Consider the following 72089-nt stretch of genomic DNA (forward strand, 5'->3'; position numbering starts at 1 on the left):
TTGAGGCCTAATACAGATTCAAGTTCAGTCAGATTCCCCTCTCTTACCACACTCCCTTCACCCCAGGGAAGACATAAACACAACATTTGCTGAATCTAGCGGAAGGCCATCGTTTCTAGGTGTGAGCTAAGTATTCAATTCCTATCTATTTCAGCCAAGTTTATTGGACCTTTAAGGAGTTCACTGTTGTTCACAGAGTGTGAAGCTGGAGGAACTCTGATTCTAGGAGGGGCTTGTTTTACTCGTAATGGCTTCATTGCAGCTCAGCTACTGATCCTTCAAAATGGATGCCTGTGTGGAGGGGAGGGAAGGCAAGTGCTTGCTAGCTAGGCCCAAACCTGGGAAAAGGCTTACCTGGGCTTGGTGAATTCTGGTCTGAATGGCTTGGGAAGGCCCCTTGGGAAGTGTGGATTCCCATGACCTCTTCCAGGAACAGGAGCGTTTTGATCATCTCTGCCATCTCTTCTCTTGCAGACGTCAGGGTCCTTGGACCCGTTCATGGAGAAGAGAATTGAGGAACTTCCTCAAGTCCACGTTGGCACTCCGTATGTTTCTGCCAGTATCAGTGAGGTTCAATATGTCTCATGAATGTCTTTTGAGCCTGGTATCCTCTACAGCTGTCTCCACGCCAGTATTCTCCATTGTAGCAGAACATCTCTCATCCATGTGTTCGCATCTCTCCTCAATCCGTTCAGCCAGCTTTTCGGCCAGCTTCTCTTCGTGTCTCCCCTAAAGTTGACTTCACCAGGACTGGGCAAGTCTGAAAGTACCTCGGAGCCTCACCAGTAAGCTGATGACAGGCAGATCTTCCACTGTCTGCCCTTTCAGGTTCTGGAAACTGACCTGTGACCTCAGGTCTTTGGGCAGCAGCAGTATCTCGAACTTACACAGCTTCCCGGACCAAACACCTAAGCCAAGCTCCACAGAGGGCGGCAGCCCCTCCATCACACTGATCCACCCACAGAACTCTGCCCGGTTACCTAGGATCCAACAGCCACAACAAGCCTCGCGGTACACACCAACATTCCACCTGGAATCCAACCGCTAACTGCCATCCCCAATGGCTGCTGCATCTTGTCAGTGTTGGGGGAGGGGCTGCATCCGACGAGAAGTTCCTAAGGTAAATGTGATTCTACCCACTAGCGTCCCATGGGCCTTTCTTCTTCCCTCTTTCCTTTTGTTCAGATCTCTATGCACAGTACCAATGGAGGGAAGTGTGTCCCTTTTCAGTTGATGGTTTCACACGTCTTTAAACTTTCTAACAGTTCACAGTACACAGAGACCCACTAAAGGAGACTTATGTTCCTCTAATATCCATACACCCGGAATACATATGCGTCGCCTGATTTCTGCTGAAACACCCGCACTCTCAGGACATGGATCCATTGGTTTCATGGGGGCTGAAATTCCAAGAAATGAAACCAACCCCAATGTGCACTTTGCTGTCAGTCTCTTTTGCTCTTAGTACACTTTGGCAGAGCTACTTGCCTTTGTTATAGGCTTCTTACAATTCTTCTCTACGTAGCCTAGAATATGGCATTCCTTCATCCTGTTGGAAGACATACAAGTCTACATCACGGACTAGGAATCCATTTGATTCCAAATCGGCATTAGGGTTAGGTCACGATATGTTCTTATGAATCAAAATTTACGAATATGAATGCACGCCTCCGAATACAAGTGTGCTGAGTACATGCAAGCCGCGATAATGGGTCGATGCATGCTGAATGATCCTTGACATCACCTTAAGTATTTTCTTTTGAATAATCATGGTTCCCTTGGTAAATATCAGCCAACCGTACCATTTTGGTGTTTGTTTGTTGGTTTGATTTTTTGTTGGTCTGCTTCTCGCTTGTATTGCAAACACGACAGGCCATGCATCTCTCCTTAAGCTTGAAACAGAGAGTCAAATAAGCTGATTCACTTAAGAGAGTGCTTCCAATCACCTATGATTTCCTGCTTCCCTCTCCCATCTTTAGGGTTTTGATGTCCTCCTTGCCTTCTTCTTGTTTCTTCTTTGCCACTCATGCTCTTCTTGCATTTCCAATAATGGTTTCTTCTTTCCATTTCATCTTGCTGCTTTTCTATTCAGGGTAGATTTCTCAACCATTCTTGTAGGATAAGTTTTGAACTGCTGAATTCCTTTAAGATTTGCCGGTTTGTGGAAATTTCTAGCTCTGCCGTTATTAGGACTGGCGGTCATGTGGCATAGGCTCCCCTAGGTGGCAGCATTTGGCCATTCAGGATATGGTCTGTGTCCTGGCACTCCTCCCTCTCCTGCAATATTGCTGCCGAGATATCAGCTGAATCCCCTCTTGAGGTTCCCTTGTGACTATGTTGTTTCCTCCAGGTGCATTTTAAATCACTGTGATATTCGTGAGCTTTGTTGATTTGAATCATACAGCTGCTGGTAGGTCTATTGGGATTCCACCTCCTTTGGATGCTGTGTAATTCCTGAATTCGCATACATGATTCTTTCTTGGCTTTCAGGAAGTTTCAGTCTGATTTTTCTACAGATAAATTTTCAGACATTTTTTGTTTCCTTATCTCTTGCTTTTCCATCTGGGACCCTTATGAATTCTAGTCTTTCATGCCCTGTCTTAACCCAGGGTTCAACAGCAATGTTTACATTGCTTTGCACTTGCTTTCCTATGTCTGCTTCTGACCGAGGTTTTTCTGATCCCATGTCTTCACAGTCATTCACGCGTCCCTCTGCATTATCTAGTCTGCTTACGACTAAATTTTAGCCCTGATATTATCACATCCATTGAGTTTCCTGATATTTTTTGGCTCGTCTTTAGACTTTCTCTTCCCCTTTTCCGGTATTCTGCCTTATGTGATTCTGAGACACTGTTGTTTTTCAGTGATTTCCTGACCTCCATTTTCAACACATGGTCTGGATAGCGTTTTGCAGTCTAGTTGTTTGAAAGCTTATCTTTTGGGCCTTCAATATCTTTGGAACTGAAAATGGTACTTCCTGTTTCTTTTACTGTACTTCTTCACCTCTACTGCTCAGGTAATATCAGGTATGTAATGTGGACTTCTAGGGCTTTGTTAAGTGAAAATTTTAGACTTTTGGCTCTACGCAATTCCATGGGATTTCTGTGCGGACAATTTCTCCTAGACATTGATGCCATATCGTGTTCCTGTGTGTGTTGTCTGGTATATCTCCAATTGCTGTTGTTGCATTAGTTTTGATGAAAAACCAATACTATTTCGATTTGCATAACTTCATTTTGATAATGCTTATCTCACAATTCTGAAAGTGCGCAGGACACTTCCTCTTGTGGAAATGAAGCTTTTAAAGGTTCTCAGCTCTGCATTCTGCTCTATGTCATTTTGGAGTGTTTCCAAAACAGCAAACTGAGAGTGCGCTTGTGCTTTGTAGTTCCACGGGAATGTCCCAATGAAAGCAGTTCTTCTCAGAGCTTCTCTGTCTACAGAAACACCAGTGGAAGCATATCTATGGATGTCACATATCAGGGCCTGCTGGAATGATCCCGCAGACCTACCTTGGTGTCCTCGGTGCCGTACCGTGCTGGTGCCATCCAAAATGTAGCATCCGCTTTAGGGAGATAATGCTGTAGGTAATGCTTCCTCTTCTAACGCTGTGGACTTGGACCACTCTTCCTTGTCCTCTCATCCTTGTGGCACGGGTGCACGAAGGCAACCACACAGCTGTTGCGCATCCTGTGCCTCAAACCAAACCATAATCCCAGCCCAGGTTATGAATGTAGCAGATCCTAAGGCTTTTCATTCTGATTTCAAAACCAAGGCCCCCTGGATCCCTCAGACCAGATGAACGATATCTCTGATTCAGCCCCACACGTGCTCTATTGGCAAAATGCCCAATTGGTCCCTGGTCCTGCAGATGCACTGGGTGTGGCCATGGGACATATTGGTAATCTCAACCACGTGACCAGTTTTGATGCTTTATCATTGGTACACATTTTGGTTTGCTCTCTTGATTCGACCCACCACATCCCACAATGCACTCCAGATCCCTGAGACTCAGCGTGTGCCATCATTCGTAGCCCTATCCCTCACAGAACGTTGCCTCTGCTACCTCAAATGTGGCAGCTGGGATCTTGGACTCCGAATCAACTGTGGGGATATTTTGCGCTGGTTTCTTTGAGTTCTGTCAGCCAAGCATCTGCTGTGCACTCTTGTAAATCTCAGCACATCACCTTCTATCCCATGTCTCCTGTCCGCTTGAGAGTGTGCGTCCAAGTTAAACAGAGTTTCACCCTTGTTGCTCCATCACCAGGGGTCAGACCCTCACTGGATTCCATTTCCTGCTTTGCCTTCTCCTGCTTCCAGGTGTCCTGAGGCCTCATCCTGTCTTTGGAAGTAACAGACCTCTCTTCGGCAAGTGTCCTGTGCCAAGGGCTGGGTGAGTGGATGTTTCCATTGCTCTGTTCATGGGAGCGAGTGAGTGCAGGTTGCACTTCTTCTCTGCCAACTGGGCATCGATGAATCAACACTATCCAGATACATTTCACAGAAATGTGATATTTGCTTAGCTCTTTGTTTCTATACAGCCGTGGTGGGAGGGATGGTCCGAATACACCTGTTTTGACATTGTGTTGATATCTCATTTGCAGTCTTTAAGAAGTTTAAAAGAATTCATTTACATGTTTTGGGAGTTATACGAAAATGAAGTTATTTTTTGAAACACACTCAATCGACCTAGAAGCCAGACTTGTCAATTTTGGTAACATTTTGTCAGCTCGACGGAAAACCTAGACAGATAGAATGCAAATTGGCAGTCCAAACTGTTAAAGGGTTCATGTCGGCTCTTTACGGTTGAAGCCTCCGAAACCAACAGGAACCATGAAATAACTATTGGAAACTTGAAATAACCCCCAAACTTGGATACACTTGTGCATTGGTGCCCTTTACTCCCAATGACACCTACTGGCCAATATTGGCATTTCAAGGGGTAACATCCCTCTCTAGGAAAATACAAGAGGAAAGAAACCAAATATATACATTTAGGTTTGAATCCAAAAGCACCTAGAGGCATTCTAGCTAGGAGAACCCTGCTGCAATTATGCTAGTCTATGGAGAACCAGGTGTTCTTCTATCAGTGATGAGAACGCTTAATCATCCGATCATGTTGGGTAAAGCCATTTAACGCAACCAAGTCTGCACCCGCATGATATAGTGCCCACGGGGGCTTGACTCAAGTGAAAGACGATCCACATAAGCTGTGTCTTTTATATCATTGGCGACTTTTACAGTACAGTTCTCTTTCTGACTTGTACTATTTACCTATACTGTCTTGAAAAATTGAGGCCTAAAACAGATTCAAGTTCAGTCAGATTCCCCTCTCTTACCACACTCCCTTCACCCCAGGGAAGACATAAACACAACATTTGCTGAATCTAGCGGAAGGCCATCGTTTCTAGGTGTGAGCTAAGTATTCAATTCCTATCTATTTCAGCCAAGTTTATTGGACCTTTAAGGAGTTCACTGTTGTTCACAGAGTGTGAAGCTGGAGGAACTCTGATTCTAGGAGGGGCTTGTTTTACTCGTAATGGCTTCATTGCAGCTCAGCTACTGATCCTTCAAAATGGATGCCTGTGTGGAGGGGAGGGAAGGCAAGTGCTTGCTAGCTAGGCCCAAACCTGGGAAAAGGCTTACCTGGGCTTGGTGAATTCTGGTCTGAATGGCTTGGGAAGGCCCCTTGGGAAGTGTGGATTCCCATGACCTCTTCCAGGAACAGGAGCGTTTTGATCATCTCTGCCATCTCTTCTCTTGCAGACGTCAGGGTCCTTGGACCCGTTCATGGAGAAGAGAATTGAGGAACTTCCTCAAGTCCACGTTGGCACTCCGTATGTTTCTGCCAGTATCAGTGAGGTTCAATATGTCTCATGAATGTCTTTTGAGCCTGGTATCCTCTACAGCTGTCTCCACGCCAGTATTCTCCATTGTAGCAGAACATCTCTCATCCATGTGTTCGCATCTCTCCTCAATCCGTTCAGCCAGCTTTTCGGCCAGCTTCTCTTCGTGTCTCCCCTAAAGTTGACTTCACCAGGACTGGGCAAGTCTGAAAGTACCTCGGAGCCTCACCAGTAAGCTGATGACAGGCAGATCTTCCACTGTCTGCCCTTTCAGGTTCTGGAAACTGACCTGTGACCTCAGGTCTTTGGGCAGCAGCAGTATCTCGAACTTACACAGCTTCCCGGACCAAACACCTAAGCCAAGCTCCACAGAGGGCGGCAGCCCCTCCATCACACTGATCCACCCACAGAACTCTGCCCGGTTACCTAGGATCCAACAGCCACAACAAGCCTCGCGGTACACACCAACATTCCACCTGGAATCCAACCGCTAACTGCCATCCCCAATGGCTGCTGCATCTTGTCAGTGTTGGGGGAGGGGCTGCATCCGACGAGAAGTTCCTAAGGTAAATGTGATTCTACCCACTAGCGTCCCATGGGCCTTTCTTCTTCCCTCTTTCCTTTTGTTCAGATCTCTATGCACAGTACCAATGGAGGGAAGTGTGTCCCTTTTCAGTTGATGGTTTCACACGTCTTTAAACTTTCTAACAGTTCACAGTACACAGAGACCCACTAAAGGAGACTTATGTTCCTCTAATATCCATACACCCGGAATACATATGCGTCGCCTGATTTCTGCTGAAACACCCGCACTCTCAGGACATGGATCCATTGGTTTCATGGGGGCTGAAATTCCAAGAAATGAAACCAACCCCAATGTGCACTTTGCTGTCAGTCTCTTTTGCTCTTAGTACACTTTGGCAGAGCTACTTGCCTTTGTTATAGGCTTCTTACAATTCTTCTCTACGTAGCCTAGAATATGGCATTCCTTCATCCTGTTGGAAGACATACAAGTCTACATCACGGACTAGGAATCCATTTGATTCCAAATCGGCATTAGGGTTAGGTCACGATATGTTCTTATGAATCAAAATTTACGAATATGAATGCACGCCTCCGAATACAAGTGTGCTGAGTACATGCAAGCCGCGATAATGGGTCGATGCATGCTGAATGATCCTTGACATCACCTTAAGTATTTTCTTTTGAATAATCATGGTTCCCTTGGTAAATATCAGCCAACCGTACCATTTTGGTGTTTGTTTGTTGGTTTGATTCTTTGTTGGTCTGCTTCTCGCTTGTATTGCAAACACGACAGGCCATGCATCTCTCCTTAAGCTTGAAACAGAGAGTCAAATAAGCTGATTCACTTAAGAGAGTGCTTCCAATCACCTATGATTTCCTGCTTCCCTCTCCCATCTTTAGGGTTTTGATGTCCTCCTTGCCTTCTTCTTGTTTCTTCTTTGCCACTCATGCTCTTCTTGCATTTCCAATAATGGTTTCTTCTTTCCATTTCATCTTGCTGCTTTTCTATTCAGGGTAGATTTCTCAACCATTCTTGTAGGATAAGTTTTGAACTGCTGAATTCTTTTGAGATTTGCCGGTTTGTGGAATTTTCTAGCTCTGCCGTTATTAGAACTGGCGGTCATGTGGCATAGGCTCCCCTAGGTGGCAGCATTTGGCCATTCAGGATATGGTCTGTGTCCTGGCACTCCTCCCTCTCCTGCAATATTGCTGCCGAGATATCAGCTGAATCCCCTCTTGAGGTTCCCTTGTGACTATGTTGTTTCCTCCAGGTGCATTTTAAATCACTGTGATATTCGTGAGCTTTGTTGATTTGAATCATACAGCTGCTGGTAGGTCTATTGGGATTCCACCTCCTTTGGATGCTGTGTAATTCCTGAATTCGCATACATGATTCTTTCTTGGCTTTCAGGAAGTTTCAGTCTGATTTTTCTACAGATAAATTTTCAGACATTTTTTGTTTCCTTATCTCTTGCTTTTCCATCTGGGACCCTTATGAATTCTAGTCTTTCATGCCCTGTCTTAACCCAGGGTTCAACAGCAATGTTTACATTGCTTTGCACTTGCTTTCCTATGTCTGCTTCTGACCGAGGTTTTTCTGATCCCATGTCTTCACAGTCATTCACGCGTCCCTCTGCATTATCTAGTCTGCTTACGACTAAATTTTAGCCCTGATATTATCACATCCATTGAGTTTCCTGATATTTTTTGGCTCGTCTTTAGACTTTCTCTTCCCCTTTTCCGGTATTCTGCCTTATGTGATTCTGAGACACTGTTGTTTTTCAGTGATTTCCTGACCTCCATTTTCAACACATGGTCTGGATAGCGTTTTGCAGTCTAGTTGTTTGAAAGCTTATCTTTTGGGCCTTCAATATCTTTGGAACTGAAAATGGTACTTCCTGTTTCTTTTACTGTACTTCTTCACCTCTACTGCTCAGGTAATATCAGGTATGTAATGTGGACTTCTAGGGCTTTGTTAAGTGAAAATTTTAGACTTTTGGCTCTACGCAATTCCATGGGATTTCTGTGCGGACAATTTCTCCTAGACATTGATGCCATATCGTGTTCCTGTGTGTGTTGTCTGGTATATCTCCAATTGCTGTTGTTGCATTAGTTTTGATGAAAAACCAATACTATTTCGATTTGCATAACTTCATTTTGATAATGCTTATCTCACAATTCTGAAAGTGCGCAGGACACTTCCTCTTGTGGAAATGAAGCTTTTAAAGGTTCTCAGCTCTGCATTCTGCTCTATGTCATTTTGGAGTGTTTCCAAAACAGCAAACTGAGAGTGCGCTTGTGCTTTGTAGTTCCACGGGAATGTCCCAATGAAAGCAGTTCTTCTCAGAGCTTCTCTGTCTACAGAAACACCAGTGGAAGCATATCTATGGATGTCACATATCAGGGCCTGCTGGAATGATCCCGCAGACCTACCTTGGTGTCCTCGGTGCCGTACCGTGCTGGTGCCATCCAAAATGTAGCATCCGCTTTAGGGAGATAATGCTGTAGGTAATGCTTCCTCTTCTAACGCTGTGGACTTGGACCACTCTTCCTTGTCCTCTCATCCTTGTGGCACGGGTGCACGAAGGCAACCACACAGCTGTTGCGCATCCTGTGCCTCAAACCAAACCATAATCCCAGCCCAGGTTATGAATGTAGCAGATCCTAAGGCTTTTCATTCTGATTTCAAAACCAAGGCCCCCTGGATCCCTCAGACCAGATGAACGATATCTCTGATTCAGCCCCACACGTGCTCTATTGGCAAAATGCCCAATTGGTCCCTGGTCCTGCAGATGCACTGGGTGTGGCCATGGGACATATTGGTAATCTCAACCACGTGACCAGTTTTGATGCTTTATCATTGGTACACATTTTGGTTTGCTCTCTTGATTCGACCCACCACATCCCACAATGCACTCCAGATCCCTGAGACTCAGCGTGTGCCATCATTCGTAGCCCTATCCCTCACAGAACGTTGCCTCTGCTACCTCAAATGTGGCAGCTGGGATCTTGGACTCCGAATCAACTGTGGGGATATTTTGCGCTGGTTTCTTTGAGTTCTGTCAGCCAAGCATCTGCTGTGCACTCTTGTAAATCTCAGCACATCACCTTCTATCCCATGTCTCCTGTCCGCTTGAGAGTGTGCGTCCAAGTTAAACAGAGTTTCACCCTTGTTGCTCCATCACCAGGGGTCAGACCCTCACTGGATTCCATTTCCTGCTTTGCCTTCTCCTGCTTCCAGGTGTCCTGAGGCCTCATCCTGTCTTTGGAAGTAACAGACCTCTCTTCGGCAAGTGTCCTGTGCCAAGGGCTGGGTGAGTGGATGTTTCCATTGCTCTGTTCATGGGAGCGAGTGAGTGCAGGTTGCACTTCTTCTCTGCCAACTGGGCATCGATGAATCAACACTATCCAGATACATTTCACAGAAATGTGATATTTGCTTAGCTCTTTGTTTCTATACAGCCGTGGTGGGAGGGATGGTCCGAATACACCTGTTTTGACATTGTGTTGATATCTCATTTGCAGTCTTTAAGAAGTTTAAAAGAATTCATTTACATGTTTTGGGAGTTATACGAAAATGAAGTTATTTTTTGAAACACACTCAATCGACCTAGAAGCCAGACTTGTCAATTTTGGTAACATTTTGTCAGCTCGACGGAAAACCTAGACAGATAGAATGCAAATTGGCAGTCCAAACTGTTAAAGGGTTCATGTCGGCTCTTTACGGTTGAAGCCTCCGAAACCAACAGGAACCATGAAATAACTATTGGAAACTTGAAATAACCCCCAAACTTGGATACACTTGTGCATTGGTGCCCTTTACTCCCAATGACACCTACTGGCCAATATTGGCATTTCAAGGGGTAACATCCCTCTCTAGGAAAATACAAGAGGAAAGAAACCAAATATATACATTTAGGTTTGAATCCAAAAGCACCTAGAGGCATTCTAGCTAGGAGAACCCTGCTGCAATTATGCTAGTCTATGGAGAACCAGGTGTTCTTCTATCAGTGATGAGAACGCTTAATCATCCGATCATGTTGGGTAAAGCCATTTAACGCAACCAAGTCTGCACCCGCATGATATAGTGCCCACGGGGGCTTGACTCAAGTGAAAGACGATCCACATAAGCTGTGTCTTTTATATCATTGGCGACTTTTACAGTACAGTTCTCTTTCTGACTTGTACTATTTACCTATACTGTCTTGAAAAATTGAGGCCTAAAACAGATTCAAGTTCAGTCAGATTCCCCTCTCTTACCACACTCCCTTCACCCCAGGGAAGACATAAACACAACATTTGCTGAATCTAGCGGAAGGCCATCGTTTCTAGGTGTGAGCTAAGTATTCAATTCCTATCTATTTCAGCCAAGTTTATTGGACCTTTAAGGAGTTCACTGTTGTTCACAGAGTGTGAAGCTGGAGGAACTCTGATTCTAGGAGGGGCTTGTTTTACTCGTAATGGCTTCATTGCAGCTCAGCTACTGATCCTTCAAAATGGATGCCTGTGTGGAGGGGAGGGAAGGCAAGTGCTTGCTAGCTAGGCCCAAACCTGGGAAAAGGCTTACCTGGGCTTGGTGAATTCTGGTCTGAATGGCTTGGGAAGGCCCCTTGGGAAGTGTGGATTCCCATGACCTCTTCCAGGAACAGGAGCGTTTTGATCATCTCTGCCATCTCTTCTCTTGCAGACGTCAGGGTCCTTGGACCCGTTCATGGAGAAGAGAATTGAGGAACTTCCTCAAGTCCACGTTGGCACTCCGTATGTTTCTGCCAGTATCAGTGAGGTTCAATATGTCTCATGAATGTCTTTTGAGCCTGGTATCCTCTACAGCTGTCTCCACGCCAGTATTCTCCATTGTAGCAGAACATCTCTCATCCATGTGTTCGCATCTCTCCTCAATCCGTTCAGCCAGCTTTTCGGCCAGCTTCTCTTCGTGTCTCCCCTAAAGTTGACTTCACCAGGACTGGGCAAGTCTGAAAGTACCTCGGAGCCTCACCAGTAAGCTGATGACAGGCAGATCTTCCACTGTCTGCCCTTTCAGGTTCTGGAAACTGACCTGTGACCTCAGGTCTTTGGGCAGCAGCAGTATCTCGAACTTACACAGCTTCCCGGACCAAACACCTAAGCCAAGCTCCACAGAGGGCGGCAGCCCCTCCATCACACTGATCCACCCACAGAACTCTGCCCGGTTACCTAGGATCCAACAGCCACAACAAGCCTCGCGGTACACACCAACATTCCACCTGGAATCCAACCGCTAACTGCCATCCCCAATGGCTGCTGCATCTTGTCAGTGTTGGGGGAGGGGCTGCATCCGACGAGAAGTTCCTAAGGTAAATGTGATTCTACCCACTAGCGTCCCATGGGCCTTTCTTCTTCCCTCTTTCCTTTTGTTCAGATCTCTATGCACAGTACCAATGGAGGGAAGTGTGTCCCTTTTCAGTTGATGGTTTCACACGTCTTTAAACTTTCTAACAGTTCACAGTACACAGAGACCCACTAAAGGAGACTTATGTTCCTCTAATATCCATACACCCGGAATACATATGCGTCGCCTGATTTCTGCTGAAACACCCGCACTCTCAGGACATGGATCCATTGGTTTCATGGGGGCTGAAATTCCAAGAAATGAAACCAACCCCAATGTGCACTTTGCTGTCAGTCTCTTTTGCTCTTAGTACACTTTGGCAGAGCTACTTGCCTTTGTTATAGGCTTCTTACAATTCTTCTCTACGTAGCCTAGAATATGGCATTCCTTCATCCTGTTGGAAGACATACAAGTCTACATCACGGACTAGGAATCCATTTGATTCCAAATCGGCATTAGGGTTAGGTCACGATATGTTCTTATGAATCAAAATTTACGAATATGAATGCACGCCTCCGAATACAAGTGTGCTGAGTACATGCAAGCCGCGATAATGGGTCGATGCATGCTGAATGATCCTTGACATCACCTTAAGTATTTTCTTTTGAATAATCATGGTTCCCTTGGTAAATATCAGCCAACCGTACCATTTTGGTGTTTGTTTGTTGGTTTGATTCTTTGTTGGTCTGCTTCTCGCTTGTATTGCAAACACGACAGGCCATGCATCTCTCCTTAAGCTTGAAACAGAGAGTCAAATAAGCTGATTCACTTAAGAGAGTGCTTCCAATCACCTATGATTTCCTGCTTCCCTCTCCCATCTTTAGGGTTTTGATGTCCTCCTTGCCTTCTTCTTGTTTCTTCTTTGCCACTCATGCTCTTCTTGCATTTCCAATAATGGTTTCTTCTTTCCATTTCATCTTGCTGCTTTTCTATTCAGGGTAGATTTCTCAACCATTCTTGTAGGATAAGTTTTGAACTGCTGAATTCTTTTGAGATTTGCCGGTTTGTGGAATTTTCTAGCTCTGCCGTTATTAGAACTGGCGGTCATGTGGCATAGGCTCCCCTAGGTGGCAGCATTTGGCCATTCAGGATATGGTCTGTGTCCTGGCACTCCTCCCTCTCCTGCAATATTGCTGCCGAGATATCAGCTGAATCCCCTCTTGAGGTTCCCTTGTGACTATGTTGTTTCCTCCAGGTGCATTTTAAATCACTGTGATATTCGTGAGCTTTGTTGATTTGAATCATACAGCTGCTGGTAGGTCTATTGGGATTCCACCTCCTTTGGATGCTGTGTAATTCCTGAATTCGCATACATGATTCTTTCTTGGCTTTCAGGAAGTTTCAGTCTGATTTTTCTACAGATAAATTTTCAGACATTTTTTGTTTCCTTATCTCTTGCTTTTCCATCTGGGACCCTTATGAATTCTAGTCTTTCATGCCCTGTCTTAACCCAGGGTTCAACAGCAATGTTTACATTGCTTTGCACTTGCTTTCCTATGTCTGCTTCTGACCGAGGTTTTTCTGATCCCATGTCTTCACAGTCATTCACGCGTCCCTCTGCATTATCTAGTCTGCTTACGACTAAATTTTAGCCCTGATATTATCACATCCATTGAGTTTCCTGATATTTTTTGGCTCGTCTTTAGACTTTCTCTTCCCCTTTTCCGGTATTCTGCCTTATGTGATTCTGAGACACTGTTGTTTTTCAGTGATTTCCTGACCTCCAATTTCAACACATGGTCTGGATAGCGTTTTGCAGTCTAGTTGTTTGAAAGCTTATCTTTTGGGCCTTCAATATCTTTGGAACTGAAAATGGTACTTCCTGTTTCTTTTACTGTACTTCTTCACCTCTACTGCTCAGGTAATATCAGGTATGTAATGTGGACTTCTAGGGCTTTGTTAAGTGAAAATTTTAGACTTTTGGCTCTACGCAATTCCATGGGATTTCTGTGCGGACAATTTCTCCTAGACATTGATGCCATATCGTGTTCCTGTGTGTGTTGTCTGGTATATCTCCAATTGCTGTTGTTGCATTAGTTTTGATGAAAAACCAATACTATTTCGATTTGCATAACTTCATTTTGATAATGCTTATCTCACAATTCTGAAAGTGCGCAGGACACTTCCTCTTGTGGAAATGAAGCTTTTAAAGGTTCTCAGCTCTGCATTCTGCTCTATGTCATTTTGGAGTGTTTCCAAAACAGCAAACTGAGAGTGCGCTTGTGCTTTGTAGTTCCACGGGAATGTCCCAATGAAAGCAGTTCTTCTCAGAGCTTCTCTGTCTACAGAAACACCAGTGGAAGCATATCTATGGATGTCACATATCAGGGCCTGCTGGAATGATCCCGCAGACCTACCTTGGTGTCCTCGGTGCCGTACCGTGCTGGTGCCATCCAAAATGTAGCATCCGCTTTAGGGAGATAATGCTGTAGGTAATGCTTCCTCTTCTAACGCTGTGGACTTGGACCACTCTTCCTTGTCCTCTCATCCTTGTGGCACGGGTGCACGAAGGCAACCACACAGCTGTTGCGCATCCTGTGCCTCAAACCAAACCATAATCCCAGCCCAGGTTATGAATGTAGCAGATCCTAAGGCTTTTCATTCTGATTTCAAAACCAAGGCCCCCTGGATCCCTCAGACCAGATGAACGATATCTCTGATTCAGCCCCACACGTGCTCTATTGGCAAAATGCCCAATTGGTCCCTGGTCCTGCAGATGCACTGGGTGTGGCCATGGGACATATTGGTAATCTCAACCACGTGACCAGTTTTGATGCTTTATCATTGGTACACATTTTGGTTTGCTCTCTTGATTCGACCCACCACATCCCACAATGCACTCCAGATCCCTGAGACTCAGCGTGTGCCATCATTCGTAGCCCTATCCCTCACAGAACGTTGCCTCTGCTACCTCAAATGTGGCAGCTGGGATCTTGGACTCCGAATCAACTGTGGGGATATTTTGCGCTGGTTTCTTTGAGTTCTGTCAGCCAAGCATCTGCTGTGCACTCTTGTAAATCTCAGCACATCACCTTCTATCCCATGTCTCCTGTCCGCTTGAGAGTGTGCGTCCAAGTTAAACAGAGTTTCACCCTTGTTGCTCCATCACCAGGGGTCAGACCCTCACTGGATTCCATTTCCTGCTTTGCCTTCTCCTGCTTCCAGGTGTCCTGAGGCCTCATCCTGTCTTTGGAAGTAACAGACCTCTCTTCGGCAAGTGTCCTGTGCCAAGGGCTGGGTGAGTGGATGTTTCCATTGCTCTGTTCATGGGAGCGAGTGAGTGCAGGTTGCACTTCTTCTCTGCCAACTGGGCATCGATGAATCAACACTATCCAGATACATTTCACAGAAATGTGATATTTGCTTAGCTCTTTGTTTCTATACAGCCGTGGTGGGAGGGATGGTCCGAATACACCTGTTTTGACATTGTGTTGATATCTCATTTGCAGTCTTTAAGAAGTTTAAAAGAATTCATTTACATGTTTTGGGAGTTATACGAAAATGAAGTTATTTTTTGAAACACACTCAATCAACCTAGAAGCCAGACTTGTCAATTTTGGTAACATTTTGTCAGCTCGACGGAAAACCTAGACAGATAGAATGCAAATTGGCAGTCCAAACTGTTAAAGGGTTCATGTCGGCTCTTTACGGTTGAAGCCTCCGAAACCAACAGGAACCATGAAATAACTATTGGAAACTTGAAATAACCCCCAAACTTGGATACACTTGTGCATTGGTGCCCTTTACTCCCAATGACACCTACTGGCCAATATTGGCATTTCAAGGGGTAACATCCCTCTCTAGGAAAATACAAGAGGAAAGAAACCAAATATATACATTTAGGTTTGAATCCAAAAGCACCTAGAGGCATTCTAGCTAGGAGAACCCTGCTGCAATTATGCTAGTCTATGGAGAACCAGGTGTTCTTCTATCAGTGATGAGAACGCTTAATCATCCGATCATGTTGGGTAAAGCCATTTAACGCAACCAAGTCTGCACCCGCATGATATAGTGCCCACGGGGGCTTGACTCAAGTGAAAGACGATCCACATAAGCTGTGTCTTTTATATCATTGGCGACTTTTACAGTACAGTTCTCTTTCTGACTTGTACTATTTACCTATACTGTCTTGAAAAATTGAGGCCTAAAACAGATTCAAGTTCAGTCAGATTCCCCTCTCTTACCACACTCCCTTCACCCCAGGGAAGACATAAACACAACATTTGCTGAATCTAGCGGAAGGCCATCGTTTCTAGGTGTGAGCTAAGTATTCAATTCCTATCTATTTCAGCCAAGTTTATTGGACCTTTAAGGAGTTCACTGTTGTTCACAGAGTGTGAAGCTGGAGGAACTCTGATTCTAGGAGGGGCTTGTTTTACTCGTAATGGCTTCATTGCAGCTCAGCTACTGATCCTTCAAAATGGATGCCTGTGTGGAGGGGAGGGAAGGCAAGTGCTTGCTAGCTAGGCCCAAACCTGGGAAAAGGCTTACCTGGGCTTGGTGAATTCTGGTCTGAATGGCTTGGGAAGGCCCCTTGGGAAGTGTGGATTCCCATGACCTCTTCCAGGAACAGGAGCGTTTTGATCATCTCTGCCATCTCTTCTCTTGCAGACGTCAGGGACCTTGGACCCGTTCATGGAGAAGAGAATTGAGGAACTTCCTCAAGTCCACGTTGGCACTCCGTATGTTTCTGCCAGTATCAGTGAGGTTCAATATGTCTCATGAATGTCTTTTGAGCCTGGTATCCTCTACAGCTGTCTCCACGCCAGTATTCTCCATTGTAGCAGAACATCTCTCATCCATGTGTTCGCATCTCTCCTCAATCCGTTCAGCCAGCTTTTCGGCCAGCTTCTCTTCGTGTCTCCCCTAAAGTTGACTTCACCAGGACTGGGCAAGTCTGAAAGTACCTCGGAGCCTCACCAGTAAGCTGATGACAGGCAGATCTTCCACTGTCTGCCCTTTCAGGTTCTGGAAACTGACCTGTGACCTCAGGTCTTTGGGCAGCAGCAGTATCTCGAACTTACACAGCTTCCCGGACCAAACACCTAAGCCAAGCTCCACAGAGGGCGGCAGCCCCTCCATCACACTGATCCACCCACAGAACTCTGCCCGGTTACCTAGGATCCAACAGCCACAACAAGCCTCGCGGTACACACCAACATTCCACCTGGAATCCAACCGCTAACTGCCATCCCCAATGGCTGCTGCATCTTGTCAGTGTTGGGGGAGGGGCTGCATCCGACGAGAAGTTCCTAAGGTAAATGTGATTCTACCCACTAGCGTCCCATGGGCCTTTCTTCTTCCCTCTTTCCTTTTGTTCAGATCTCTATGCACAGTACCAATGGAGGGAAGTGTGTCCCTTTTCAGTTGATGGTTTCACACGTCTTTAAACTTTCTAACAGTTCACAGTACACAGAGACCCACTAAAGGAGACTTATGTTCCTCTAATATCCGTACACCCGGAATACATATGCGTCGCCTGATTTCTGCTGAAACACCCGCACTCTCAGGACATGGATCCATTGGTTTCATGGGGGCTGAAATTCCAAGAAATGAAACCAACCCCAATGTGCACTTTGCTGTCAGTCTCTTTTGCTCTTAGTACACTTTGGCAGAGCTACTTGCCTTTGTTATAGGCTTCTTACAATTCTTCTCTACGTAGCCTAGAATATGGCATTCCTTCATCCTGTTGGAAGACATACAAGTCTACATCACGGACTAGGAATCCATTTGATTCCAAATCGGCATTAGGGTTAGGTCACGATATGTTCTTATGAATCAAAATTTACGAATATGAATGCACGCCTCCGAATACAAGTGTGCTGAGTACATGCAAGCCGCGATAATGGGTCGATGCATGCTGAATGATCCTTGACATCACCTTAAGTATTTTCTTTTGAATAATCATGGTTCCCTTGGTAAATATCAGCCAACCGTACCATTTTGGTGTTTGTTTGTTGGTTTGATTCTTTGTTGGTCTGCTTCTCGCTTGTATTGCAAACACGACAGGCCATGCATCTCTCCTTAAGCTTGAAACAGAGAGTCAAATAAGCTGATTCACTTAAGAGAGTGCTTCCAATCACCTATGATTTCCTGCTTCCCTCTCCCATCTTTAGGGTTTTGATGTCCTCCTTGCCTTCTTCTTGTTTCTTCTTTGCCACTCATGCTCTTCTTGCATTTCCAATAATGGTTTCTTCTTTCCATTTCATCTTGCTGCTTTTCTATTCAGGGTAGATTTCTCAACCATTCTTGTAGGATAAGTTTTGAACTGCTGAATTCTTTTGAGATTTGCCGGTTTGTGGAATTTTCTAGCTCTGCCGTTATTAGAACTGGCGGTCATGTGGCATAGGCTCCCCTAGGTGGCAGCATTTGGCCATTCAGGATATGGTCTGTGTCCTGGCACTCCTCCCTCTCCTGCAATATTGCTGCCGAGATATCAGCTGAATCCCCTCTTGAGGTTCCCTTGTGACTATGTTGTTTCCTCCAGGTGCATTTTAAATCACTGTGATATTCGTGAGCTTTGTTGATTTGAATCATACAGCTGCTGGTAGGTCTATTGGGATTCCACCTCCTTTGGATGCTGTGTAATTCCTGAATTCGCATACATGATTCTTTCTTGGCTTTCAGGAAGTTTCAGTCTGATTTTTCTACAGATAAATTTTCAGACATTTTTTGTTTCCTTATCTCTTGCTTTTCCATCTGGGACCCTTATGAATTCTAGTCTTTCATGCCCTGTCTTAACCCAGGGTTCAACAGCAATGTTTACATTGCTTTGCACTTGCTTTCCTATGTCTGCTTCTGACCGAGGTTTTTCTGATCCCATGTCTTCACAGTCATTCACGCGTCCCTCTGCATTATCTAGTCTGCTTACGACTAAATTTTAGCCCTGATATTATCACATCCATTGAGTTTCCTGATATTTTTTGGCTCGTCTTTAGACTTTCTCTTCCCCTTTTCCGGTATTCTGCCTTATGTGATTCTGAGACACTGTTGTTTTTCAGTGATTTCCTGACCTCCAATTTCAACACATGGTCTGGATAGCGTTTTGCAGTCTAGTTGTTTGAAAGCTTATCTTTTGGGCCTTCAATATCTTTGGAACTGAAAATGGTACTTCCTGTTTCTTTTACTGTACTTCTTCACCTCTACTGCTCAGGTAATATCAGGTATGTAATGTGGACTTCTAGGGCTTTGTTAAGTGAAAATTTTAGACTTTTGGCTCTACGCAATTCCATGGGATTTCTGTGCGGACAATTTCTCCTAGACATTGATGCCATATCGTGTTCCTGTGTGTGTTGTCTGGTATATCTCCAATTGCTGTTGTTGCATTAGTTTTGATGAAAAACCAATACTATTTCGATTTGCATAACTTCATTTTGATAATGCTTATCTCACAATTCTGAAAGTGCGCAGGACACTTCCTCTTGTGGAAATGAAGCTTTTAAAGGTTCTCAGCTCTGCATTCTGCTCTATGTCATTTTGGAGTGTTTCCAAAACAGCAAACTGAGAGTGCGCTTGTGCTTTGTAGTTCCACGGGAATGTCCCAATGAAAGCAGTTCTTCTCAGAGCTTCTCTGTCTACAGAAACACCAGTGGAAGCATATCTATGGATGTCACATATCAGGGCCTGCTGGAATGATCCCGCAGACCTACCTTGGTGTCCTCGGTGCCGTACCGTGCTGGTGCCATCCAAAATGTAGCATCCGCTTTAGGGAGATAATGCTGTAGGTAATGCTTCCTCTTCTAACGCTGTGGACTTGGACCACTCTTCCTTGTCCTCTCATCCTTGTGGCACGGGTGCACGAAGGCAACCACACAGCTGTTGCACATCCTGTGCCTCAAACCAAACCATAATCCCAGCCCAGGTTATGAATGTAGCAGATCCTAAGTCTTTTCATTCTGATTTCAAAACCAAGGCCCCCTGGATCCCTCAGACCAGATGAACGATATCTCTGATTCAACCCCACATGTGCTCTATTGGCAAAATGCCCAATTGGTCCCTGGTCCTGCAGATGCAATGGGTGTGGCCATGGGACATATTGGTAATCTCAACCACGTGACCAGTTTTGATGCTTTATCATTGGTACACATTTTGGTTTGCTCTCTTGATTCGACCCACCACATCCCACAATGCACTCCAGATCCCTGAGACTCAGCGTGTGCCATCATTCGTAGCCCTATCCCTCACAGAACGTTGCCTCTGCTACCTCAAATGTGGCAGCTGGGATCTTGGACTCCGAATCAAATGTGGGGATATTTTGCGCTGGTTTCTTTGAGTTCTGTCAGCCAAGCATCTGCTGTGCACTCTTGTAAATCTCAGCACATCACCTTCTATCCCATGTCTCCTGTCCGCTTGAGAGTGTGCGTCCAAGTTAAACAGAGTTTCACCCTTGTTGCTCCATCACCAGGGGTCAGACCCTCACTGGATTCCATTTCCTGCTTTGCCTTCTCCTGCTTCCAGGTGTCCTGAGGCCTCATCCTGTCTTTGGAAGTAACAGACCTCTCTTCGGCAAGTGTCCTGTGCCAAGGGCTGGGTGAGTGGATGTTTCCATTGCTCTGTTCATGGGAGCGAGTGAGTGCAGGTTGCACTTCTTCTCTGCCAACTGGGCATCGATGAATCAACACTATCCAGATACATTTCACAGAAATGTGATATTTGCTTAGCTCTTTGTTTCTATACAGCCGTGGTGGGAGGGATGGTCCGAATACACCTGTTTTGACATTGTGTTGATATCTCATTTGCAGTCTTTAAGAAGTTTAAAAGAATTCATTTACATGTTTTGGGAGTTATACGAAAATGAAGTTATTTTTTGAAACACACTCAATCGACCTAGAAGCCAGACTTGTCAATTTTGGTAACATTTTGTCAGCTCGACGGAAAACCTAGACAGATAGAATGCAAATTGGCAGTCCAAACTGTTAAAGGGTTCATGTCGGCTCTTTACGGTTGAAGCCTCCGAAACCAACAGGAACCATGAAATAACTATTGGAAACTTGAAATAACCCCCAAACTTGGATACACTTGTGCATTGGTGCCCTTTACTCCCAATGACACCTACTGGCCAATATTGGCATTTCAAGGGGTAACATCCCTCTCTAGGAAAATACAAGAGGAAAGAAACCAAATATATACATTTAGGTTTGAATCCAAAAGCACCTAGAGGCATTCTAGCTAGGAGAACCCTGCTGCAATTATGCTAGTCTATGGAGAACCAGGTGTTCTTCTATCAGTGATGAGAACGCTTAATCATCCGATCATGTTGGGTAAAGCCATTTAACGCAACCAAGTCTGCACCCGCATGATATAGTGCCCACGGGGGCTTGACTCAAGTGAAAGACGATCCACATAAGCTGTGTCTTTTATATCATTGGCGACTTTTACAGTACAGTTCTCTTTCTGACTTGTACTATTTACCTATACTGTCTTGAAAAATTGAGGCCTAATACAGATTCAAGTTCAGTCAGATTCCCCTCTCTTACCACACTCCCTTCACCCCAGGGAAGACATAAACACAACATTTGCTGAATCTAGCGGAAGGCCATCGTTTCTAGGTGTGAGCTAAGTATTCAATTCCTATCTATTTCAGCCAAGTTTATTGGACCTTTAAGGAGTTCACTGTTGTTCACAGAGTGTGAAGCTGGAGGAACTCTGATTCTAGGAGGGGCTTGTTTTACTCGTAATGGCTTCATTGCAGCTCAGCTACTGATCCTTCAAAATGGATGCCTGTGTGGAGGGGAGGGAAGGCAAGTGCTTGCTAGCTAGGCCCAAACCTGGGAAAAGGCTTACCTGGGCTTGGTGAATTCTGGTCTGAATGGCTTGGGAAGGCCCCTTGGGAAGTGTGGATTCCCATGACCTCTTCCAAGAACAGGAGCGTTTTGATCATCTCTGCCATCTCTTCTCTTGCAGACGTCAGGGACCTTGGACCCGTTCTTGGAGAAGAGAATTGAGGAACTTCCTCAAGTCCACGTTGGCACTCCGTATGTTTCTGCCAGTATCAGTGAGGTTCAATATGTCTCATGAATGTCTTTTGAGCCTGGTATCCTCTACAGCTGTCTCCACGCCAGTATTCTCCATTGTAGCAGAACATCTCTCATCCATGTGTTCGCATCTCTCCTCAATCCGTTCAGCCAGCTTTTCGGCCAGCTTCTCTTCGTGTCTCCCCTAAAGTTGACTTCACCAGGACTGGGCAAGTCTGAAAGTACCTCGGAGCCTCACCAGTAAGCTGATGACAGGCAGATCTTCCACTGTCTGCCCTTTCAGGTTCTGGAAACTGACCTGTGACCTCAGGTCTTTGGGCAGCAGCAGTATCTCGAACTTACACAGCTTCCCGGACCAAACACCTAAGCCAAGCTCCACAGAGGGCGGCAGCCCCTCCATCACACTGATCCACCCACAGAACTCTGCCCGGTTACCTAGGATCCAACAGCCACAACAAGCCTCGCGGTACACACCAACATTCCACCTGGAATCCAACCGCTAACTGCCATCCCCAATGGCTGCTGCATCTTGTCAGTGTTGGGGGAGGGGCTGCATCCGACGAGAAGTTCCTAAGGTAAATGTGATTCTACCCACTAGCGTCCCATGGGCCTTTCTTCTTCCCTCTTTCCTTTTGTTCAGATCTCTATGCACAGTACCAATGGAGGGAAGTGTGTCCCTTTTCAGTTGATGGTTTCACACGTCTTTAAACTTTCTAACAGTTCACAGTACACAGAGACCCACTAAAGGAGACTTATGTTCCTCTAATATCCGTACACCCGGAATACATATGCGTCGCCTGATTTCTGCTGAAACACCCGCACTCTCAGGACATGGATCCATTGGTTTCATGGGGGCTGAAATTCCAAGAAATGAAACCAACCCCAATGTGCACTTTGCTGTCAGTCTCTTTTGCTCTTAGTACACTTTGGCAGAGCTACTTGCCTTTGTTATAGGCTTCTTACAATTCTTCTCTACGTAGCCTAGAATATGGCATTCCTTCATCCTGTTGGAAGACATACAAGTCTACATCACGGACTAGGAATCCATTTGATTCCAAATCGGCATTAGGGTTAGGTCACGATATGTTCTTATGAATCAAAATTTACGAATATGAATGCACGCCTCCGAATACAAGTGTGCTGAGTACATGCAAGCCGCGATAATGGGTCGATGCATGCTGAATGATCCTTGACATCACCTTAAGTATTTTCTTTTGAATAATCATGGTTCCCTTGGTAAATATCAGCCAACCGTACCATTTTGGTGTTTGTTTGTTGGTTTGATTCTTTGTTGGTCTGCTTCTCGCTTGTATTGCAAACACGACAGGCCATGCATCTCTCCTTAAGCTTGAAACAGAGAGTCAAATAAGCTGATTCACTTAAGAGAGTGCTTCCAATCACCTATGATTTCCTGCTTCCCTCTCCCATCTTTAGGGTTTTGATGTCCTCCTTGCCTTCTTCTTGTTTCTTCTTTGCCACTCATGCTCTTCTTGCATTTCCAATAATGGTTTCTTCTTTCCATTTCATCTTGCTGCTTTTCTATTCAGGGTAGATTTCTCAACCATTCTTGTAGGATAAGTTTTGAACTGCTGAATTCTTTTAAGATTTGCCGGTTTGTGGAATTTTCTAGCTCTGCCGTTATTAGGACTGGCGGTCATGTGGCATAGGCTCCCCTAGGTGGCAGCATTTGGCCATTCAGGATATGGTCTGTGTCCTGGCACTCCTCCCTCTCCTGCAATATTGCTGCCGAGATATCAGCTGAATCCCCTCTTGAGGTTCCCTTGTGACTATGTTGTTTCCTCCAGGTGCATTTTAAATCACTGTGATATTCGTGAGCTTTGTTGATTTGAATCATACAGCTGCTGGTAGGTCTATTGGGATTCCACCTCCTTTGGATGCTGTGTAATTCCTGAATTCGCATACATGATTCTTTCTTGGCTTTCAGGAAGTTTCAGTCTGATTTTTCTACAGATAAATTTTCAGACATTTTTTGTTTCCTTATCTCTTGCTTTTCCATCTGGGACCCTTATGAATTCTAGTCTTTCATGCCCTGTCTTAACCCAGGGTTCAACAGCAATGTTTACATTGCTTTGCACTTGCTTTCCTATGTCTGCTTCTGACCGAGGTTTTTCTGATCCCATGTCTTCACAGTCATTCACGCGTCCCTCTGCATTATCTAGTCTGCTTACGACTAAATTTTAGCCCTGATATTATCACATCCATTGAGTTTCCTGATATTTTTTGGCTCGTCTTTAGACTTTCTCTTCCCCTTTTCCGGTATTCTGCCTTATGTGATTCTGAGACACTGTTGTTTTTCAGTGATTTCCTGACCTCCATTTTCAACACATGGTCTGGATAGCGTTTTGCAGTCTAGTTGTTTGAAAGCTTATCTTTTGGGCCTTCAATATCTTTGGAACTGAAAATGGTACTTCCTGTTTCTTTTACTGTACTTCTTCACCTCTACTGCTCAGGTAATATCAGGTATGTAATGTGGACTTCTAGGGCTTTGTTAAGTGAAAATTTTAGACTTTTGGCTCTACGCAATTCCATGGGATTTCTGTGCGGACAATTTCTCCTAGACATTGATGCCATATCGTGTTCCTGTGTGTGTTGTCTGGTATATCTCCAATTGCTGTTGTTGCATTAGTTTTGATGAAAAACCAATACTATTTCGATTTGCATAACTTCATTTTGATAATGCTTATCTCACAATTCTGAAAGTGCGCAGGACACTTCCTCTTGTGGAAATGAAGCTTTTAAAGGTTCTCAGCTCTGCATTCTGCTCTATGTCATTTTGGAGTGTTTCCAAAACAGCAAACTGAGAGTGCGCTTGTGCTTTGTAGTTCCACGGGAATGTCCCAATGAAAGCAGTTCTTCTCAGAGCTTCTCTGTCTACAGAAACACCAGTGGAAGCATATCTATGGATGTCACATATCAGGGCCTGCTGGAATGATCCCGCAGACCTACCTTGGTGTCCTCGGTGCCGTACCGTGCTGGTGCCATCCAAAATGTAGCATCCGCTTTAGGGAGATAATGCTGTAGGTAATGCTTCCTCTTCTAACGCTGTGGACTTGGACCACTCTTCCTTGTCCTCTCATCCTTGTGGCACGGGTGCACGAAGGCAACCACACAGCTGTTGCGCATCCTGTGCCTCAAACCAAACCATAATCCCAGCCCAGGTTATGAATGTAGCAGATCCTAAGTCTTTTCATTCTGATTTCAAAACCAAGGCCCCCTGGATCCCTCAGACCAGATGAACGATATCTCTGATTCAGCCCCACACGTGCTCTATTGGCAAAATGCCCAATTGGTCCCTGGTCCTGCAGATGCACTGGGTGTGGCCATGGGACATATTGGTAATCTCAACCACGTGACCAGTTTTGATGCTTTATCATTGGTACACATTTTGGTTTGCTCTCTTGATTCGACCCACCACATCCCACAATGCACTCCAGATCCCTGAGACTCAGCGTGTGCCATCATTCTTAGCCCTATCCCTCACAGAACGTTGCCTCTGCTACCTCAAATTTGGCAGCTGGGATCTTGGACTCCGAATCAACTGTGGGGATATTTTGCGCTGGTTTCTTTGAGTTCTGTCAGCCAAGCATCTGCTGTGCACTCTTGTAAATCTCAGCACATCACCTTCTATCCCATGTCTCCTGTCCGCTTGAGAGTGTGCGTCCAAGTTAAACAGAGTTTCACCCTTGTTGCTCCATCACCAGTGGTCAGACCCTCACTGGATTCCATTTCCTGCTTTGCCTTCTCCTGCTTCCAGGTGTCCTGAGGCCTCATCCTGTCTTTGGAAGTAACAGACCTCTCTTCGGCAAGTGTCCTGTGCCAAGGGCTGGGTGAGTGGATGTTTCCATTGCTCTGTTCATGGGAGCGAGTGAGTGCAGGTTGCACTTCTTCTCTGCCAACTGGGCATCGATGAATCAACACTATCCAGATACATTTCACAGAAATGTGATATTTGCTTAGCTCTTTCTTTCTATACAGCCGTGGTGGGAGGGATGGTCCGAATACACCTGTTTTGACATTGTGTTGATATCTCATTTGCAGTCTTTAAGAAGTTTAAAAGAATTCATTTACATGTTTTGGGAGTTATACGAAAATGAAGTTATTTTTTGAAACACACTCAATCGACCTAGAAGCCAGACTTGTCAATTTTGGTAACATTTTGTCAGCTCGACGGAAAACCTAGACAGATAGAATGCAAATTGGCAGTCCAAACTGTTAAAGGGTTCATGTCGGCTCTTTACGGTTGAAGCCTCCGAAACCAACAGGAACCATGAAATAACTATTGGAAACTTGAAATAACCCCCAAACTTGGATACACTTGTGCATTGGTGCCCTTTACTCCCAATGACACCTACTGGCCAATATTGGCATTTCAAGGGGTAACATCCCTCTCTAGGAAAATACAAGAGGAAAGAAACCAAATATATACATTTAGGTTTGAATCCAAAAGCACCTAGAGGCATTCTAGCTAGGAGAACCCTGCTGCAATTATGCTAGTCTATGGAGAACCAGGTGTTCTTCTATCAGTGATGAGAACGCTTAATCATCCGATCATGTTGGGTAAAGCCATTTAACGCAACCAAGTCTGCACCCGCATGATATAGTGCCCACGGGGGCTTGACTCAAGTGAAAGACGATCCACATAAGCTGTGTCTTTTATATCATTGGCGACTTTTACAGTACAGTTCTCTTTCTGACTTGTACTATTTACCTATACTGTCTTGAAAAATTGAGGCCTAATACAGATTCAAGTTCAGTCAGATTCCCCTCTCTTACCACACTCCCTTCACCCCAGGGAAGACATAAGCACAACATTTGCTGAATCTAGCGGAAGGCCATCGTTTCTAGGTGTGAGCTAAGTATTCAATTCCTATCTATTTCAGCCAAGTTTATTGGACCTTTAAGGAGTTCACTGTTGTTCACAGAGTGTGAAGCTGGAGGAACTCTGATTCTAGGAGGGGCTTGTTTTACTCGTAATGGCTTCATTGCAGCTCAGCTACTGATCCTTCAAAATGGATGCCTGTGTGGAGGGGAGGGAAGGCAAGTGCTTGCTAGCTAGGCCCAAACCTGGGAAAAGGCTTACCTGGGCTTGGTGAATTCTGGTCTGAATGGCTTGGGAAGGCCCCTTGGGAAGTGTGGATTCCCATGACCTCTTCCAAGAACAGGAGCGTTTTGATCATCTCTGCCATCTCTTCTCTTGCAGACGTCAGGGACCTTGGACCCGTTCTTGGAGAAGAGAATTGAGGAACTTCCTCAAGTCCACGTTGGCACTCTGTATGTTTCTGCCAGTATCAGCGAGGTTCAATATGTCTCATGAATGTCTTTTGAGCCTGGTATCCTCTACAGCTGTCTCCACGCCAGTATTCTCCATTGTAGCAGAACATCTCTCATCCATGTGTTCGCATCTCTCCTCAATCCGTTCAGCCAGCTTTTCGGCCAGCTTCTCTTCGTGTCTCCCCTAAAGTTGACTTCACCAGGACTGGGCAAGTCTGAAAGTACCTCGGAGCCTCACCAGTAAGCTGATGACAGGCAGATCTTCCACTGTCTGCCCTTTCAGGTTCTGGAAACTGACCTGTGACCTCAGGTCTTTGGGCAGCAGCAGTATCTCGAACTTACACAGCTTCCCGGACCAAACACCTAAGCCAAGCTCCACAGAGGGCGGCAGCCCCTCCATCACACTGATCCACCCACAGAACTCTGCCCGGTTACCTAGGATCCAACAGCCACAACAAGCCTCGCGGTACACACCAACATTCCACCTGGAATCCAACCGCTAACTGCCATCCCCAATGGCTGCTGCATCTTGTCAGTGTTGGGGGAGGGGCTGCATCCGACGAGAAGTTCCTAAGGTAAATGTGATTCTACCCACTAGCGTCCCATGGGCCTTTCTTCTTCCCTCTTTCCTTTTGTTCAGATCTCTATGCACAGTACCAATGGAGGGAAGTGTGTCCCTTTTCAGTTGATGGTTTCACACGTCTTTAAACTTTCTAACAGTTCACAGTACACAGAGACCCACTAAAGGAGACTTATGTTCCTCTAATATCCGTACACCCGGAATACATATGCGTCGCCTGATTTCTGCTGAAACACCCGCACTCTCAGGACATGGATCCATTGGTTTCATGGGGGCTGAAATTCCAAGAAATGAAACCAACCCCAATGTGCACTTTGCTGTCAGTCTCTTTTGCTCTTAGTACACTTTGGCAGAGCTACTTGCCTTTGTTATAGGCTTCTTACAATTCTTCTCTACGTAGCCTAGAATATGGCATTCCTTCATCCTGTTGGAAGACATACAAGTCTACATCACGGACTAGGAATCCATTTGATTCCAAATCGGCATTAGGGTTAGGTCACGATATGTTCTTATGAATCAAAATTTACGAATATGAATGCACGCCTCCGAATACAAGTGTGCTGAGTACATGCAAGCCGCGATAATGGGTCGATGCATGCTGAATGATCCTTGACATCACCTTAAGTATTTTCTTTTGAATAATCATGGTTCCCTTGGTAAATATCAGCCAACCGTACCATTTTGGTGTTTGTTTGTTGGTTTGATTCTTTGTTGGTCTGCTTCTCGCTTGTATTGCAAACACGACAGGCCATGCATCTCTCCTTAAGCTTGAAACAGAGAGTCAAATAAGCTGATTCACTTAAGAGAGTGCTTCCAATCACCTATGATTTCCTGCTTCCCTCTCCCATCTTTAGGGTTTTGATGTCCTCCTTGCCTTCTTCTTGTTTCTTCTTTGCCACTCATGCTCTTCTTGCATTTCCAATAATGGTTTCTTCTTTCCATTTCATCTTGCTGCTTTTCTATTCAGGGTAGATTTCTCAACCATTCTTGTAGGATAAGTTTTGAACTGCTGAATTCTTTTAAGATTTGCCGGTTTGTGGAATTTTCTAGCTCTGCCGTTATTAGGACTGGCGGTCATGTGGCATAGGCTCCCCTAGGTGGCAGCATTTGGCCATTCAGGATATGGTCTGTGTCCTGGCACTCCTCCCTCTCCTGCAATATTGCTGCCGAGATATCAGCTGAATCCCCTCTTGAGGTTCCCTTGTGACTATGTTGTTTCCTCCAGGTGCATTTTAAATCACTGTGATATTCGTGAGCTTTGTTGATTTGAATCATACAGCTGCTGGTAGGTCTATTGGGATTCCACCTCCTTTGGATGCTGTGTAATTCCTGAATTCGCATACATGATTCTTTCTTGGCTTTCAGGAAGTTTCAGTCTGATTTTTCTACAGATAAATTTTCAGACATTTTTTGTTTCCTTATCTCTTGCTTTTCCATCTGGGACCCTTATGAATTCTAGTCTTTCATGCCCTGTCTTAACCCAGGGTTCAACAGCAATGTTTACATTGCTTTGCACTTGCTTTCCTATGTCTGCTTCTGACCGAGGTTTTTCTGATCCCATGTCTTCACAGTCATTCACGCGTCCCTCTGCATTATCTAGTCTGCTTACGACTAAATTTTAGCCCTGATAGTATCACATCCATTGAGTTTCCTGATATTTTTTGGCTCGTCTTTAGACTTTCTCTTCCCCTTTTCCGGTATTCTGCCTTATGTGATTCTGAGACACTGTTGTTTTTCAGTGATTTCCTGACCTCCATTTTCAACACATGGTCTGGATAACGTTTTGCAGTCTAGTTGTTTGAAAGCTTATCTTTTGGGCCTTCAATATCTTTGGAACTGAAAATGGTACTTCCTGTTTCTTTTACTGTACTTCTTCACCTCTACTGCTCAGGTAATATCAGGTATGTAATGTGGACTTCTAGGGCTTTGTTAAGTGAAAATTTTAGACTTTTGGCTCTACGCAATTCCATGGGATTTCTGTGCGGACAATTTCTCCTAGACATTGATGCCATATCGTGTTCCTGTGTGTGTTGTCTGGTATATCTCCAATTGCTGTTGTTGCATTAGTTTTGATGAAAAACCAATACTATTTCGATTTGCATAACTTCATTTTGATAATGCTTATCTCACAATTCTGAAAGTGCGCAGGACACTTCCTCTTGTGGAAATGAAGCTTTTAAAGGTTCTCAGCTCTGCATTCTGCTCTATGTCATTTTGGAGTGTTTCCAAAACAGCAAACTGAGAGTGCGCTTGTGCTTTGTAGTTCCACGGGAATGTCCCAATGAAAGCAGTTCTTCTCAGAGCTTCTCTGTCTACAGAAACACCAGTGGAAGCATATCTATGGATGTCACATATCAGGGCCTGCTGGAATGATCCCGCAGACCTACCTTGGTGTCCTCGGTGCCGTACCGTGCTGGTGCCATCCAAAATGTAGCATCCGCTTTAGGGAGATAATGCTGTAGGTAATGCTTCCTCTTCTAACGCTGTGGACTTGGACCACTCTTCCTTGTCCTCTCATCCTTGTGGCACGGGTGCACGAAGGCAACCACACAGCTGTTGCGCATCCTGTGCCTCAAACCAAACCATAATCCCAGCCCAGGTTATGAATGTAGCAGATCCTAAGGCTTTTCATTCTGATTTCAAAACCAAGGCCCCCTGGATCCCTCAGACCAGATGAACGATATCTCTGATTCAGCCCCACACGTGCTCTATTGGCAAAATGCCCAATTGGTCCCTGGTCCTGCAGATGCACTGGGTGTGGCCATGGGACATATTGGTAATCTCAACCACGTGACCAGTTTTGATGCTTTATCATTGGTACACATTTTGGTTTGCTCTCTTGATTCGACCCACCACATCCCACAATGCACTCCAGATCCCTGAGACTCAGCGTGTGCCATCATTCGTAGCCCTATCCCTCACAGAACGTTGCCTCTGCTACCTCAAATGTGGCAGCTGGGATCTTGGTCTCAGAATCAACTGTGGGGATATTTTGCGCTGGTTTCTTTGAGTTCTGTCAGCCAAGCATCTGCTGTGCACTCTTGTAAATCTCAGCACATCACCTTCTATCCCATGTCTCCTGTCCGCTTGAGAGTGTGCGTCCAAGTTAAACAGAGTTTCACCCTTGTTGCTCCATCACCAGGGGTCAGACCCTCACTGGATTCCATTTCCTGCTTTGCCTTCTCCTGCTTCCAGGTGTCCTGAGGCCTCATCCTGTCTTTGGAAGTAACAGACCTCTCTTCGGCAAGTGTCCTGTGCCAAGGGCTGGGTGAGTGGATGTTTCCATTGCTCTGTTCATGGGAGCGAGTGAGTGCAGGTTGCACTTCTTCTCTGCCAACTGGGCATCGATGAATCAACACTATCCAGATACATTTCACAGAAATGTGATATTTGCTTAGCTCTTTGTTTCTATACAGCCGTGGTGGGAGGGATGGTCCGAATACACCTGTTTTGACATTGTGTTGATATCTCATTTGCAGTCTTTAAGAAGTTTAAAAGAATTCATTTACATGTTTTGGGAGTTATACGAAAATGAAGTTATTTTTTGAAACACACTCAATCGACCTAGAAGCCAGACTTGTCAATTTTGGTAACATTTTGTCAGCTCGACGGAAAACCTAGACAGATAGAATGCAAATTGGCAGTCCAAACTGTTAAAGGGTTCATGTCGGCTCTTTACGGTTGAAGCCTCCGAAACCAACAGGAACCATGAAATAACTATTGGAAACTTGAAATAACCCCCAAACTTGGATACACTTGTGCATTGGTGCCCTTTACTCCCAATGACACCTACTGGCCAATATTGGCATTTCAAGGGGTAACATCCCTCTCTAGGAAAATACAAGAGGAAAGAAACCAAATATATACATTTAGGTTTGAATCCAAAAGCACCTAGAGGCATTCTAGCTAGGAGAACCCTGCTGCAATTATGCTAGTCTATGAAGAACCAGGTGTTCTTCTATCAGTGATGAGAACGCTTAATCATCCGATCATGTTGGGTAAAGCCATTTAACGCAACCAAGTCTGCACCCGCATGATATAGTGCCCACGGGGGCTTGACTCAAGTGAAAGACGATCCACATAAGCTGTGTCTTTTATATCATTGGCGACTTTTACAGTACAGTTCTCTTTCTGACTTGTACTATTTACCTATACTGTCTTGAAAAATTGAGGCCTAATACAGATTCAAGTTCAGTCAGATTCCCCTCTCTTACCACACTCCCTTCACCCCAGGGAAGACATAAACACAACATTTGCTGAATCTAGCGGAAGGCCATCGTTTCTAGGTGTGAGCTAAGTATTCAATTCCTATCTATTTCAGCCAAGTTTATTGGACCTTTAAGGAGTTCACTGTTATTCACAGAGTGTGAAGCTGGAGGAACTCTGATTCTAGGAGGGGCTTGTTTTACTCGTAATGGCTTCATTGCAGCTCAGCTACTGATCCTTCAAAATGGATGCCTGTGTGGAGGGGAGGGAAGGCAAGTGCTTGCTAGCTAGGCCCAAACCTGGGAAAAGGCTTACCTGGGCTTGGTGAATTCTGGTCTGAATGGCTTGGGAAGGCCCCTTGGGAAGTGTGGATTCCCATGACCTCTTCCAAGAACAGGAGCGTTTTGATCATCTCTGCCATCTCTTCTCTTGCAGACGTCAGGGACCTTGGACCCGTTCTTGGAGAAGAGAATTGAGGAACTTCCTCAAGTCCACGTTGGCACTCCGTATGTTTCTGCCAGTATCAGCGAGGTTCAATATGTCTCATGAATGTCTTTTGAGCCTGGTATCCTCTACAGCTGTCTCCACGCCAGTATTCTCCATTGTAGCAGAACATCTCTCATCCATGTGTTCGCATCTCTCCTCAATCCGTTCAGCCAGCTTTTCGGCCAGCTTCTCTTCGTGTCTCCCCTAAAGTTGACTTCACCAGGACTGGGCAAGTCTGAAAGTACCTCGGAGCCTCACCAGTAAGCTGATGACAGGCAGATCTTCCACTGTCTGCCCTTTCAGGTTCTGGAAACTGACCTGTGACCTCAGGTCTTTGGGCAGCAGCAGTATCTCGAACTTACACAGCTTCCCGGACCAAACACCTAAGCCAAGCTCCACAGAGGGCGGCAGCCCCTCCATCACACTGATCCACCCACAGAACTCTGCCCGGTTACCTAGGATCCAACAGCCACAACAAGCCTCGCGGTACACACCAACATTCCACCTGGAATCCAACCGCTAACTGCCATCCCCAATGGCTGCTGCATCTTGTCAGTGTTGGGGGAGGGGCTGCATCCGACGAGAAGTTCCTAAGGTAAATGTGATTCTACCCACTAGCGTCCCATGGGCCTTTCTTCTTCCCTCTTTCCTTTTGTTCAGATCTCTATGCACAGTACCAATGGAGGGAAGTGTGTCCCTTTTCAGTTGATGGTTTCACACGTCTTTAAACTTTCTAACAGTTCACAGTACACAGAGACCCACTAAAGGAGACTTATGTTCCTCTAATATCCGTACACCCGGAATACATATGCGTCGCCTGATTTCTGCTGAAACACCCGCACTCTCAGGACATGGATCCATTGGTTTCATGGGGGCTGAAATTCCAAGAAATGAAACCAACCCCAATGTGCACTTTGCTGTCAGTCTCTTTTGCTCTTAGTACACTTTGGCAGAGCTACTTGCCTTTGTTATAGGCTTCTTACAATTCTTCTCTACGTAGCCGAGAATATGGCATTCCTTCATCCTGTTGGAAGACATACAAGTCTACATCACGGACTAGGAATCCATTTGATTCCAAATCGGCATTAGGGTTAGGTCACGATATGTTCTTATGAATCAAAATTTACGAATATGAATGCACGCCTCCGAATACAAGTGTGCTGAGTACATGCAAGCCGCGATAATGGGTCGATGCATGCTGAATGATCCTTGACATCACCTTAAGTATTTTCTTTTGAATAATCATGGTTCCCTTGGTAAATATCAGCCAACCGTACCATTTTGGTGTTTGTTTGTTGGTTTGATTCTTTGTTGGTCTGCTTCTCGCTTGTATTGCAAACACGACAGGCCATGCATCTCTCCTTAAGCTTGAAACAGAGAGTCAAATAAGCTGATTCACTTAAGAGAGTGCTTCCAATCACCTATGATTTCCTGCTTCCCTCTCCCATCTTTAGGGTTTTGATGTCCTCCTTGCCTTCTTCTTGTTTCTTCTTTGCCACTCCTGCTCTTCTTGCATTTCCAATAATGGTTTCTTCTTTCCATTTCATCTTGCTGCTTTTCTATTCAGGGTAGATTTCTCAACCATTCTTGTAGGATAAGTTTTGAACTGCTGAATTCTTTTAAGATTTGCCGGTTTGTGGAATTTTCTAGCTCTGCCGTTATTAGGACTGGCGGTCATGTGGCATAGGCTCCCCTAGGTGGCAGCATTTGGCCATTCAGGATATGGTCTGTGTCCTGGCACTCCTCCCTCTCCTGCAATATTGCTGCCGAGATATCAGCTGAATCCCCTCTTGAGGTTCCCTTGTGTCTATGTTGTTTCCTCCAGGTGCATTTTAAATCACTGTGATATTCGTGAGCTTTGTTGATTTGAATCATACAGCTGCTGGTAGGTCTATTGGGATTCCACCTCCTTTGGATGCTGTGTAATTCCTGAATTCGCATACATGATTCTTTCTTGGCTTTCAGGAAGTTTCAGTCTGATTTTTCTACAGATAAATTTTCAGACATTTTTTGTTTCCTTATCTCTTGCTTTTCCATCTGGGACCCTTATGAATTCTAGTCTTTCATGCCCTGTCTTAACCCAGGGTTCAACAGCAATGTTTACATTGCTTTGCACTTGCTTTCCTATGTCTGCTTCTGACCGAGGTTTTTCTGATCCCATGTCTTCACAGTCATTCACGCGTCCCTCTGCATTATCTAGTCTGCTTACGACTAAATTTTAGCCCTGATATTATCACATCCATTGAGTTTCCTGATATTTTTTGGCTCGTCTTTAGACTTTCTCTTCCCCTTTTCCGGTATTCTGCCTTATGTGATTCTGAGACACTGTTGTTTTTCAGTGATTTCCTGACCTCCATTTTCAACACATGGTCTGGATAGCGTTTTGCAGTCTAGTTGTTTGAAAGCTTATCTTTTGGGCCTTCAATATCTTTGGAACTGAAAATGGTACTTCCTGTTTCTTTTACTGTACTTCTTCACCTCTACTGCTCAGGTAATATCAGGTATGTAATGTGGACTTCTAGGGCTTTGTTAAGTGAAAATTTTAGACTTTTGGCTCTACGCAATTCCATGGGATTTCTGTGCGGACAGTTTCTCCTAGACATTGATGCCATATCGTGTTCCTGTGTGTGTTGTCTGGTATATCTCCAATTGCTGTTGTTGCATTAGTTTTGATGAAAAACCAATACTATTTCGATTTGCATAACTTCATTTTGATAATGCTTATCTCACAATTCTGAAAGTGCGCAGGACACTTCCTCTTGTGGAAATGAAGCTTTTAAAGGTTCTCAGCTCTGCATTCTGCTCTATGTCATTTTGGAGTGTTTCCAAAACAGCAAACTGAGAGTGCGCTTGTGCTTTGTAGTTCCACGGGAATGTCCCAATGAAAGCAGTTCTTCTCAGAGCTTCTCTGTCTACAGAAACACCAGTGGAAGCATATCTATGGATGTCACATATCAGGGCCTGCTGGAATGATCCCGCAGACCTACCTTGGTGTCCTCGGTGCCGTACCGTGCTGGTGCCATCCAAAATGTAGCATCCGCTTTAGGGAGATAATGCTGTAGGTAATGCTTCCTCTTCTAACGCTGTGGACTTGGACCACTCTTCCTTGTCCTCTCATCCTTGTGGCACGGGTGCACGAAGGCAACCACACAGCTGTTGCGCATCCTGTGCCTCAAACCAAACCATAATCCCAGCCCAGGTTATGAATGTAGCAGATCCTAAGGCTTTTCATTCTGATTTCAAAACCAAGGCCCCCTGGATCCCTCAGACCAGATGAACGATATCTCTGATTCAGCCCCACACGTGCTCTATTGGCAAAATGCCCAATTGGTCCCTGGTCCTGCAGATGCACTGGGTGTGGCCATGGGACATATTGGTAATCTCAACCACGTGACCAGTTTTGATGCTTTATCATTGGTACACATTTTGGTTTGCTCTCTTGATTCGACCCACCACATCCCACAATGCACTCCAGATCCCTGAGACTCAGCGTGTGCCATCATTCGTAGCCCTATCCCTCACAGAACGTTGCCTCTGCTACCTCAAATGTGGCAGCTGGGATCTTGGACTCCGAATCAACTGTGGGGATATTTTGCGCTGGTTTCTTTGAGTTCTGTCAGCCAAGCATCTGCTGTGCACTCTTGTAAATCTCAGCACATCACCTTCTATCCCATGTCTCCTGTCCGCTTGAGAGTGTGCGACCAAGTTAAACAGAGTTTCACCCTTGTTGCTCCATCACCAGGGGTCAGACCCTCACTGGATTCCATTTCCTGCTTTGCCTTCTCCTGCTTCCAGGTGTCCTGAGGCCTCATCCTGTCTTTGGAAGTAACAGACCTCTCTTCGGCAAGTGTCCTGTGCCAAGGGCTGGGTGAGTGGATGTTTCCATTGCTCTGTTCATGGGAGCGAGTGAGTGCAGGTTGCACTTCTTCTCTGCCAACTGGGCATCGATGAATCAACACTATCCAGATACATTTCACAGAAATGTGATATTTGCTTAGCTCTTTGTTTCTATACAGCCGTGGTGGGAGGGATGGTCCGAATACACCTGTTTTGACATTGTGTTGATATCTCATTTGCAGTCTTTAAGAAGTTTAAAAGAATTCATTTACATGTTTTGGGAGTTATACGAAAATGAAGTTATTTTTTGAAACACACTCAATCGACCTAGAAGCCAGACTTGTCAATTTTGGTAACATTTTGTCAGCTCGACGGAAAACCTAGACAGATAGAATGCAAATTGGCAGTCCAAACTGTTAAAGGGTTCATGTCGGCTCTTTACGGTTGAAGCCTCCGAAACCAACAGGAACCATGAAATAACTATTGGAAACTTGAAATAACCCCCAAACTTGGATACACTTGTGCATTGGTGCCCTTTACTCCCAATGACACCTACTGGCCAATATTGGCATTTCAAGGGGTAACATCCCTCTCTAGGAAAATACAAGAGGAAAGAAACCAAATATATACATTTAGGTTTGAATCCAAAAGCACCTAGAGGCATTCTAGCTAGGAGAACCCTGCTGCAATTATGCTAGTCTATGGAGAACCAGGTGTTCTTCTATCAGTGATGAGAACGCTTAATCATCCGATCATGTTGGGTAAAGCCATTTAACGCAACCAAGTCTGCACCCGCATGATATAGTGCCCACGGGGGCTTGACTCAAGTGAAAGACGATCCACATAAGCTGTGTCTTTTATATCATTGGCGACTTTTACAGTACAGTTCTCTTTCTGACTTGTACTATTTACCTATACTGTCTTGAAAAATTGAGGCCTAATACAGATTCAAGTTCAGTCAGATTCCCCTCTCTTACCACACTCCCTTCACCCCAGGGAAGACATAAGCACAACATTTGCTGAATCTAGCGGAAGGCCATCGTTTCTAGGTGTGAGCTAAGTATTCAATTCCTATCTATTTCAGCCAAGTTTATTGGACCTTTAAGGAGTTCACTGTTGTTCACAGAGTGTGAAGCTGGAGGAACTCTGATTCTAGGAGGGGCTTGTTTTACTCGTAATGGCTTCATTGCAGCTCAGCTACTGATCCTTCAAAATGGATGCCTGTGTGGAGGGGAGGGAAGGCAAGTGCTTGCTAGCTAGGCCCAAACCTGGGAAAAGGCTTACCTGGGCTTGGTGAATTCTGGTCTGAATGGCTTGGGAAGGCCCCTTGGGAAGTGTGGATTCCCATGACCTCTTCCAAGAACAGGAGCGTTTTGATCATCTCTGCCATCTCTTCTCTTGCAGACGTCAGGGACCTTGGACCCGTTCTTGGAGAAGAGAATTGAGGAACTTCCTCAAGTCCACGTTGGCACTCCGTATGTTTCTGCCAGTATCAGCGAGGTTCAATATGTCTCATGAATGTCTTTTGAGCCTGGTATCCTCTACAGCTGTCTCCACGCCAGTATTCTCCATTGTAGCAGAACATCTCTCATCCATGTGTTCGCATCTCTCCTCAATCCGTTCAGCCAGCTTTTCGGCCAGCTTCTCTTCGTGTCTCCCCTAAAGTTGACTTCACCAGGACTGGGCAAGTCTGAAAGTACCTCGGAGCCTCACCAGTAAGCTGATGACAGGCAGATCTTCCACTGTCTGCCCTTTCAGGTTCTGGAAACTGACCTGTGACCTCAGGTCTTTGGGCAGCAGCAGTATCTCGAACTTACACAGCTTCCCGGACCAAACACCTAAGCCAAGCTCCACAGAGGGCGGCAGCCCCTCCATCACACTGATCCACCCACAGAACTCTGCCCGGTTACCTAGGATCCAACAGCCACAACAAGCCTCGCGGTACACACCAACATTCCACCTGGAATCCAACCGCTAACTGCCATCCCCAATGGCTGCTGCATCTTGTCAGTGTTGGGGGAGGGGCTGCATCCGACGAGAAGTTCCTAAGGTAAATGTGATTCTACCCACTAGCGTCCCATGGGCCTTTCTTCTTCCCTCTTTCCTTTTGTTCAGATCTCTATGCACAGTACCAATGGAGGGAAGTGTGTCCCTTTTCAGTTGATGGTTTCACACGTCTTTAAACTTTCTAACAGTTCACAGTACACAGAGACCCACTAAAGGAGACTTATGTTCCTCTAATATCCGTACACCCGGAATACATATGCGTCGCCTGATTTCTGCTGAAACACCCGCACTCTCAGGACATGGATCCATTGGTTTCATGGGGGCTGAAATTCCAAGAAATGAAACCAACCCCAATGTGCACTTTGCTGTCAGTCTCTTTTGCTCTTAGTACACTTTGGCAGAGCTACTTGCCTTTGTTATAGGCTTCTTACAATTCTTCTCTACGTAGCCGAGAATATGGCATTCCTTCATCCTGTTGGAAGACATACAAGTCTACATCACGGACTAGGAATCCATTTGATTCCAAATCGGCATTAGGGTTAGGTCACGATATGTTCTTATGAATCAAAATTTACGAATATGAATGCACGCCTCCAAATACAAGTGTGCTGAGTACATGCAAGCCGCGATAATGGGTCGATGCATGCTGAATGATCCTTGACATCACCTTAAGTATTTTCTTTTGAATAATCATGGTTCCCTTGGTAAATATCAGCCAACCGTACCATTTTGGTGTTTGTTTGTTGGTTTGATTCTTTGTTGGTCTGCTTCTCGCTTGTATTGCAAACACGACAGGCCATGCATCTCTCCTTAAGCTTGAAACAGAGAGTCAAATAAGCTGATTCACTTAAGAGAGTGCTTCCAATCACCTATGATTTCCTGCTTCCCTCTCCCATCTTTAGGGTTTTGATGTCCTCCTTGCCTTCTTCTTGTTTCTTCTTTGCCACTCATGCTCTTCTTGCATTTCCAATAATGGTTTCTTCTTTCCATTTCATCTTGCTGCTTTTCTATTCAGGGTAGATTTCTCAACCATTCTTGTAGGATAAGTTTTGAACTGCTGAATTCTTTTAAGATTTGCCGGTTTGTGGAATTTTCTAGCTCTGCCGTTATTAAGACTGGCGGTCATGTGGCATAGGCTCCCCTAGGTGGCAGCATTTGGCCATTCAGGATATGGTCTGTGTCCTGGCACTCCTCCCTCTCCTGCAATATTGCTGCCGAGATATCATCTGAAACCCCTCTGGAGGATCCCTTGTGACTATGTTGTTTCCTCCAGGTGCATTTTAAATCTCTGGGATATTCGTGAACTTTGTTGATTTGAATCATACAGCTGCTGGTAGGTCTATTGTGATTCCATCTCTTTTGGATGCTGTGTAATTCCTGAACTCGCTTAGATGATTCTTTCTTGGCTTTCAGCAAGTTTCAGACTGATTTTTCTACAGATATATCTTCAGACATTTTTGTTTCTTTATCTCTTTCTTTTCCATCTTGGACTCTTATGAATTCTAGTTTTTCATGCCCTGTCTTAACCCAGGATTCAACAGCAATGTTTTCATTGGTTTGCACTTGATTTCCTTTGTCCGCTTCTGACCAAGGGGTTTCTGTTCCCCTGTCTTCACAGTCATTCACGCGTCCCTCTGCATTATCTAGTATGCTTACGACTGAATTTTAGGCCTGATTTTATCACATCCATTGAGATTCCTGATATTTTTTGGCTCGTCTTTAGACTTTGTCTTCCCCTTTTCTGGTATTCTGCCCTTTGTGATTTTGAGACACTGTTGTTTTTAGTGTTTTCCTGACCTACATTTTCAACAATTGGTCTGGATAGCGTTTTACAGTCTAGTTGTTTGAAAGCTTATCTTTTGGTCCTTCAATATTTTTGGAACTGAAAATGGTACTTCCTGTTTCTTTTGCTGTACTTCTTCACCTCTACTGCTCAGGTAATATCAGGAATCTAATGTAGATTAGTAGGGCTTTGTTAAGTGAATATTTTAGGCTCTTGGCTCTACGGAATTCCATGGAATTTCTGTTAGGACAATTTCTCCTAGACATTGATGCCATATTCTGTTCCTGTGTGTGTTGTCTTGTATATCTCCAATTGCTGGTGTTGCATTAGTTTTGATGAACAACCCATACTATTTCGATTAGGATAACTTTATTTTGATTACGCTTATCTCACAATTCTGAAAGTGCGCAGGACACTTCCTCTTGTGGAAATGAAGCTTCTAAAGTTTCTGAACTCTGCATTCTGCTCTTTGTCATTTTGGAGTGTTTCCAAAACAGCAAACTGAGAGTGCGCTTGTGCTTTGTAGTGCCACTGGAATGTCCCAATGGAAGCAGTTTTTCTCAGAGCTTCTCTGTCTACAGAAACAACAGTGGAAGCATATCTATGGTTGTCACACATCAGGGCCTGCTGGAATGATCCCGCAGACCTACCTTGGTGTCCTCGGTGCCGTACCGTGCTGGTGCCATCCAAAATGTAGCATCCGATTTTGGGAAATAGTGCTGAAGGAAATGCTTCCTCTTCTCATGCTGTGGTCTTGGACCAGTCTTCCTTGTCCTCTCATCATTGTGGCACGGGTGCACGAAGGCAATCACAGAGCTGTTGCGCATCCTGTGCCTCAAACCAAACCATAATCCCAGCCCAGGTTATGAATGAAGCAGATCCTAAGGCTTTTCATTCTGATTTCAAACCCATGGCCCCCTGGACCCCTCAGACCAGATGCACGATAGCACTGATTCAGCCCCACACGTGCTCTATTGGCAAAATGCCCAATTGGTCCCTGGACTTGCAGATGCACTGGTGTGGCCATGGGACATATCGGTAATCTCAACCGCACGACCAGTGTGGTTGCTTTATCATTGGTACACAGTTCGGTTTGCTCTCTTGATTCGACCCACCACATCCCACAATGCACTCCAGATCCCTGAGACTCAGCGTGTGCCATCATCCGTAGCTCTATGCCTCACTGACCATTTCCTCTGCTACCTCAAATTTGGCAGCTGGGATCTTGGTCTCAGAATCAACTCTGGGGATATTTTGCGCTGGTTTCTTTGAGTTCTCTCAGCCAAGCATCTGCTGTGCACTCTTGTAAATCTCAGCACATCACCTTCAATCCCATGTCTCCTGTCCGCTTGAGAGTGTGCGTCCAAATTAAACACAGTTCACCCTTGCTGCTCCATCACCAGGGGTCAGACCCTGCACTGGTTTCCATTTCCTGCTTTGCCTTCTCCTGCTTCCAGGTGTCCTGAGGCCTCATCCTGTCTTTGGAAATAACAGACCTCTCTTCGGCCAGTATCCTGTGCCAAATGCTGGGTGAGTTGGTGCTTCCATTCCTCTGTACATGGGAGCGAGTGAGTGCATGTTGCACTTCTTCTCTGCCACCTGGGCATCGATGAATCTACACTATCCAGATACATTTCACAGAAATGTGATATTTGCTTAGCTCTTTGTTTCTATACAGCCGTGGTGGGAGGGATTGTCCGAAGACACCTGTTTTGACATTGTGTTGATATCTCATTTGCAGTCTTTAAGAAGTTTAGCAGAATTCATTTACATGTTTTAGGAGTTATACGAAAATGAATTACTTTTTGAAACACACTCAATCGACCTAGAAGCCAGACTTGTCAATTTTCTAACATTTTGTCAGCTCTACGGAAAACCTAGACAGATAGAAAGCAAACTAGCAGTCCAAACTATTAAAGGGGTCATGTCAGCTCTTTACGGTTGAAGCCTCTGAACCCAACAGGAACCATGAAATAACTATTGGAAATATGAAATAACCCCATCCTTGGATACACTTGTGTATGTTGTGCACTTTACTCCCAATGAAACCTACTGGCCAATGTTGGCATTTCTAGGGGTAACATCCCTCTCTAGGAAAATACAAGGGAAAACAAACCAAATAAATACATTTAGGTTTGAATCCAAAAGCACCTAGAGGCATTGTAGCTCAGGGAACCCTGCTGCAGCTATGCTAGGCTATTGAGAACCAAGTGTTCTCCTATCAGTGATGAGATACTTTAATCATCCGATCATGTTGGGTAAAGCAATTGAACGCAACCAAGTCTGCACCACATAATATAGTGCCCCCGGGGGCTTGACTCAAGTGAAAGAATGTCCACATAGCTGTGTCTTTAATGTCATTGGCGACTTTTACAGTTCAGTTCACTATCTGATTCTAATATTTACCTAGACTGTCTTGAAAAACTGAGGCCTAATACATATTCAAGTTCAGTCAAAGATTCCCCTCACTTACCACACTCCCTTCACCCCAGAGAAGACATAAACCCAGCAATTGCGGAATCTAGTGGAAGACCATCGTTTCTTTGTGGGAGGTAAGTATTCAATCACTATGTATTTCAGTCGAGACTATTTGACCTTTAAGGAGATCACTGTTGTTCACAGAGTGTGAAGCTGGAGGAACTCTGGTTCTAGGAGGGGCTTGCCATTCTCATACTGGCTTCATTACAGCTCAGGTTCTGTTCCTTCAAATGGATGCCTGAGTAGAGGGGAGGGAAGGGCAAGTGCTTGATAGCTAGGCCCCAACCTGGGAAAAGGCTTACCTGGGCTTGGTGCATTTTGGTCTCTAGGGCTTGGAAATGACCCTTGGGACGTGTGGATTCTCACGACCTCTTCCAAGAACATGAGCGTTTTGATCATCTCTGCCATCTCTTCTTTTGCAGACGTCAGGGATCTTGGACCCGTTCTTGGAGCAGAGAATCGAGGAACTTCCTCAAGTCCACGTTGGCACTCCGTAGGTTTCTGCCAGGATCAGCAAGGTTCAATATGTCTCATGAATATCTTTCGAGCCTGGTATCCTCTACAGCTGTCTCCAGGCCAGTATTCTCCACTGTAGCACAACATCTCTCATCAATGTGTTCGCATCTCTCCTCAATCCGTTCAGCCAGCTTTTCGGCCAGCTTCTCTTCGTGTCTCCCCTAAAGTCGACTTCAACAGGACTGGGCAATTCTGACAGTACCTCGGAGCCTCACCAGTAAGCTGATGACAGGCAGATCTTCCACTGTCTGCCGTTTCAGGTTCTGGAAACTAACCCGTGAACTCAGGTCTTTGGGCAGCAGCAATATCTTGAACTGACACAGCTTCCCGGACCAAAGACCTAAGCCAAGCTCCACAGAGGGCGGCAGCCCCTCCATCACACTGATCCACCCACAGAACTCTGCCCGGTTACCTAGGATCCACCAGCCACAACAAGCCTCGCGGTACACACCAACATTCCACCTGGAATCCAACCGCTAACTGCCATCCCCAATGGCTGCTGCATCTTGTCAGTGTTGGGGGAGGGGCTGCACCCGACGAGAGGTTCCTAAGGTAAATGTGATTCTACCCACTAGCGTCCCATGGGCCTTTGTTCTTCCCTCTTCTCTTTTGTTCATATCTCTATGCACAGTACCAACGGAGGGAAGTGTGTCCATTTTCAGTTGATGTTTTCACACGTCTTTAAACTGTCTAACAGTTCACAGTACACAGAGACCCACTACAGGAAACTATTTTTTCTGTAATATCCGGACACCCGGAATACATATCCGTCGGTTGATTTCTGCTGAAACCCCCGCATTCTCAGGACATGGATCCATTGGTTTCATGGGGGCTGAATTTCCTAGAAATGAAACCAACCCCAATGTGCACTTTACTGTCTGTCTCTTTTGCACTTAGTACACTTTTGCAGAGCTACTTGTCTTTGTGATAGGCTTATGCCATTTCTTCTCGACGTAGGGTAGAATATGGCGTTCATTCGTCCTGTTGGAAGACTTGCAAGTCTATATCACGGACTAGGAATCCATTTGACTCCAAATCGGCATTTGGGTAGGTCACGATATGCTCTTATGAATCAATATTTACGAATATGAATTCACGCCTCTGATTTCCGAATACAAGTGTGCTGAGTACATTCAAGCCACGATACTGGGTCGATGCGGCTGAATGATCCTTGACATCACCTTGAGTATTTTCTTTTGAATAATCATGGTTCCCTTGGTATCTGTCAGCCAACCGTACCCTTTGGGTGCTTGTTTGTTGGTTTTATTCTTTGTTGGTCTGCTTCTCGTTTGTTTTGCAATCACGTCAGGCCATGCATCTCTCCGTTCGCTTCCAACAGAGAGTCATATAAGCTGATTCACTTAAGACAGTGCTTCCAATCACCTAGGATTTCCTGCTTCCCTCTCCCGTCTTTAGGGTTTTGATGTCCTCCTTGCCTTCTTCTTGTTTCTTTTTGCCACTCATGCTCTTCTTGCATTTCCAGTAATGGTTTTCTTCTTTCCATTTCATCTTGCTGCTTTTCTATTCAGGGGAGAATTCTCAACCTTTCTTTTAGGATAAGGTTCGAACTGCTGAATTCTTTTAAGATTGGCCGGTCTGTGGATTTCTCTAGCTCTGCCGTTATTAGAAATGGCGGTCATGTGGCCTAGGCTACCCTAGATGTCAGCATTTGGCCATTCAGGATATGGTCTGTGTCCTGGCACTCCTCCCTGTCCTGCAATATTTCTGCCGAGATATCAGCTGAAACCCCTCTTGAGGTTCTCTTGTGACTATGTTGTTTTCCTCCAGGCGCATTTTAAATCACTGGGATGCTCATGAACTTTGTTGATTTGACTCCTACAGCTGCTGGTAGGTCTATTGGGATTCCACCTCCTTTGAACGCTGTGTACTTCCTGAAATCGCATAAATGATTCTCTCTTGGCTTTCAACAAGTTTCAGTCTGATTATTCTACAGATCACTTTTCAGACATTTTGTGTTTCTTTCTCTCTTGCTTTTCCATCTGAGACTCTTACGAATTCTAGTCTTTCATGCCTTATCTTACCCCAGGATTCAACAGCATTGTGTTCATTGGTTTGCACTTGCTTTCCTATGTGTGCTTGTGAACGAGAGATTTCTGTTACCCTGTCTTCACAGTCATTCACGCGTCCCTCTGCATTATCTATTGTGCTTAGGACTGAATTTTACCCCTGATATTATCTCATCCATTGAGTTTGCTGATATTATTTGGCTCGTCTTTCGACTTTCTCTTCCCCTTTTCTGGTATTCTGCCTTTTGTGATTCTGAGACACTGTTGTTCTTCAGGGTTTCCCTCACCTCTGTTTTCAATAATTGGTCTGGATTGCATTTTGCAGTCTAGTTGTTTGAAAGTTTATCTTTTTGGCCTTCAATCTCTGTGGAACTGAAAATGGTACTTCCTTCTTCTTTTACTGTACTTCTTCGTCTCTACTGCTCTGGTAATATCAGGTATCTAATGTAGACTTCTATGGATTTGTTATGTGAAAACTTTAGACTCTTGCCTCTACGCAATTCCATGGGATTCCTGTGAGGACTATTTCTCCTAGACATTGATGCCATGTCCTGTTCCTGTGTGTGTTGTCTGGTACACCTCCAATTGCTGATGTTTCCTTTTTTGTGATGAACACCCCATACTGTTTTGATTAGCATACCCTCATTTTGTTTATGCTTATCTTAAATTTCTGAAAGTGCACAGGACACTTCCTCTTGTGGAAATGAAACTTCTAAAGGTTCTCAGCTCTGCATTCTGTTCTGTGTCATTTTGGAGTGTTTCCAAAACAGCCAACTGAGAGTGCGTTTGTGCTTTGTAGTGCCACGGGAATGTCCCAATTAAACCAGTTCTTCCCACAGATTCTCTGTTTACAGAAACACCATTGGAAGCAGATCTATGGATGTCACACATCAGGGCCTGCTGGAATGATCCCGCAGACTTACCTTGGTGTCCTCGGTGCCGTACCTTTCCGGTGCCATCGAAAATGTAGAATCGGCTTTTGGGAGATAATGCTGAAGGAAATGCTTCCTCTTCTCACGCTGTGCACTTGGACCACTCTTTTTGTTCTCTCATTCTTGTGGCACCTGTGCACGAAGGAATACACAGAGCTGTTGCAAACCCTGTGCCTCAAACCAAACCATATTCCCTGCCCAGGTTATGAATGTAGCAGATCCTAAGGCTTTTTATTCTGATTTCAAACCCAAGGCCCCCTGTATCCCTCAGAAAAGATGCACGATAGCTCTGATTCAGCCCCACACGTGCTCTATTGGCAAAATGCCCAATTGGTCCCTGGTCCTGCAGATGCACTGGTTGTGGCCATGGGACATATGCAAAAAATCAAAGGCACGTGATATTGAGGTTGCTTTCTCATAGGGTCACAGGTCGGTTTGCTCTCTTGATAGGTCCCACCACATCCCACAACGCACTCCAGATCCCTGAGACTCAGCGTGTGCCGTCATCTGTAGCCCTATCCCTCACTGACCGTTTCCTCTGCTACCTCAAGTTTGGCAGCTCGGATCTTGGTCTCAGATTCAAATGTGGGTATATTTTGCACTTGTTTCTTTGAATTCTGTCATCCAAGCATCTGCTCTGCACTCTTCTAACACTCAGCACATCACATTCAATCCCAAGTCTCCTGTCCGCTTGAATTTGTGGGTCCAAGATCAACAGAGTTTCACCTTTGCTGCTCCATCACCAGGGATCAGACCCTGCACTTGCTTCCATTCCCTGCTTTGCCTTCTACAACTTTCAGGTGTTCTGTGGTCTCATCCTGTCTTTGGAACTAACAGACCTCTCTTCTGCAAGTGTCCTGTGCCAAGGGCTGTGTGAGTGGATGTTTCCATTTCTGTGTACATGGGAACGAGTGAGCGCAGGTTGAACAGCTTCTCTGCCAACTGGGCATCGATGAATCGACACTTTCCAGATACAGTTCATAGAAATGTGTTTTGTTTTGTTCTTTGTTTCCATATAGCCGTGTTGGGAGGGATTGTCCAAAGACTCCAGTTTTGACATTGTGTTGATATCTCATTTGCAGGCTTTAAAAATCTTAATAGAATTGATTTACATGTTTTGGAAGTTATACGGAAATGAAGTTAGTTTTTGAAACTTTCTATATTGACCTAGAAGTGAGACTTGTCATTTTTGGTAACATTTTGTCAGCTCCAAGGAAAACATAGACAGATAGAATCTAAACTAGCAGTCCAAACTGTTGAAGCAGTCATGTCAACTCTTTCCTGTTGAAGCCACTGAAACCAACAGGAAACATGAAATACTTATTGGAAAATAGCAATAACCCCCAACATTGGATTCACTTGTGCATGTTGTGCCCTTTACTCCCAATGACTCCTACTGGCCAGTGTTGGCATTTCTAGGTGTAACATCCCACTCTAGGAAAATACAAAAGAAATCAACCCAAATATATACATTTAGGTTTGAATCCAAAACCACCGAGAAGCATTATAGTTTTGAGAACCCTGTTGCAGCTATGTTAGGCTATTGAGAACCAGGTGTTTTTCTATCCGTGATGAGAACGCTTAATCTTCCGATCATGTTGGTTAAAGTCATTTAACGCAACCAAGTCTGCTCCCCCATTATATAGTGCCCCGGGGGCTTGAATCAAGTGAAGGACGGTCCACATAAGCTGAATCTTTAATGTCTTTGGCGAATTTTACATTTCAGCTCACTATCAGACTTATAATATTTACCTATACTGTCTTGAAAATATGAGGCCTAATACATATTCAAGTTCAGTCAAAGATTCCCCTCACTTACCACATTCCCTTCACCCCAGAGTAGACATAAACCCAGCATTTGCTGAATCTAGAGGAAGGACATCGTTTCTTTGTGTGAGCGAAGTATTCAATTCCTATCTATTTCAGTCGAGACTATTTGACCTTTAAGGAGTTCACTGTTGTTCACAGAGTGTGAAGCAGGAGGAACTCTGATTCTAGCAGGGGCTTGCATTTCTCTTACTGGCTCATTGCAGGTCAGGTACTGATCCTTCAAAATGGATGCCTGAGTGGAGGGGAGGGAAGAGAAAGTGCTTGCTAGCTAGGCCCAAACCTGGAATAAGGCTTACCTGGGCTTGGTTCATTTTGGTCTGAATGGCTTGGAAATGCCCCTTTGGAAGTGTGGATTCTCACGACCTCTTCCAAGAACATGAGCGTTTTGATCATCTCTGCCATCTCTTCTCTTTTAGACGTCAGGCATCTTGGACCCGTTCTTGGAGCAGAGAATTGAGGAACTTCCTCAAGTCCACGTTGGCACTATGTATGTTTCTGCCAGTATCAGCAAGGTTCAATATGTCTCATGAATGTCTTTCGATCCTGGTACTTTCTACAGCTGTCTCCAGGCCAGTATTCTCCATTGTAGCAGAATATTTCTAATCAGTGTGTTCGCATCTCTCCTCAGTCCGTGCAGTCAGCTTTTTGGCCAGCTTCTCTTCGTTTCTCCCATAAAGTCAACTTCAACATGACTGGGCAAGTCTGAAAGTACTTTGGAGCCTTACCAGTAAGCTGATGATAGGCTGATCTTCCACTGTCTGCCTTTCAGGTTCTGGAAACTTACCCGTGAACTCAGGTCTTAGGGGAAGAGCAGCAGAATCTCGAACTTACACAGCTTCCCAGACGAAAGAACTAAGCCATGCTCCACAGAGGGCGGCAGCCCCTCCATCACACTGATCCACCCACAGAACTCTGCCCGGTTACCTAGGATCCAACAGCCACAACAAGCCTCGCGGTACACACCAACATTCCACCTGGAATCCAACCGCTAACTGCCATCCCCAATGGCTGCTGCATCTTGTCAGTGTTGGGGGAGGGGCTGCACCCGACGAGAGGTTCCTAAGGTAAATGTGATTCTACCCACTAGCGTCCCATGGGCCTTCGTTCTCCCCTGTATCCTTTTGTTCTGATTTGTGTGCACAGTACCAAAGGAGGGAAGTGTGTCCATTTTCAGTTGATGGTTCCACACGTCTTTTAACTTTCTTACACTTCACAGTACACAGAGACCCAATAAAGAATCTTATGTTCCTGTAATACCCGTACATCCGGGATACATATACGTTGGTTGATTTCTGCTGAATCCCCCACAATCTCAGGACATGGATCCATTGGTTTCATTGGGGCTGAAACTCCAAGAGATGAAACCAACAACAATGTGCACTTTAATGTCTATCCCTTTTGCTCTTGGTACACTTTTGCAGAGCTACTTGTCTTTGTTATAGGCTTATGCCATTTCTTCTCTATGTTGGGTATAATATGGCATTCATTCATCCTGTTGGAAGACTTGCAAGTATATATCACTGACTAGGAATCCATCTGATACCAAATCGGCATTTGGTTTAGGTCACAATATGCTCTTATGAATCAATATTTATGAATAGAAATGCACGCCTTCGATTTACAAAAACAAGTGTGTTGAATATATGCAAGCCGCGATACTAGGTCGATGCGTGCTAAATGATCCTTCACATCACCTTGAGTATTTTCTTTTGAATAATCATGGTTCCCTTGGTATATGTCAGTCAACCGTACCCTTTTGTTACTTGTTTGTCTGTTTGATTCTTTGTTGGCCTGCTTCTCGTTTGTTTAGCAAAATGTCATGCCATTCATCTCTCCGTTCGCTTCAAAGAGAGAGTCATATAAGCTGATTCACTTAAGAAAGTGCTTCCAATCACCTAGGATTTCCTGCTTCCCTCTCCCATCATTAGGGTTTTGATGTCCTCCTTGCCTTATTGTTTCTTCTTTGCCACTCAAGCTCTTCTTGCATTTCCAATAATGGTTTGCTTCTTTTCCATTTCATCTTGCTGCTTTTCTATTCAGGGGAATATTCTCAACCTTTCTTTTAGGAAAAGTTTCGAACTGCTGAATTCTTTTAAGATTTGCCGGTCTGTGGAATTCTCTATATCTGCCATTATTAGAAATGGGGGTCATGTGTCATAGACTACCAGAGATGGCAGCATTTTACCATTCAGGATATGGTCTATGTCCTGGCACTCCTCCATGTCCTACAATATTGCTGCCAATATATCAGCTGAAACCCCTCTGGATGTACTCTGGTGACTATGTTGTTTTCCTCCAGGTGCAATTTTAATCACTGGGGTGCTCGTGAACTCTGTTGATTTGAATCATACCGCTGCTGGTAGTTCTATTGGGATTCCACCTCCTTTGGACACTGTGTACTTCCTGAATCTGAACAGATGATTCTTTCTTGGCTTTAAGCAAGTTTCAGTCAAATTTTTTTTTCAGATATCTTTTCAGATATTTTTTTCTCTTTATCTCTTGCTTTTCCATCTGGGACTCTTATGACTCCTTGTCTTTCATGCCTTTTCTTACCCAGGATTCGACAGCAATGTGTTCATTGGTTTGCACTTGCTTTTCTATGTGTGCTTGTGACCGAGGGATTTCTGTTCCCCTGTCTTCACAGACATTCACGCATCCCTTTGCATTATCTAGTCTGCTTAGGACTGAATTTTAGCCCTGATATTATCTCATCCACTGAGTTTTCTGATAGTTTTTGGCTCGTCTTGAGACTTTCTCTTCCCCTTTTCTGGTATTCTGCCTTTTGTGATTCTGAGACCCTGTTGTTCTTCAGTGTTTCCCTCACCTCTGTTTTCAATACTTGCTCTGGTAGCGTTTTGCAGTCTAGTTGTTTGAAAGTTTATCTTTTGTGCCTTCATTCTCTTTGGAACTGAAAATGGTACTTCCTGTTTCTTTTACTGTACTTCTTCATCTGTACTGGTCAGGTAATATCAGGTATCTAATGCAGAATTCTATGTTTTGTTAAGTGAAAATTTTAGACTCTTGGCACTACGCAATTCCATGGGATTTCTGTGAGGACAATTTCTCCTAGACATTGATGCCATGTCCTGTTCCTGTGTGTGTTGTCTGGCATATTTCCAATTGCTGTTGTTTCCTTTGTTTGTGATTAACACCCCATACTATTTCGATTAGCATAACCACACATTTATTATGCTGATCTCTCAATTCTGAAAGTGCACAGGACACTTCCTCTTGTGGAATTAAAGCTTCTAAAGCTTCTCAGCTCTGCATTCGGCTCTATTTCATTTTGGAGTGTTACCAAAACAGCAAACTGAGAGTGTGCTTTTGCTCTCTAGTTCCATGGGAATGTCCCAATGAAACTAGTTCTTCCCAGAGCTTGTCTGTCTACAGAAACACCAGTGGAAACATACCTATGGATGTCATATATCAGTGCCTGCTGGAATGATCCCGCAGACCGACCTTGGTGTCCTTTGTGCCGTACCATTTCTGTGCCATCCAAAATGTAGCATCTGCTTTTGGGATATAATGCTGAGAGGAATGCTTCATCTTCTCATGCTGTGGACTTTGACCACTCTTCCTTGTCCTCTCATCCTTGTGGCCCAGATGCATGAAGACAACCACAGAGCTGTTGTGCATCCTGTGCCTCAAACCAAACCATCCCAACCCAGGTTATGAATGTAGAAGTACTACTTCCCAAAACAGTATATACATTCTTTTCCAGTGCAGATGGTACATTTTCTAGGATTGACTCAGGCAAAGAAAAAGCGTCAACAAATTTAAGAAGATAAAAATTATTTTAGGCAACTTTTCTGAGTATAATACCATGAAACTAGAATTCTATCACTGAAAAATTGTGAGAAAATATGAAAACATGTACATTAAAAAATGTGATTCTATTCCAAGGCTGTGAGGTGATGAAGGAAAAGAAGTAATTAAAAAATATCTTGACAATTATGACAAAACACTACACAAAGTCTATGGAAAACAGTTAAAGCTGGCTTAAGAGGGAAGTTGAAAGTGACACGGCTCTCTTCAATGTAGAACAGCAATTACAAATAAATAATCTTACGTTCTATGTAAACTAATCATGAAAAGAAGATTAAAAAAAGCCAAAGGTCAGCACAAAGTGGGAAATAAGAAAGATCAAGGAAGAAAAATTGAATTACAGATTAGAAAATAGAAAAAATCAATCAAACTATTTTTTGAAATAGCAAACAAAATTGACAAAACTCTGGACAGACCCACCAACAAAAAAAGAGAGAGAACACAATTAACATAATAAATGAAAATGGAGAAACTAAAACGTGTACAACAAATTTGCATAATATCATAAGTGAATACCATGAGCAAATGTATGGAAACAAACTGGATAACCAGGAAATAATGGAGAAGTTTTTGGAAATATTCAGCCCACCTATATTGCATCAAGAAGAAATTAACCATTTGAACAGTCCGATCACCAGAAATCGAAAAAAATTATCAATAAAATAAAAAATCTCTGCAAACAAATTCAGACCCAAATAGCTTCACTTCGGAATTGTAACAAACATACAAAGAATAATACATATCAGTCCTCCTCAAACTCTTCCAAAAGATTGATATAGAGAGAGTATTCCCAAACTCACACTGTAAGGCCAACTTCAATCTGATACCAAAACCAGACAAAGACACTGCCCCAAGAGAAATCTATAGGCAAATATCATTGATAAACATAAATGTAAATGTCCTTAAGAAATTATTACATACTGAATCCAACAGCATGTAAAAAAAGATTATACACCGTAGTCAACTTAGGTTCATCCCAGGAAAAAAATGATGGTTTATCATATGTAAATCAATCAATCAATTGTGATACACCATATCAACAACAGAGAGGACAAAAAACCACATGAGCATCTCAGTAGATGCAGAGAAAGCATTTGATAAAATTTAACACCTATTTGCAATAAAAGTTCTTATCACAGTGGGAATAGAGGGACCATATCTCAACATAATAAAAGCTAATTATGACAAATATATAGCCAGCAAAATACTCAATTGTGAAAAACTGAAACCTTCCCACAAAATCCTGAGACAAGACAAAGTTTCCCATTCTCACAATTTCAATTCAATATAGTCTTGGAATTCCTAGCCACAACGATCAGGCAAGAAAAAGAAATTAAATGTTCAGACTGGAAAAGAAGAGGTAAATTTTCACAATATGCACACATGACACTATATATAGAAAAATATAAAAGCTTCACAAAAATTTACTAAGGCTAAAAAGGAACAGGGCAATGTACCCAGAGTAAGGTCAAATACCAATTTGATTTCTTTACACTACCATTGAATCAACAGGAAAACAAAGTGTAGAAACAACCGCTTTAATAACTGCACTGAAAATAATAAAATGCTTAAGAATAAATATGACCAGAGAGGTGAATGAATTATACATGGAGAACTAGAAAAGACTGATTGAAGAAATCAAAAAACATTTGAAGTATTGAAAAGATACCCAATGGTCTTGTAATGGAATAAACATTATGGTTAAAATGGTCACAATGCCCAAGGCAGTCCACAGACTTAATGTGATTTCCTATCAAATTATGCAAAACATTTCTTTTAAGGACTGAAACAAATGATGCTAAGATTTACATAGAGTCATAAAAGATCCATAATTTCCAAAGCAATATTAAAGAAAAAGAAAGAGGCTGGAAGAATTAACCACCAGGTCTCCATAGAGTATTGCAGAGTTATAATAATCAAAATGACATGACATTGATATAGAAATAGGCATATGGACCAATGGAACAGAATAGAGGGCCTAGGAAGAAATCTACAGGCCTATGTTCAATTAATCTTTGACAGAGTAGAAAGGAAAATGACAAAGAATGACGATCCCTTCACCAACTGGCATTGGGAAAACTGGATAGCAGCATGCAGAGCAATGGAGTTAGAACACTCCACCACTCCATACACAAGAATAAACTCAAAATGGCTTGAAGACTTAAATGAAAGGCAAGACACAGTTAAACTCCTAGAAGAAAACATAGGCAATACACTCTGAGATAAATCTCAGCAATGATCTCCTAGAAGAACCTACCTATGTAATTGATGTAAGAGCAAAATTAATAAATGGGACCTAATTAAACTTATAAGCTTTTGCACAGCAAAGGGAACCATAAAAAATGCAAAATGACAAACAACAGGATTAAAGAAAATATTTAGAAGTGATGCAACTGACAAAGTCTTAATTTCTAAAATATAAAGACTTCATACATCCTAATAGTAATAAAAAAATAAAAACAAGAAACCCAATCTGAAAATGGGCAGAAGCCCTAAACAAGCCATTCTCCAATAGAGACACACAAATGCCACATACAAATATGAAAAAGAAAATTGCTCACTATCATAATCAGAGAAGGGTTATTCAAAACTATAATGAAGTATCACCTCACAATAGTCACAATGGCCATCATTCAAAAGTCCACAAACTTTAAATGCTGGGGTAGCTGTGGAGAAAGTGAACCCTCCTACACTTTTGGAAGGAATGTAGTTTGGTGCAGTCATTGTGGAAACCAGGATGGGGATTCCTCAAAAGACTGAAAATAGACTTAAGATACGATCCAGCAATTCCACTTCTGGGTATATATCAAAGGGAACCCTAATTCAAAAAGATACCTGCGCCGCAATGTTCTTCACAGTGCTATAAACAACAGCCACGACATGGAAGCAACATAATTCCCAAAAACAGATGACAGTATTGAGAAATTATGTCATATTTATACAATGGAATAATATTCTGCAATGAAAAATGATAAAACAATGACTTTTCCAGCAAAATGGATGTTCCCAAAAAGTGTCATCCTAATTGAAGTTAGACAGAAAGAGAAAGAAAAATAATACAAGACATGACATATGTGGAACCTTAGAAAATATTTGGGTGAGAACACTATGATTTCATCTACAAAACTGAAACACACTTGCAGATCTACTAAACAATTTTATGATTACTGTGAAAAGGGGCTGTGAGAGGATATATTTGGGAGCTGTAGATTTAAAAATGTTATCCACTATATATAAAAATAGATTTTTTTCAAAATTTCTCCTGTAAGACACAGGGCAATAATTTAAATATCGTGAGGTAATGTTTAATAGGCACTCAATTATATGCATGTACGGGACACTGTGTTATACACCACAGATTGACACATTGTAAATGGCAGTAATTCAATGATAAATAAATGAAAAAATATGTAAATAAATAAATAAATAAATAATAAATAAATAAAAATATATAATAATAAATGATATACAAAGATACACAATACTTAACTTTACATCTCAAGAATCTAGGAAACAACAGAAAGAATAAAGAAGAAAATTGAATGAATGGGAGTAAGACAAATAACAACAGAAACAATTGAAAAGATAAAAAAGAAAATACCTAAGTCTGTTTCTTTTCAACATAAACTGGACAAATTTTAGGTTGGCTAAGAAAATAAAGACTCAAATAAAATTAGAAATTAAAGAGAAGATATTACCACTGATGTTGTAGAGATGCAAAGCATCAAAAGAAATTACCACTAGTCAACGATTTGAATGACTTAGAACAAAAGACAAATTCCCAGAAACATGTCTTCCAATCCTGAATCAAGAAGAAATTAGAAAGTAAAATAGAGCAAAAGAGTGTTTGAATAAATCAATAATCCCAACTTCCCAAACCAGAAAAAATTTACAAGACTAATTTACTGGTGAATTCTGTCATATATTTGAAATCAAATATCACCAATTCTTCCCCAAATCATCCCAGAATTTGAAGGGTGTGAAAGATTCCAAACATGTTTTATGATGTGAGCTTTATTTGCACTAAAATGCTAGAAAGGACATTAGATGTAATATATACAATATTATCCCTGATGAACATATGTGCCAAAATTCTCAACAAAAAACAAGCAAAATGAATTCAACAACACATTTAATGTATCATACACATACATAAGTAAAGGGAATTATCCCTTGGTTTAACAATACTTCAAAATATTCAAATCAATAAAGGTGACATGCCACACTAATAGAATGAGAAATAAAACTCAAAATCGTCTCAAAAGGTGCAGAAAGTGTATTGTATACAATGCAACATCCTTTTATGATACTCCCAACAAATTAAATTAATCCTGTCACTGGCACGATATCATTTACACACAAACACTGTGTGGAGAGAAGCGAAGCAGTTCTCTGTTTATTGATTCTTAGAAGAAGGGTTTATATAGGACTTGCACAATGACTCACATATCATCTAAGTTATAACAATGATAATAATCTTAAGCTATTTATGTCCCCATGCTCCTGCAGTAAGTGCAGGATGTTAAATGATCAAGGATTGTTTTAAAGTTCATCATGGAACTTCATTAAGTAGGCCACCTCTTATCCAGCCGGCTTTGCCTGACTTAGGTTGTCCTTCTCTGAGGATCTTACCCAGCATTGGCTATCCAGTCATCCATACTGGATACATTGAGTAGGCCATTTCTCATCCAGCCTGGATATGTGAATTCCTCACAGCTTATTTATCAGTTCAGCCCATGGGCTTATTCCCTAGAGCATTCAGACAGGGGCCTACAAACTCGACATCCCTTGACAGAAAAATGGATGATGAAAATTTGATGTATATATGCAATGGAATCAGTATTTTGCATTCCTATCAACAGTGTGCACGGTGTTCCTTTTTCTCCACAATCTCACCAACATATATATTTTCTTTTTGTTGAGAGCTTTCTGACAATTGTGAGGTCTTGTCTCATTTTTGGTTTATGACTTTCCTAATAATTTATAACTCTGAACATATTTTCATGTGTCATTTAGCCAACTGTATGTTTTCTACAGATAATTGATTCAGATCTATCTATTCAGTTCCTTATGGACATTTTCTTTTATTTGGATTCTTTGGTCTGTTCGTTTTTGTTTGGGGTAAGAGTTTGCCATATATTTTGGATATTAACACTTGATTGGAAAATATCACTTGAAAATATATTCTCCCATTGTGTTGGTTGACTTTTCATTTCATTGATCATTTCTTCTTCAGTGTAAATCTGTTTAGAGTGATCTAATCATATTTTGTTAGTTTTGCTTCTGCTTCCCTTGCCAGAGGAGACATATAAAGAATCAAATTAAGTCAAGTGTACTTCTTATGTTTTACCCTAGGATTCTTTGTTTTCAGGTTTATATTTTATATGTCCAGGAGTGGGATTGCTGGGTCATAGGATAGGTCTATTTTTATTATTTAAAGGAACTTCCATACTGTTTCCAAAGTGGTTGCACAAATTTTCATTCCCACCAGCAGCATTGGAGAGTCCCTTTTCTCCACAACCTCCCCAGTCTTTATTATTTGTAGATATTTGAATGACAGCCCTTCTCACTAGAGTGAGGTATAACATTATTTTATTTTTGTCTTGCCTTTGTATAATGATTAGCAATGTGTGCACATTTTTATGTTCCTGTTTGTCATCTGTGTGTCTTTTTTAGGGAATTGTCTTCTGCTCATTTTCTGGCTGAGATGTTTGTAGATTTTTGAAATGGAGTTGAATGAACGATTTGAGTATTTTAGAAATTAGCCAATTTTTGATTGCATTCTTTCATAATGTTTTCTGCCATTTGGAACTTCAACTTTCATTCTATTTATTTTGCTGTGTAGAAGCTTTTAAGTTTAATTAGGACCTATTTGTTTAGTTTGCCTTTATTGTTTTCAGCTTGGGATTGTGACATGAGAAAATTTTGCTACGATTTTTGTCTTGTTTTGCCTATGTTAGTTTCCAGGACTTTTATTCTGTTATGTATTAGATTCATATATTTAAAACATTTTGAGTTTATCTTTATACAGTGTGATGGAGTGTTCTTATTTCTTTGATTTACATGTAGCTGTCTAGCTTTCTCTACATCACTTGCTGAAGACTGTCTTTAAGGCATTGTTTATTTTTGTTTCCTTTCTCATAGTTTAGTTGACCATAGGTGTGATGTTATATTTCTGCCTCTGTGTTCTGTTCCATTGATATAGATGTTTGTTTGTTATCCAGTATTGTGCTGTTTTGATTACTGTATTTTTGTAATATAGTCTGAGATCTGGGAGGGTTATGGGTTATGCCTCCAAATTTGTTCTTTTTCCTCATTCTTTCCTTGGCAGTTCTGTTTCTTTTGCAGTTCCATACAAATCATAGGACTGTTCTTACTTCTGTGGAAAATATCATGTAGTTCGATCTGAACCACATTATATCTGTAGACATACTGTAGTGTGTATATGTTAACATTATTAATTCCTCTAATCTAAGACTTTGAGATTTCTTTCCATTTCTTTGCATCATCTTCAAATTTTTTATCAGTGCCCTATAGATTTTATTATCTTGGATTTTCCATAGAGTTTTCATTTTATGATCTGATTTCATATGGATTTTTTAAAATTGGAATATTTCATTGTTAGTGTAAAAAATGTGACAGTTTTTGTATATTAATCATGAATCATGCAACTTTGCTAAATCTCTTTATTAGATTTAGTTGTTTTGGTTTGGAGAATCTTTAGGGATCTCTATATATATTATCATGTCATCTAAAATAATAACAGTTTTACTTCATTCATTCCAACTTGAATAAATTTTTTTCTTGTCCGACTGCTGTTGCTAGGACTTCCCATACTGTGTTTAATAGAATTGGTGAGATTGGGCAACCTTGTCTTATTCCTCAATTTGGCTTTCAGTTTTTCATTCTGGCATATTATGTTGTCTGTGGGATTGTAATTAATGACTTTAGTTATGTTGAGATATATTTCCTGAATTCTACTCATGTAAGAGGTTTCTGTTGTTGCTGTTTTTGTTGTTGTTGCTGTTATTACTGTTTTAATGAACAAATGTTGAATTTTGTGAAATACATTTTATGGATTTATTGGGATGACCACGTCATTTTCTCTTTTCCTTTTGTTAATGTGATGTATCAAACAGATTGATTTGTGTATTTGAAAATCTCTTGTGACCCTTCAATGAATCCAAGTTGACCATGGTGTATGATTCATTTTAGGTATTGCTGAATATAGTTTGCTAATAATATTTTGTAGAATTTTTGCTTCTAAATCTATCAAATTTACTGGCTTGAAGTTCCCTTTGCCTCTACTTTGTTTGCTGACTTTGCTATCAGGGTGATGAAAGTTACATAGAATTTTGTAGTTTCCCACATCTTCAGTATTTTTTAATAGTTTGAAGAGTATAAGTTCTGCTTTGTATTTTTGTACAGTTCTCCATGGGAGTTTCTTAAATCTGCACTTCTATTTAACGATTTTTTAAAATGCAGATTCTATCTTTCTTCTAGTAAACAGTTTGTTCAAATTACTTGTTTCTCCTTATCTCTGTCTCTTTCTAGACACTTGTCTATTTCTTCTAAGTTGTCCAGTTTATTGGCATGTAAGTGTTGACAAATTATCCCTTTTTTGTATACCTGTGGGAATAGTTGTTATTTCTTTTCTTTTATTTATTCCTTTATTTCTTTGGAGCATCTCTCTTTTCTTCATGATGCACCTGGCTAGAGGTTTTTTGATTTTGCTTATCTTAAAAAAAATAAAAAATCTTTGATTTTACTGCTCTTTTGCATAGTTTTATTTTTCTCTCTATTTTATATTTACACCTGTAATATTTAGGATCATGTTTTTTTCTGTTTCTAAGTTTTTTTTATTGATTTACAGTCATTTTACAAAGTTGTCTCCAATTCCAGCGTACAGCACAATTTTCCAGTTGCAATGAACATATATAAATTTATTGTCCCATTTTTTTCCTCTGTGGGTGGCCGTAAGATCTTTTATATATTTCCCTGTGCTATATAATTCAATCCTGTTTATCTATTCTACAACATAGAACTCCCAGTCTATCTATTCCCACCCCCCGCCACCTTGGCCACCAAAACTTTTTATTATATGTCTGTGTGTCTATTTCTGTTTTGTATTTGAGTTTTCTTGTTTTGTTTTGTTTTGTTTTGGATTCAATATATGAGCAATCTCATATGGTATTTTTCTTTCTCTTTCTGGCTTACTTCACTTAGACTGATTTTCTCCAGGAGCATCCATGTTGCTGAAAATGGCATTATGTTGTTGGTTTATATGGCTGACCAGTAATCCATTGTAAAAATATATGAACTCTTCTTTATCCAGTTAACTTTCGATGGCCATTTAGGCTGTTTCCATGTCTTGGCTATTGTAAATAGTGCTGGCTATGAAAATTGGGGTGCAGGTGTCATCCTAAAGTAGGGTTCCTTCATGATTTATGGTCAGGAGCGGGATTCCTCGGTCATATGGTACGTCTATTCCAAGACTTTTGAGGAATCTCCATCCTGTTTTCCACAGTGGCTGCACCAAACTGCATTGCCCCCAGCAGTGAAGGACGGTTCCCTTTTCTCCACAGCCTCTCCAGCATTTGTCATTTGTGGATTTTTGGATGATGGCCTTTCTGTCTGGTGTGAGTTGATACCTCATTGCAGTTTTGATTTGCATTTCTCTGATAATCAGTGATATTGAGTACTTTCTGATGTGCCTTTTGATCATTTGTATGTCTTCCTTGGAGAATTGCTTGTTTAGGTCTTCTGCCCATTTTTGCATTGTGTAGCTTATTTTTTCTTATTCAGTTGGATGAGCTGCTTATATACTCTGGAGATCAAGCCTTCGTCGGTTTGATATTCAAATTTTTTCCCATTCCGTAGGTTGTCTTTTTGTTTTAGTTCTGGTTTCTTTACTGTGCAGAAGCTTTAAGTTTCATTAGGTCTCATTTGTTTATTCTTGCTTTTATTTTTTCTACGAGAAAATTTACGAGACATATGTCAGATATTGTTTTGCCTATGTTTTCCTCTAGGAGGTTTATTGTATCTTCTCTTATGTATAAGTCTTTGATCCATTCTGAGTTTATTTTTGTGTATGGTGTTCTAGCTTCATTGGGAGTGCTCAAGCTTCTTTGATTTACATGATGCTGTCCAGTTTTCCCAACACCAGATCCTGAAGGGCCTGTCTCTATTCCATTGTATTTCCTTGCCTCCTTTGTTGAAGATTAATTGACCAAAAGTTTGTGGGTTCATTTCTGGGCTCTCTAATCTGTTCCATTGGAATATATGTATCTTTTCCTACCAATACAGTGCTGTCATGTTGACTTAAGCTCTATAGTATTATCTGAATCTTTAGTGTAAAAAATGCCACTGATTTTTGAACCTTAATCTTGTAACCAGCTGCATTGATGAATTCTTTGATCAGCTGTGGGAGTGTTTGTCTGGATCTTGTAGGGTTTTCTATATATAGTAACATTATCTGCATATCATGAGATTTTTACCTCTTCCTTTCCAATTTGCATTCCTTTTACTTTTTCTCTTGTTTGATTGCTGTGGCTAGGACTTCCAAGTCTATGTTGAGTAGGAGTGGTGATAGTGTGCATCCTTGTCTTGTCCCAGATTTTATTGGGAAGATTTTAACTTTCTCACCATTGAGTACTATGCTGGCTGTAGGTTTGTAATCTATAGCATTCATGATGCTGAGATATGTTGCCTCTATTCCCACTTTGGTGAGACTATCTATTGTAAGTGTGTGTTGAATTTTATCAAATGCTTTTCCTGCATCTTTTGAGATGATCATGGGGTTTTGTTCCTTTCTCTTGTTGATGTGCTGCATTACATTGATTGATTTGCATATGTTGAACTACCCCTTTGTCCCTGGCATGATCCCCACTTGGTCATGATGTATAATCTTTTTTCTGTGTTGTTGGATTATATTTGCTAATATTTAGGTGAGAATTTTGGCATCTGTGTTCATCAGTGATATTGGCTTCTTATTCTCTTATTTGGTAGTGTCTTTTCCTGGTTGTGGTATCAGGGTGATTGTGGATCCAAAGAATGACTTTGGGAGTATTCCTCCCTTTTCAATCTTCTGGAAGAGTTTGAGAAGGACTGGTATGAGTTCTTCTCTGCATGTTTGGTAGAAATCCACAGTGAAGCCGTCCGGTCCTAGACTGTTATTTGTAGGGAGGTTTTATATTGCTATTTTGATTTCATTTCTCATGTTCTGTTTGTTCAAGGGGTCAGTTTCTTCTTAATTCAGTCTTGGTGGACAGTATGTTTCCAGAAACTTGTCCATCTACTCTAGGTTATCCAGTTTGTTTCCACATAAATTTCATAACATTCTCATATGATATTCTGTATTTCTATTTTATTAGTTGTAATTTCTCAATTCTCCTACGTTATTTTGCTAATTTGTGCTGTCTCTGTATTCTTCTTTTTGAGTTTGGCCAAAGGTTTGTCGATTTTACTTGCTTTTTTGAAAAACCAGCCTTTGGATTGGTTGAATTTTTCCTATGGTCATTTTAAACTCTATTTTACCCATTTCCTCCCCAATATTTATGATTTCCTTCCTTCTGACGCCTTTTGGGGTTTTTTGTCCTTCTTTTTCTAGTTCATTCTCCTGATGGGTTAAATTGTTTATTTGTGATTTTTCTTCTTATTTAAGGAAGGCCTGTATCACTATTAACTCCCTTCTCAATACTGCTTTTGCTGTGTCCCATAAGGTTAGTGTGGTTTTTCTTTAATATTCTTTTGTCTCAAAGTACTTTTTCATTTCAGGTTTGATTTCTTCTTTGACCCATTTGTTTTTTTATAACATTTTGTTTAATCTCCATGTTTTCCTTTTGTTCTCCTTTGTTTCTCTGTTGTTGATTTCTAGCTTCATGGCATTGTGGTCAGTAAATATGCTTGAGGTAATTTCTGTCTTCTTAAAATTGCTGAGGTTTCTTTTGTACCAAGTATATCATGAATCCTGGAAAATGTCCCATGTGCACTTGAAAGGAATATATATACTATTTTGTGGGGGGTGCAATGCTGTGAATATATCCACCAAGTGTAATATTTCTATTGTATTATTTAAATTCTCTATTGCCTAATTTATTTTCTGTATCGATGATAAGTCCAGTGATTTAAATGCAGTGTTGAAATCTCCAACAATTATTAGTTCCCCATCACTATCCCCCTTATATCTGTTAGTAATTATTTTATGTACTTTGGTAGTCCTCTATTTGGTGCATATGTATTAATGAGTGTGCTATCCTCATTTTGTATCACTCCTTCAATCATTATAAAATGTCCTTCTTTATCATTCTTTATGGCCTTTGCTTTAAAGACTGTTTTCTCTGAAGTCAGTACTGCAACACCTGCTTTTCTGGCTTTTCCATTTGTATGGAATAACCATTTCCATCCTGTCACTCTCAATCTATGTGTTTCCTTCTCTCTGAAGTGGGTCTCTTGTATTCAGCATATTGAAGATTCTTGTTTTATTATCCAGCCTATCACTCAATGATTTGACAGGAGCATTTAGTCCATTAACTTTTAAAATAATCGATGATATGTTTGTGTTTATTGCCATTTTGACCTTATCTTTGCTGCTGATTTTGTATTTCCACTTTGTTCGTTTCATCTTCCTATTTTGGTTTGGTCATTTTCCTTTTTATTATCATGAAATTTATTTAGTTTCAGTGACTCCAGGAATAAATTTTTGCCTTGTTTTTACCCTTTTATATAAGTCTATTAGACCATTACTATAACTGATTTTATTAAACTGATAATAATATGATCTCAATACCATCCTACTGAGAACAAAATATTTTAAAAGGAAAAACCAAAAAATTTTTTTCTCTATTTTCCTGCCTACCTTTCTCACTCTCAATGATTTGTATGTGTTGTTTAAAATTTTGTGTTTATTTTAATTGTAGTTCATGAGTTTTCACCTTTCCAGCTATGAATTTCACATATTTGTAGCATCCTGCTGCTTTACTTTTTAGAGTAGATCTTTCAATATTACTTTTAGCATGGGTCTAGTGTTGCTAGACTCTTGTAGATTTTTTTGTCTGTGAAATTCTTTATGTACCCTTCTACCATACAGGATAGCCTAGCTGGTTAAAGTATCCTAGTTTATATCATTTTTTCATTCAGGACTTTGAATATATCTTTCCACTCCCTTCTGGCCTTTAGTATTTGTGTTGTGAAATCAGCTGTGAGCCTATTGTAATTCCCTTGTAACTCACTCTTTGCTAATCTCTTGCTGCCTTTAGGATCATTTCTTTATCCTTGACTCTGGTCGTCTTAATTATGTCTAGGTGTGGGTTTATTTGGATTCTTCCTGTTTGGGACACTCTGAGCTTCCTGTACTTGGATATCTGATTCCTTCTTTAAGTTTGGGAAGTTCTCAGTCATGATTTCTACAAAAACCTTTGCAATCGCCTTTGATCATTCCTCCCCTTCTGGGAATTCTATCCTGCAAAATTTGGAATGCTTTCTGTTATCTCATATGTCTCTTATGCTTTTTTCTTTTGTCTCTCATTGTTTCTCTTGTAACTCTTCTGATTGGGTGCTTTCTATTGTCCTGTCTTCTAGGTCACTAATTCATTCCTCTGCGTTACGTAGCCAGGTTTGTGACACCTTTAGATCATTTCTCATCTCATTCAACGGTTTTACCTATTCTACTCGGATCTTCTTTATAGCTTCCATTTCATTTTTATCACATTTTATATCTCTAAACACTATCTTTTATTTCCTTCAGTAATTTGATCAATCCTCTTTTGAAATCTTGATCTAGATGGCTATCAATATCTATTTTTCTGATCGTTCTTTCAGGGGATTTCTCCTGTTCTTTTTATTGGGAATGGTTTCTCTGCTTTTTCATCTTGTTCCTACCTCTCTGGGACTGTGATTTATGGAGTATCAGTTACCTACTGTGGTACTAAATGAGTTTCTCTACCTAATGCCTAATTATTAATACAACTAAAAAAGAGAAAAAAGAGTGAGGGAGACAAAGAATTTTAAAGAAGGGGAAATAAATGTTTGAAGACATTCTATAATACATAATAGAAGAGCAAGTTGAAGCAGAATTTAGAAAAATAATAATAATAAAAATATTTTTAAAAATTGAAATGGGATTTAAATGGGGGTATAAATATTTGCTTAAGAAGTAAAAATTAAGAGAGTAATAGAAAATGGAAAAGGAAAAATCAGATTAAACCTAGGGGGTGGTCAGTGTCCTCCTGGAGACTGTGTAATTTTAAAGTGAAGTCTTTCTGAATTCATCCTGTTTTGGAAGCTCAGCTTGCTTTTTCCAGAGGCCCTCCGTTGGAGCCCTTATCTGTGCTGCTCCCAGGGCCTGTCGGCAAGCAGATCACTCCTTTTCCCAACACTTGTTCCAGTGAAGCTCTCTTTATTAAGTACTGGCTTGTCACTGACCTGACTAATGCCTCAGTCAGATGTTTCAGAATGACAAGGCAGGATTGGGCATCACACCATCTCCCAGCCACATGGTCAGGGGCTGCGTTCCATCCCAAAAGGTGGGGGGCCAATAGCACCCTGAGGGTGCCGGTCTCTATACTGCACTATGCCCTGTCACTGATCTGGGCCAAAACCCATCTCCTTGTTTGTCCTGGTGGAGCAAGTTCTCTGAGGAAATAGGACGGAATGATCTTATCTGCCTCAGGCTGTAGACAAGTACCCATCTGGCACTTGAGTCTAAGTCCTTAGGAGTGAATGCAGGTTTTGCTCTCACTGCTGCCTGGGTACAAAACACCAGAGAGCATGGTGGCTGTGTCTGAGCCCAAGCTCTCTTGTCCTAGAAACTTTTATGGATTTTCAGAGATGGGGAATGTACCCTTCCCCTCCCAGGGAACGTCAGCCCTGTTGCTAAATGGAGGGCCCAAGATGTCCTGCCCTGTGCACCCACAGGAATGGCACACAGTCCCGTCCATTCACCCAGGGTGCCCCAGAACAGCCATCCCCATTTTCCACCCAGCTTGGGCAGCATGGCCCTGCCACCAGCTGCCTAGATTCATATTGGGGTGGGTGTCACAAGGATTCTCTGTGCCTGTTTAACTTAGTACTGTCAGTCAACTTATAGTCTGTAGAGGTCTAATCCTTGGAGGCTCCCCCTCCATCATACCGACCTATCAGTTGGAGAGGGGAGACCCAGTGAATGAGCGCCAGTCCTTCTTTGCTGCTCCCTCACTGTGGGACTTGTCCCAATCTGTTTTGCCTTTTCTTCTTTCTTTCTTCATTTTCTCCTACCATATTTTTTGCATCTTTATCTTTTGAAGAGGACAATGCTGTATCAGAGTCTTGCAGGTTCTCTGGTTAGCGGAGTGGGTCTCTGGATGAGTCTTGGTGCATTTGTGGGAAAGGGTTAGCTATGAGGATCCTTTGGCTCCACCATCTTGCATTCCCCCACAAAAAGTCTCACTTTATGGTGGAAAATAAAAGCAACCAGTAAAAAGATGGAAAAGATATTCCATGGAAATGACAAGAAAGTGCAGATTGCAATGCTCAACTCATAGAAAATACATTTTAAAATAAGGGCCACAATGAAATATAAATATGAGATTATATACAGAAGAAGAGATCAATATAAAAATAGAGCTTTACACTCATTGAATTATATATGAACCCAACAATGTAGATCCTAAGTATAAAAAGATATATTAGTAGACATGAAGGAATTAATTCATTATAAAATAATAATAGTAGATGAGTTTAACACCTCACTATTCTGATAGACATATCATCCAGAAAGAGTATCTGTATGGAAACAGAGGTCTTATTGGCAAATTATATCATTTGAACCTGAGATATTGTACACTGCATCAGAAAAGGGGAACACATAATTTCTCAAGTGTGCACAGGATGTTATCTTAGGAATTAACCACATATTATGTCATGAAATGAGCCTTAGGAATTTTAAGCAAATATATATTACAGCATGTATTTTTCAATACACAATATTATGAAACTATGCATCAACTGTAGAAAGAAGAACAGGAAAAGCACAAACATGAGATTAAACCACATCCTTTAAAATATAACATAAAATAAGGTCAATGATTAAATCAAAGAAGTAATAAAATCATACCTGGAGACAAATTACAATGAAAACACAGCTTCAAAAAATGTATGGGATGCAGCAAATGCAAATCTAAGAGGGAAGTTTAGAACAATTCTGGCTTTCTACTAGGAAAAAGGAAACCCTCACACAAAGGACAAACATGCCACCAAAAATAACTAGACATATGAACAAACAAAACCCAAAGTGAGTAGAATGAGAAATCTTTAATGATTAGGTTGAGAATAAATAAAATAAAAATTAACATATAAATTAAAATTCATAAAATCAACAGCTTTTGTTTCTTAAAAATATTAACAAATTGATAATCATTTAGCCAGGCTTATCAAGAAATACAGAGTGGAACCATGCAAAATAAGAAATGAAACAGAAGAAATAATATCTGATAGCACAGAAATGCAAACAAAGATTTTGAAAGCACTTTGAGCAGTTATGTGACAAAAACTGGACGACCTTAAATAAATGGGCAAATTTCTTGAAATGTACAGCCTGTCAACACTGAATAAAGAGCAAACTGAAAACTTGAAAAGAGCAATCAGTATAAGTTAAATATAATCTATAATGTTAAAAACACCACTTGAACAAAATGCCTGGATGTCTTCACTAAAAACTCTTTCCTCTCATCTATTTCAAAAAATGTAGGAAGAAGGAACATTCCCAAAGTTATTCTATGAGGCCACCAATACCATGATAACATAACCTGTCAAAGACACTACCAAAAAAAACAAAAGAAAATGTAAAGCCAATATCCTTGATGAATATACATTAAAAATCCAAAATACATCAACAAATTAATCCAGCAATTCATAGAAAGGATTATACACAATGATCAATTTGATTCCTTCCAGAGTCACAGGGATTGCTCAACATACACAAGTCAATCAGCAAGACACATTTTTAATAATGGAAGGACTAAATTAACAGGACCATATCAATACACACAGAAAAAGCATTACACAAAATTCAACATACATTAATGATCAGAACTCTCATGAAAGAGAATACAATGGGAACATCTCTCAACATACTAAAGGACATTTATAAAAATTTATAATACTTTGGGGAAAAGCAGAAAGACTTCTGGGTAAATTTGGGAACATGACAAGGATTCCTACTCTCAGAACTTCTGTTCCATAGTAAAAGAAGAAAGGAAAAGGAAAGAAAAAGAAGTAAAAGAAATGCAAAATGGAGAGAAAAAGGCAAAATTGTCACCAGTACTGATGACATAACAATCTACATAGAGTCCTAAGGGCTCCACACAGATTAATATGAACAATAAATAATTTCAACAAGGGAGCAGGGTGCAAGATTAATGTAAAGTAGTCTCTTGCATTTCTACACATTAATCATGAGATACCCTAAAATGGACGTTGAAAACAATATTATTTAAAATCCCTTCCCCCAAATACCTTGGAATAAATGTAACCATATATATGAAAGATCTACACACTGAAAATTAAAAAACATTGACAAAGAAATTAAAAATGATTCAAAAAATTAGAAAGATGTCTTGTGCTCTTGGATTGAAGGTGTTAACATTGTTAACATTGCCGTACTACACATAGAAAACTACATATTTAGTGAAATTCCTGTTACAAAGATGTAGTATTTCCCACAGTACCAGAAAATAAATAACTCTAAGTTTTACATGAAACCATTAAAAATTCTCCAAATGATCTTGAGAATAAACAACAAATCTGGAGGTATAAAATTCCCAGATTCCTTACTATACAACAAAGCTACAGTGATAAATACAGCATGGCATTTGCACAGAGATATAATCAATAAAATCAGATAGACAGCCTAGAAATAATTCCACACACCTATGAGCAATGAATCAATGATAAAAAAGGCAAGAGTACACAATGGAGAAAAGACAGTCTCGTCAATGGATGTTGTTGAGAAAGCTGGATATCTACATGTAAAACAGTGAAATGAGAGCATTCCCTGACATCATATACAAAAATAAACTCCAAGTGTATTAAGGACCTAAATGTAAGACCTGATACTATAACACTGCTAGAAAGGGATATAGTGATACCCTATTGGATATATATCATAGGAATATTTTATTATATCAGTCTCCTAAGGTAAAAGAAATAAAAGCAAAAATAAGCAAGTGGGACCTAAATAAACTTGAAAACTTCTGCACAGCTAACGACACTTTGAATGAAATGAAAACACTGCCTGTGTAATTGAAAAACATATTTGCAAACAATGCAAGTGACCAGGGGTTAATAGATGTAGGTTAATAGATGTAACATGGATTTAGGTTACACAACTCAACATGAAAAACAAAAACCCAATCAAAAAATGAGCAGAGTATCTGAGTTAATATTTTTCCAATGGAAATATGCAGATGAGTAACATGCAAGTGATAAAAATGATCATTACTAATTTTTAGTTAATTTCAGTTCAAAACCACAATGAGGTATCACTTCACACTGGCCACATGGCTATTATCAAAAGTTCTACAAATAGAAAGTATTGGAGATGATGTTGAGGAAACAAATCTCTTGTATACTCTTGGTAGGAATGTAAATTGGTACAACTTCTATGGAAAAGAGTATTCAGATTTGTTCAAATCCTAAAACAGAATTACCAAATGAAGCAGTAATAACTCTCCTAGGAAAAATCTGGGGAAAAAACCCTAAATTGAGAAGAACCAATGTTCACAACAGCACTGTTTATAATATGCAAGACAGGGAAGCATTCCAAGAGTCCACAGTAGACTATGGACTTACGAAGATATGATGTTTCTATAAATATGCAATGGAATATTTCTCAGCCATGAAAAAGTATAACACATTGCTATTTCAGCATCATGAATGGACCTAGTAAATATTGTTCTTAGTGAAGTAACTTAGACAAATACAAAAATATATAATATAATCTATAAGTGGAATCTAAAGAATAACAAATATCTGTGTACATCTATCTATAGCTATCTATTGATAGATGAGTGATAAATAGATACATAGAAGGAAAGATACATAGATACATGATAGATAGATAGGTAGACAGACAGACAAATAGATAGATATATAGATACATAGATAGATGATAGATAGATAAATAGATAGATAGATTGATTGATAGATAGATTGATTGATAGAGACATGGTAGAGAGATATAGAGTTTAGATAGGCAAGACTGAAGCAGACTGAAAAATACGGGAAAACATTTGTGTTTACCAAAGTGGAAGGGATAGACAATTAAATGGTAGGACACTGACAGACAAAAATTAGTATACGTAAAGGAGATAAGCAACAAAGATGATCTGTATAGATCAGGGAATTACACACAATAACTTATAATCATTGTATGTTACAATTATTGTAATAAATTATAATGAAATACAATCAACAAAGTGGTTGGAATCACTATGTTGTACATCTGAATCTACATATTATAGTTCATCAAATCTACTTTAATTAAAAATAAAACATAGCTTGTATAATTTAGACCTTTCTCTGCTGATTGCAACTTCCTTTAATTTTGTTTTTTTTTTACTCTTTTCCTTTTATTATTACTGACTCAAATTATTTCTGTTTCTTTTGTGAACATGTTACCAGATAGATGTATCTATATATATTGCAACTGATTTCCTATATTTCTCTCTTTAATTCATATAGAAGAGTAGCATTTAAAAACATACCCAAATAAACAGTTTCAAATTCCTGGTGGTCTCTGCTTAGTATTTTGCTCAATGTTTTGCGTATATTTGCCATTTTATTTTTCTTAGAATACCTCTTTTCTGCACCTCTTTTAAGGTGCCTCGGTTTTGTTTTTTACATCTCACTCAGGTTAGTTTTTCTGGTAAAGTCTTTATTTTCACTTTATATCTAAGTGATAACTGTGTAAAGTAGAGTATTCTTGGGTGAGATATTTCTTATTTCAGTAGTTTGAAAATGTCATTTTAATTACCCTTGGCATCTGTTTTCTTCTCAGCAATATGCTGATAGCCTAATGGGGGCTTCTTTGTAGATTATCATAACTTTCTTTGGCTGCGTTTTAAATTTTACTCTGTCATTGACTTGCCAATTGTCATATGACGTATCTTGAAGGAGGTGTCTTTGTCTTAAAGTTGTTGGTGTTTTGTTGGCTCACGGACTTGTATATCAGTTCCTTACCCAGGTTCGGGAAGTAATCAACTATTACTTCTTTAAATAAACCATCAGCTGCCTTCTAACTTTCTTCTCCCTCCAGAATTTCACTCTAATGTGCACTTCCTGAAGAAGTCTGATGGCTATTGTAGAATTTCCTCACTTTTTATTATCTTGTATCTTTGCCCTCTCCTATCATTCCTGGTATTGTATTGGTGAGTTTGCTAATCTCTCTTCCACAAAGACAGTCTTCTTACAGTGCTTTCTGTTGCATTGTTCATCTCATTTATTAAGTTCATCTGGTCTTCCAATAATGTTTATTTGTTTTATAGATTCAGTCTCTTAGGTAATGTATACCTTATCAAGATTTATTTTATTCCTGATCTCACTAAACTGCTTTCTGAGTTTTGTTTTTTATATTGAGTTTCTTTATGACAGCTCTTTGGATTCTGTATTAGTTATATGTCAATATTCCATGACTTTAAGTTTGTTCCCTGCAGGGTTGACATTCGGTGTGTGCGTGAGCGTGTGTGTGTGTATGTGCCTGTGCGAGTGTGTCTGTGTCTGTGTCGGTGTCTGTGTGTTTGTATCTGTGTGTGTGCATGCCCTATAATGTTACTGTGATTGGTCATGATCCTGGTGAATTATTGCTCTGCTGACAGCAAAATCAGATTGGAATTTGGAGTCCTTGCTTTTGTTTTTGGTAGTTTGTAATATTACACAATTTTTGGTTTTACTTACCTGAGCTACCTCTGATAATATTTCAAAATGGCACATTCAAGTCGCAATTGTCTGGATAAAAGATTGCTTACATTATCACTTCTTAGAAAACTCTGGTAGTTAATGCCACTGTTGTCACTGGGCCTGTGAACCCTTCCTTTTATCTTATATCCCTTAAGATTCAGTGCACACATTGAGGAATGGTGTAAAACAGGTGGGTAGTTGGAATCAGGCAATTGCCTTTGCCATGTCCAATGTTGCAAGGTACATTGTCTCTACCACTGTGAATGGGGATTAAGGAGAGTATCATGAATGTCTGAGTGTCTAAAGGATGGAAATTCTGTCTGCATTGCAGCTCCCTCCAAGTTAATTTTGACCATGAATACTGGTGCAGTTGGAGGCTGAATCTGTGTGAACCACTGAGACCCTGTTTCTACATGTTACTCTGAAACTGTGGGCTCAGATACCATAGTAAGTGGACCTTGGTGGCAGTCACCAACTCTGCTCTTCCCTCATTTCAGCCTAATTTATGTGTTTTAGCCCACCAAACTTCAGATGTACATATATGTTCTGGAGTATTGTTTTGTGTTGTAGTAATTTTTGTTGAGATGTGATCATTTCACTGACTGTAGATTTAAAGAGAGAGACAAATAGTTTAAACTTATGTCA

The 72089-nt window shown here is 41.7% G+C and overlaps 3 long non-coding RNA genes across 3 annotated transcripts; all 3 read left to right on the forward strand.

Moving 5' to 3' along the window:
• Window positions 1-16894: 16894 nt before the first annotated feature.
• LOC140695243 (uncharacterized) lies at window positions 16895-21836 on the forward strand. Its single transcript, XR_012070937.1, has 3 exons — window positions 16895-16996; window positions 20197-20269; window positions 21643-21836. It is a non-coding gene; the product is annotated as an uncharacterized lncRNA (long non-coding RNA).
• A 325-nt stretch (window positions 21837-22161) lies between these two features.
• Window positions 22162-27128, forward strand: LOC140695242 (uncharacterized). Its single transcript, XR_012070936.1, has 3 exons — window positions 22162-22288; window positions 25489-25561; window positions 26935-27128. It is a non-coding gene; the product is annotated as an uncharacterized lncRNA (long non-coding RNA).
• A 10789-nt stretch (window positions 27129-37917) lies between these two features.
• On the forward strand, window positions 37918-43061 carry LOC140695241 (uncharacterized). Its single transcript, XR_012070935.1, has 3 exons — window positions 37918-38164; window positions 41362-41434; window positions 42805-43061. It is a non-coding gene; the product is annotated as an uncharacterized lncRNA (long non-coding RNA).
• The last annotated feature ends 29028 nt before the right edge of the window (window positions 43062-72089 follow it).

Source organism: Vicugna pacos, unplaced genomic scaffold (genome assembly GCF_048564905.1).
Source record: "Vicugna pacos unplaced genomic scaffold, VicPac4 scaffold_192, whole genome shotgun sequence".
Lineage (NCBI taxonomy): Eukaryota > Metazoa > Chordata > Mammalia > Artiodactyla > Camelidae > Vicugna > Vicugna pacos.